We start from the raw sequence: 72,089 nt of genomic DNA, 5'->3' as shown, positions 1-72,089 counted from the left end.
CACAAACAAATTAACATGCGTCTTTCTTTCGAGCACGCTGTAAACATTATAGAAAGTATTAAACCAATACTTTTAAGCTCTGTACGCCACGAAGGAATTTGCCTGGCGGTCTGCTGCTGCTTCGTCCCGTTCCTAAGGCGATGTTCCATTAAGATGTAATTAGCACACCAGTCCCCAGTTCATTAACCTCAGCTTACGAAACTTGAGTTGCTATTGCCTCTGTGAATAACTTTTAAGTGATCAGCATTAGGCTGAGTGAATCCTGTACCAACACTGGATCAAGAAAATATCTTTGTATGCACATGAGGTTGTATGCACATGCTCCAAATGAGAGACAGAAACGCTGGGTTTGAAGAATGAAGGCGATCAAAAACAGATGTTAGCCTTGAGAGAAAGAGGAGAATGATCAGTTATATACTAAAAACCGACGCCTAGTAATGAGTAATGGAAAAAGCTCACAACAACAACTATGTGAACATCATGTTCCTAAATGTACGCGTCACAGTCAAAACCGTAACAATCTTTAAGTGGTGGATAAAGGCAGTTCCCAGCACAGTTCAAGGGCACCGCTCTTCCTTTCCCCTCAAGGTCACCCCTTATCTGCCCAACATCAGCTCCTTTCGCTTCCCTACGCAGGCTTGTAACTATACCACTTGTGTACTTAAAAATTCTAGATGGTGGAAATAGGTCAGTTAAAATAACCGAACTGGCGTTTCGCATCTATCACATATTAGAGAAAGCCCACTTATTCTACTTAAAAGAAATACCCACAATTCTCCCACTCCTTCTTCTGTGTGATTTAAACAATTCTGGAGTGTTGAAGCTGGGCGCATTATTATTTTTATTATTATTATTAATGACTGCTGGAGCAGGCAGCATCCACCAACACAGCATATGCTATGAGGGATGGCTGTTTATTGAGGAGGGTCTGCATTCTGCATAGGGTGAGTAGGACCCCTGGTGAGGACACAGGTAAGGTCCGAGTAAGTTTCAAGTTTAGACTTGTTCACCCTCTCCCACCAACACCCAATCCTCGACTTGCTGGTCTGAATAAGCACTTTCCAAGTTCGAAGTTGTTCACTACCTACTACCCCTCTCCCCCCCCCCTCCTCCAATCGCAACCACCGCCCCCATGTAAGGTTGTAGAATATGCATATGTAGTCATATATGTACATGTATGGTGGAGCTGTCATATGAGCTTTCTACTAATGTTGCAAGCTGTAATTTACCTGACAAGTTTTTAACCACATAATTACTCCATTTTACTTAATTAAGTTGATAAGCTATTTGATGAGGATGTGGATTCAAGACACAGTTTTCTTTTATTTGTAAATGAGAACCAGGGTAGATGGTAATAAATTATTTCATTTAATAACAACAGATACTAAAATAACTATTTCATACTAATTCTGTAATAGCAGATACATTTACACAGTTCAGTTACAGCTAACACGAAAAAGACACGTATCTAGTCTCTTTTAGTAAATATATATGCAATACAACTATAGACATCACGGGAAGAAAAATGTTCTCTATACACATACAATCTCTCTCTGTTAATTACATATGGAATGAGATACAACTCTTATTGTGAAGGCCAGCGATTGGAAACAAACTTAACATAGACAGTGTTCATATGCCTGACATTACAGCTTATAGTGCCTGTTAAAAAAAGTGAAGCACCCAGAAGAGGAGGAGGCAACGAGAGGAAACTTCAAGCTGAGATGGTAACCGGTTTTATTTCAGTGACTATAAAATCGAGTCGAAATTTCAATAACATGACAGTATGAACCCACTTACCTGTATGACATTGCACATCAACTGGCCTGCTTGCAAGTGCTGATTCGGTTGGAAAGGGTGTCATAGAGCCATTGTATCCCTTCCTGAGGCAAGTACCCTCCCTTGAGGCATGCTGGCCCACAACTGTTGTAACTGTCCCTTGATGTTCTAGATACTAACACTGCACACAGTTGACCTTGGAGCATGTCGTACACATGTTCACCGACTGGTCTGGGGATGGTTCTGGACATAGTACCACCTGAGAATCTCACAGATAGTTCAAAGAGATACGTGCCTGGACAGTAACTTTCCTGTTGTAAGACAGCACCATGATGCACCTGCCTGAGAGACAATGTATCATGATGCATGATGTATGTGATATACCGTTGTGCCATCAGGGTTCCCATAATCGCCATCAGCCATGACCTCCAGTCATTCCCAGTGGCTACCCTCACCATGATGCCAGTAGTATCTTCGCTGTGCCTCCCAAATACATTGCAAGTATGGGACCTCTCTCAGGTCGGTTTGATACTCGCCTGCAATGGTCCTCCAGGGTCGTGCACAGCTGTGATTCATCACAGAACACAGTACGAAGTCATTCATTAGCGGTCTGTGCTTCCTAGGCGTAGCATCACAGCAGGTGCAGCTATTGTGTTGTGGTGACAATATTCTATGTGTGAGAGACAGACGTATTTTCATTTGGGCTACGGTATGAAACTCTTGTCCCTTACACTGAAAATTAACCTGTTACCCCATGTGTAAAGCATCGCCTGCAACAACATAAAGATGTTGCCATGTAATGATGAACTGTAAGAGTCTGTGTAGCAGCATGTTATATTTATTTATCTTGCCCAGTTTTGTGAGGTTTGTATACACTTAGAATCAAATGCCAACGGACTCTATTGTCTGTCATCTATTCACCTCATCTTTCATAAAAACGATAATCTAATTACAGGTTGGCCTTATTCCATACAGGTTATTTTATATACAGACGTGGCGAATGCATCAGGATAGCATCTTGTCATCTCACATGGATCACATTCGTTATTCCAGTGAAAGGAGATATCTGTAACAAATTTTCGTAAACTCAGAATGAAAACGTTGTATATGGAGCTCTGATGGGTCCAATACATACATGCCAACTAAGCAAGGTTTGTGAACTTTCTCATTTATAAAACCGTTAACATCCAAGTACAGGATGTAACTTTCTCATCTCCCGAGCCATAATTTCTTTGTGGAAGTTAGTTGTCTGTTCAAAATTTGATCTTGACAATCAATTGTCCCCACCCTTCCCCTGCCCATTCCAACCATTGACCCATCTAATTCCCATGGTATTTAACAATGTTTACCATTCCCTTTCCAAAATTAACTTTTTTCATCAATTTATAAAAATCTTTCTCAAATGCACGCTTTGTGGATGACTTTTTACCGGTGCTTGAATCTGTGTAGTACTTCAGTGGTTCTGGTTGAAATGGATAGTGTGAGTGACTCTAACCATTACAGATCGGCACTGAGACATTGTCAGAGGGTTCTGTAATGCAAAATACTTCATTTTTTGTCCCCCAGCATTGCCATTAGCTTCGCAAGGTAACAATGTAACAGAACTTGGCGCTCTGGACGAAGTGGCAAATCGCTGTGCCCTCATGCAAACTATTAGGTTATGCCAAGCCTACCTCCAAAACATGTTCTACAATAGAACCACCTGTCACAGTTGAAAAATCCATTCCATCGATTTCTGCACGAATCAGCTAATAAAACTCTCCAGTAAGTAGAAATGGTTGCATGGCGGACCTATAAAACCGTTAACATCCTAGTACAGGATGTAACTAGTGTCCCTGATAAATTCTCCCAACCGTGGTTTATTTGCCTCGATGTTTCTATAAATACACTGGAAGGATCCCCCAACAATCCTGCAGTCAAACTACTTGTCGGTATCTGTCAAAAGCTCGTAATGTGCTGCAGTTTACCATCACTGGAATTTGTAGTTTACGAGAGGTACAGACCCTCCTGATGTAGAGTTTCAGAAAGTTTCTCGAGTAGTGCCTGCACACCAACCTTAACGAATCTTGAAAGTCCAGCGTTATATGCCCATTAATCTTATTAGAAAACGGAATTTATTTCTCAGTGCTCTCGGGTAGGAAAGTAACTGCCTGGACAGAAACCAGTTAAGTGCTCAGTAATGAAGTGAGCATCGTACCCACTCGAATTGTGGGAAAACACGAATATGTGATGTAAGAGACAGTAATTGAGGTTGCATATAGTGTGCGCTGCTCCAGGAAATTTTCCAATTCGTTGACATTGACGTTTAAACTGTTTTTTGCTGATATTTGCTAATGGCAGATCATAAGAATGACACTTAAAAGATTCATCATACCTCGATTAAACTTCCTGCATTATACATAGGGTAATGGTGGTGCCACAGATTTCGTCGACCTTCTCTGCAAGCACTTGAAGCTCAGAGAGCATCTGTTTCATAGGGTTTTCCCCGTAATAGAAGTTCGTGTCATATGAACGTGTTACCCGATACGCTGCAGTAAAAGGTATATGCAGTCCTGAGAGGGCTGCTTGGGAGGCAGTGGGGGTCACACTCAAAGTCCACCACAGGGACATGAAGAGTCTGCATACACTACAAATGGTACTCGCTCCTTATGCAAAATATTATTAAACTTTAAGATATTTTGAGCCTCAGTAGGTTTCTCTACACATACCGGACTCTGAGAAGAGCAAAGCATTTAGTTCTGTCAATATGCCATTCGTGTAACAGACTTTCAGGAACCCAGAACTAATGTACTCGACGCTCTTAAATGAAATCAGTAAGGCAGGACAGGTTTTTGATCCAGTAGTAATGTTGCTTAGCGCCATCAGGGATGAACAACAAACTGGTTTCTCTGTTGATCCATTGTGGATACGGAACAGCGGCCGGTCAAACATTTACCAAAAAAAATCGCCAAACAGCCGTATGGTTTGAGAAATTATTTTATTTAGACAATCACTTTCCGCATCTCATTAATGTCATCTTCAGGTCCCTTATGCACTCCACCCATACACTATCAGATATTTCAATACTTGCATAACTGAAGCCACCAGTACATGGATTCCGTGAATTCATTTTTGGAGTTTTTACTTCGAGGGCATGACAAAAATTGAGTTGTTGTCGTCAATTTTTCGAAGTATACACACTCCAAAAATGAACTCACAGAATTCAGATAATGATAGCTTCAGTTACGCAAGTATCGATGTATCTGATTGTCTATACATGGAGTGCGTAAGGGGCCTGAAGATGGCAGTAATAAGATGCTGAAACCGGTTGTCTAAGTAAAATAACTTCTCAAAACGTACATCTGTTTGACGAGTTTCCTTGTCAAACAAAGTGGTTTGCTCTTTGTGTTGTTCTGCGAACGGAAATGGTGGATAGGTGCTACAACGCTACCTTCAATCGTCTTTTTTTTTTCCAAATTATGCTCATCAGGCTTGTCTTGCATCTTCTCCAGGCTGTATACGTGAACTGATGTCTCGGTTCCTCCTCTCAGATTTTGCTATTCACGAGTTTTATTGGAGACTCAATTCCATGATGTTTATAATACCTGTGAATATAACACACTTTTTGTGATGTTAAGTTTTCCTGGCGAATCAACAGCTTGTACTGTTTTCGGGTGTCCAGCCGGGTGCAGTCGTTTTCGTAGAAAGATCTTTCGACAAAGTACCGTGCCGTAATCTTCAGGTGGTACCTGTAGAATGAGCGTCTCGTTACAACTCGCCTCCTCTGTACTATGATCGCTCCCCACTCCTTCCTCCATTACCGGCCGCACGCCGCATCGTGTGGAATGAGGGAGGGGGCGGACGGAATCGCCGAAAGATAGGCGCGAACTTCGAAGCCTTGGCGCTGTTGCAACCCCCATCGGTGGCGGAAGTGGATTTCGACTGACACTGGTATATTAGTTCGTTGAGTGCTTGGGTTCCAAGCCTTGCTAAGGGTGTAGCCACTGTCTGTGTTAATCAGCCCTTCGGCCACTCGTATTTCAATTGCCTCCAGCAGAATACAAACCCAAAACGACAAGATCTGTCTTAGAACTTGCGTTTCTTAATATTTTCATCAAATTCAGAGAAACGGGTCCGCATCTTCCGTTTTATGGATGTTTCATACCAATCAGCAAGAAGAGTGCCCCATGATATCGCACCAGCCTGCACCCAAAAAATGTACAGTCACTGTAACAACGACACAATTCTTCTTTATGAAAATCACAACATAATGTAGTCTTACACTGTATGGTAGGATATCACGGATCATCAGTGATCTTGGAGATTACCCGACACAAACTGTGAAACTGGATCTTGATACCAGCCGTATTCTCAATATGAATATGTAAGATCCTATCTCCATGTCCATCCTGAATCACTGGTGCATCTGAGTGTTACTGCTGTTAAGATGGGTAGAGTAGCTGGTGCTGGCCGACAAAGTTGCATTGCTATAATGAGCTCTTCTGGAAGAGGCGGACACTAGTTCTGCCACCTAAGATGGCCTGGTTACAATCTCAGGCACCCTCGATGGCATGGGTATGGGCTCTGACATCTGCAGTGAACTGCTGGAAGCCAGTTCCGGAGTGAACAGCAGCATTCATAATTACTGGAAACAAAACCAAATAAAAATCGTTTAAGCGTTTTTCCCGCTGTGTCAGTTAGTTGCTGGAAGAAATGTAACATTAACTGTGCTGGTCTGACAACTTACTCTTCTGAATCTATGGTTCACATATTATCTCGAAAATGCTGCCCGTTGAGATAATGTAAATGATTTCTGCCGACAGTGCACATTTAAGATGATTACCGAAAATATGAACATGAAGAAAACAGTTTATCCAAACGTTTGAATCCAATAGGCGTTTTATTTACTGGTTTTTTGGTCGTTTAGTTATAGGGTTCATAATTACTTTCATGAATATTTATATTATATCTATATGAACAAATTGATAAAGGTGACATAGTTTCATGAAAGATGAATTTCCGACTGATCGTGTAATGAACCACTGAGAAGATTTAGAATTTGGAGGATCCTCTGATGCAGGTTATGTAGTTACTATTTCTACAGTTTCAAACACTAATACTAAGCAGTTTCAAACGCTAACAACATAGGTAACAAAGTGTCAAGCGGATCCACTGGGTGAAACGTCTAATACAGATGTAGCTGCTAGAGTAGACTGTGATTGAAGAAGCATTTCATGAAAGTCGTACAACTGAAGCGACTGCAAATGAAAATTTATATGCATTGTTTGAAACTGGCTGAGAATCCCAGTCCTTTGGGAAATGATTTTCTTGTGACGTCATATATTTACTAACAGAAGTTGACGTTATTAATTTCGTGCATATTTTTTCATTTTCAGAACAGATTTTGCGCTCCTGATTCAGTGGTATAAATCTTTACCATACTATAACTCCCTGTGGACTTGGAAATAAATAATGAATTGAGTAGTTTTATTGATTACGATTCCCAAAGAGTACATAGTGACGGTTATTTCATTGTATGCTGGATTAAACATTTTGTCACTTACAGTGGTAAGTAAAATATCTGTTTTGCCAACTACAATTGCTTTCTTCACAAAAAAGCCAATGTAAAATGGTAATACGCCTCATATCCTAACTGATCAACAAGGAAACAGAATATACGAGGGGTCTTCAATAAGTAATGAACACATTTTTCCTGAAAGCAAGTTGGTTTTATACAGGATTCCAATGCACCACATTGTTCCACCCTCTTTTGGCTACAGAACCCCATTTTTCAACATAATATCCTTTCAATGCGACGGCCTTATGCCACTCTGCTGGGAGGGCCTGTATGCCGGCATGGTATCACTCTACTGGTCAACGACGGAGCCAACGTCTTGCTGCGTCAATAACCTCCCCATCATCCATGTACTGCGTCCCGCCATGTGTATCCTTCATTGGGCTGAACAGATCTAAGTCGGAAGATGCGAGATCCGCGCTGCACGGTGGATGAGGAAAAACAGTCCTCCAATGAAGGTTGGACTCCTCTCGGGTGCGTAGACTTGTCTGGGGCCTTGCGTTGTCATGTAAAAAGAGAAGTTCGTTTGCATTTTTATGGCGATGATCACACGTAAATCGCGTTTTGAATTTCCTGAGGGTAGCACAATAAAGTTCAGACTCGATCGTTTCATCATGAGGAAGGACGTCAACAGAATAACCCTTTCACGGTCCTAGAAGACCCTCGCCATGACTCTACCGGCTGAGGGTGCGGCTTTGAACTTTTTCCTTGGAGGGGATGTGGTGTGGAGCCACTCCACGCATTGCCGTTTTGTTTCTGATTCGAAATGCTGGAACCATGTTTCACCTCCTGTGACGATGTTCGACAAAAAATTGTCGCAATCAGCCTCGTAACGCGCAAGCAATTTCGCACAGATGGTTCATCTACATCTACATTTATACTCCGCAAGCCACCCAACGGTGTGTGGCGGAGGGCACTTTACGTGCCACTGTCCTGTTCCAGTCGCGTATGGTTCGCGAGAAGAACGATTGCCGAAAAGCCTCCGTGCGCGCTCGAATCTCTTTAATTTTACATTCGTGATCTCCTCGGGAAGTATAAGTAGGGGGAAGCAATATATTCGATACCTTATCCACAAACCGCCCTCTCGAAACCTGGACAGCAAGCTACACCGCGATGCAGAGCGCCTCTCTTGCAGAGTCTGCCACTTGAGTTTGCTAAACACCTCCGTAACGCCATCACGCTTACCAAATAACCCTGCGACGAAACGCGCCGCTCTTCTTTGGATCTTCTCTATCTCCTCTGTCAACCCGACCTGGTACGTATCCTACACTGATGAGCAATACTCAAGTACAGGTCGAACGAGTGTTTTGTAAGCCACCTGCTTTGTTGATGCACTACATTTTCTAAGGACTCTCTCAATGAATCTCAACCAGGCACCCGCCTTACCAACAATTAATTTTATATGATCATTCCACTTCAAATCGTTCCGCATGCATACTCCCAGATATTTTACAGAAGTAACTGCTACCAGTGTTTGTTCCGCTATCATATAATCATACAATAAAGGATCCTTCTTTCTACGTATTCGCAATAGATTACATTTGTCTATATTAAGGGTCAGTTGCCACTCCCTGCACCAAGTCCCTATCCGCTCCAGACATTCCTGCATTTCGCTGCAATTTTCTAATGCTGCAACTTCTCTGTATACTACAACATCATCCGCGAAAAGCCGTATGGAACTTCCGACACTATCTACTAGGTCATTTACATATATTGTGAAAAGCAATGGTCCCATAACACTCTCCTGTGGCACGCCAGAGGTTACTCCATTGAGAACAACATCCTGTGTTCTGTTTGCTAAAAACTCTTCCATCCAGCCACACAGCTGGTCTGATATTCCGTAGACTCTTACTATGTTTATCAGGCGACAGTGCGGAACTGTATCGAACGCCTTTCTGAAGTCAAGGAAAATGGCATCTACCTGGGAGCCTGTATCTAATATTTTCTGGGTCTCATGAACAAATAAAGCGCGTTGGGTCTCACACGATCGCTGTTTCCGGAATCCATGTTCATTCCTACAGAATAGATTCTGGGTTTCCAGAAATGACATGGTACGCGAGCAAAAAACGTGTTCTAAAATTCTACAACAGATCGATGTCAGAGATATAGGTCTATAGTTTTGCGCATGGTTCTTCGTAGCCCTTTATGGTCTTCTGTTAACCGTCAAGGAACCTAACGGGCACACCCTTCTGAGTACCCCAACTGGTAGACGAATGTGTTAGCACTACCAACAGTGAAGTCCAGTTGCGCAGTGACGTGTCTGATTGTGATCCGTCGATCATGTCGAATGATTGTCCGCACAGCACGACCTTGTTACGGCGATTGCAGACATCTCGCCTAACGACTCACCACGGTTTTGGTCTGCGTAGACATACTGCAATGCTGTCGGCGTAGACATGCTGCGATGCTCTGGTTTTCCACCAAACGAAAAAGAATGACAGCCCTCTGCTTGGAAATACACCTCCGTTATAGGCTCAAGCTTGAAGCTTACATGTAGCGCCACTAAATATCGGAACTACACGTAAATATACAAGCTGAAACGGGGGTGTTCCACGATGTCTCAAAACATATTCCTCATTTTTTCAACTAAAACTGGCCGAGAAAAATATGTGTTTGATTAGTTATTGAACGCCGCTCGTAGAAAATACTGAAAGTTTGATTACAGAATAATAATAACAGTGTGCAAAACGCTGGTTCGCCACATATTGCGCCGTCTGCGGGTTAAGTTATACGAGTGATTTTGATATATGAGAAAGCTCAGGAGCTGCGAGCAGACAGGTGAATGGACAATGGATGTTACTACTGTGTGACAAGTTGAGAGCTTGGGTAAGACTGGATGCGTCTCCCGATCTCCGAGGCGGTTAAGGCAACCGCTCGCATTAAGCGGTAAATCAGGATTCGAGTCCCGGTCTTCCACAAATTTTCGGCTTTCACCGTCGAATTATTTCGATGCCCGACTGCGGTTGAAGTGGGTCTCTCCATTTAAATTGTGAATCATGTTTGCAGCTCTGGAAAGTTGAACTGTTGGGAGAGTAGAAATAAAAGCTAAAACGCCTCCTAAGGTATCCTAAGTGAGTGAGCTTTCGCAGTCGACTCCAAGACAGAGATGAAAGTGTGGAGCCGCGTCGCCCGCAGACTGGGTGTGCAGGCTCGGGGTGGCTGGCCAGTGTCCGCTGATTGCAGGCGACGCGCGCCGCGGGTCACGGCTCACTCAGCACGATTGGCTGCCGGCTGCCACTGCGGCTGCTGGGGCCTCCCTAATGCTGCACCACTGTCGTCCAGAAGCAATCCGGATAGGTCATTCCAACGCCTCCGAGGTCTCCACTGGAATGACTCGCCGGTGTTTCAAAGGTTTCCAATATCAGAGAGTTCTTCTTCACATTCGTTCTTGAGAAAGGACAGAATGGCGAACAACCTTTCTTATTTTTATCGCTTTAGTTCCTTTTAAAAATCTATTACTTCCATTTCTTAGTAGGTTTTCGTCCGAAGCTTCTACTTCAATAAGGAAGGATACGGTTTAGCGTCCCGTGGGCAACGACTAACAACAAGGTTGGGTTGTGGAAGTAAGAGGCATTAAAGTGGCCGAACACCTTTCAGAGCAGCAAACCCGGCTTTTCCCTTAAATGAGTTAGAGAAATCACCGAAGATCCAAATCACAATGGCCGAACGTTGTCGTACCACTGTCCCACTTCGTTACGATTTATAACGATAGAACGCAAGTGTGATCGGTCTATATCAACCTGATCTGGGAATATTGTTTCCACATTTGTGACCCCACCACGAATTCCTCTCCTGTGCCAACTCTTTTATCTCAGAGAAGCAATTACAACCAACATCCTCGCCGGCCGCGGTGGTCTAGCGGTTCTGGCGCTGCAGTCCGGAACCGCGGGACTGCTACGGTCGCAGGTTCGACTCCTGCCTCGGGCATGGGTGTGTGTGATGTCCTTAGGTTAGTTAGGTTTAAGTAGTTCTAAGTTCTAGGGGACTTATGACCTAAGATGTTGAGTCCCATAGTGATCAGAGCCATTTCAACCAACATCCTCAATTACTTGCTGGGTGTATTCAAAAAATGTTCAAATGTGTGTGAAACTTTATGGGACTTAACTGCTAAGGTCATCAGTCCCTAAGCTTACACACTACTTAACCTAAATTATCCTAAGGACAAACACACACACTCATGCCCGAGGGAGGACTCGAACCTCCGCCAGGACCAGCCGCTGGGTGTATTCCAGTCTCTGTCTTCCTCTATAGATTTTACCCTCTACAGCTCCCTTGAGTACCATGACATTTAGTCATGACGTCTTAACAGATGTCCTATCACCCTTTCCCTTTTTCTTGCCAACGTGTTCCATATATTCCTTTCCTCGCCCATCCTGTGGAGGACCTCCTCGCTCATTACCTTACCAGTCCACCACAGTTTCTAGCACCACAGCTCAAATTCTTCGATTCTCTTCTTTTCCGGTTTCCCACAGTCCACGTTTCACTACCACACAATGCAGTGCTCCAAAATAACGTTCTCAGACATTTATTTTTCAAATCAAAGCCTATGTTTGATACCAGTAGACCTCTCTTGGCCAGAACTGCCCTTTTTGCCAGTGCCAACCTGCTTTTTATGTCCTCCTTGGTAGGTCAGTCATGGCCTATTTTGCTACCTAGGTAGCAGAATTCCTTAACTTCGTCTACTTCGCGATACCGAATTCTGATGTTCAGTTTCTCGCTATTCTCACTTTGGCTGCTTCTCATTACTTTCGTCTTCCTTCGATTTACTCTCAGTCTACATTCTGCACTCATTAGACTGTTCCTTCCATTCAAAAATCCTGTAATTCTTCTTCACTTTCACTCAGGACAGCAATATCATCAGCAAATCTTATCACTGATATTCTTTCATCCTGAATTTTAATCCCTTGCTTCAACCTGTCTCATTTACATCGTTTCTTCTTCGATATAGGTACTGAACGGTAGGGACGAAAGACTCTACCGCTATCTTACACCCTTTTTAATCCAAGCACTTCGTTCTTGGTCTCCTAGCCTTATTGGTTCTCTCTGTCCGCCTGCTTGGCTGGGTGGTAACGTGCTTGCGTCCCACGCACTGGGCGCGGGTTTGATTCCCGGCAGGGTTGGAGTTTTTCTCCGTTCGGGGACGGGGTGTTGTGTTGTTCTTATCATCTTTTCATTCTCATGATCGGCCACAAGTTGCCCAATGGGGCGCCGACGGAAATAAGACTTGCACTTGGCGGCCGAACCCGACTGGGACATCACGGTAAACAAAGCCATATGATCATTTCATTTCATTGTTCCCTCTTCGTTTTTGCATATAGTGGATATTCACCGTCTCTCCCTGCAGCTTACCCCTATGTAAATCAGAATTTCTTGCGCCAGTCTACATTAACGAAAGCTTTTTTTCAGGTCCACAAATCCCATGAACGTGTCTTGGGTCTTCTTCTACTTGATTCCGTTATCAACGGCAACGTCAGAACTGCATCTATGGTGCGTAAAGCCAAACTCATCGCCATCTAACACATCCTCAATTTTCTTTTCCATTTTTCTGAATATTATACTATCAAGTCGATAGGGATACGTGTAGTTGCTTATCCACACACAGTTATCTTATAGGATGGCTTTCCTAATGGAGTGACGAAAAGATAATAAAATGTGTTATTAATCATTCGCAAATTGCAGATAACAATGAATCTGTTGGCAGAAGTACCTCGTAAAAATAGTAGAGCTGAACAAGATGCAGACACAAGGAGAATCCATCTTGATCTGTCGGTAGCTGAGATGGCTAATAAACACAATTAGGTATCTACAAAAACATAAAATACTTGTAAGTTTATTTTACTATGTTCACTTAAAAATTGAGATATACATAACTTTGAGTAGTTGTAGGTTCTTCTACGTAGCTGAGTTACATACAACGAATGGAAAGTTCTTGAAAGAACAAATGATGATACACTCTGATTAGTCACTGAATATTATTAATGTTTAATAGCATCGTGCTACATCCATTATTGTTCTCACTTAACTCTTCCGTACTAATGGTAGTAAGTCTACTGAATTTAGGGTGAAACTATGAGTGCGGCTGCTTAAAAAGATGTGTCACCGAATTAGAGTCGCAAGCAGTGATCTCATGTCAGTTTAGCATCCTCTGGTGGAGTATATGCGTGGCACTAACCATCAGAGAACAGCGAGTGATGGAAGAGCGAACTCGCCCGACGACGCGCTGGAGGGTGTTTAAAGTGCCATATCCCTTTTTAGCCGTGAGCAATGCGCACAACACGCCGGGTACGGTCGACGGAGGCGTCGTCGACGACGCACATCTGTCCTTTACAAGGTGGTCAGCCACATTATCTGTCTCCATCTTGGCCTGGAATGAAGCATAACAGCAGGTTTTCTATCACATCCCACAGTCACCGCGAGACACGAGACTATCTGTTGGAAACTAAATTTAAGTCATTCATGGAAGACAGTTGCCATAATGTGTGAGATACCAGTAAGAGCATGTGGACTATCAGACCAATTGTGTGAGCCGGCCGCGGTGGTCTAGCGGTTGTGGCGCTGCAGTCCGGAACCGCGGGACTGCTACGGTCGCAGGTTCGAATCCTGCCTCGGGCATGGGTGTGTGTGATCTCCTTAGGTTAGGTAGGTTTAAGTAGTTCTAAGTTCTAGGGGACTTATGACCTAAGATGTAGAGTCCCATAGTGCTCAGAGACATTTGAACCATTTGAACCAATTGTGTGATTGGATTGAAGCGTTCCTAGATAACAGAACGCAGCATGTCATTCTCAATGGAGAGAAGTCTTCCGAAGTAAGAGTGATTTTAGGTGTGCCGCAGGGGAGTGTCATAGGACCGTTGCTATTCACAATATACATAAATGACCTTGTGGATGACATCGGAAGTTCACTGAGGCTTTTTGCAGATGATGCTGTGGTGTATCGAGAGGTTGTAACAATGTAAAATTGTACTGAAATGCAGGAGGATCTGCAGCGAATTGACGCATGGTGCAGGGAATGGCAATTGAATCTCAATGTCGACAAGTGTAATGTGCTGCGAATACATAGAAAGATAGATCCCTTATCATTTAGCTGCAAAATAGCAGGTCAGCAACTGGAAGCAGTTAATTCCATAAATTATCTGGGAGTACGCATTAGGAGTGATTTAAAATGGAATGATCATATAAAGTTGATCGTCGGTAAAGCAGATGCCAGACTCAGATTCATTGGAAGAATCCCAAGGAAATGCAATCCGAAAACAAAGGAAGTAGGTTACAGTACGCTTGTTGGCCCACTGCTTGAATACTGCTCAGCAGTGTGGGATCTGTACCAGATAGGGTTGATAGAAGAGATAGAGAAGATCCAACGGAGAGCAGCACAGGAGAGACGCTCAGTAGCTCAGTACGGGCTTTTGTTAAAGTTTCGAGAACATACCTCATACACTAGCAGTATATTGCTCCCTCCTATATATATCTCGCGAAGAGACCATGAGGATAAAATCAGAGAGATTAGAGCCCACACAGAAGCATACCGACAATCCTTCTTTCCACGAACAATACGAGACTGGAATAGAAGGGATAACCGATAGAGGTACTCAGAGTACCCTCCGCCACACAGCGTCAGTTGGCTTGCGGAGTATGGATGTAGATGTAGACCCTGTCGCGTAGAAATAACGTTATGAGAAATCAGATCCAGCGCATCCGCTGGTAAGGAATGGAGGGAAATTTAGGGTTTAACGTCCCGTCACCTGAAAGTTCGTCAGAGACGCAGCACAAGCTCGGATTGGATACAAGAGCGGAAGGGAATCGGTTGTGTCCTTTCCAAGGAAACATCCCAGCATTTACTCCAAGTTATATATGGCATTTTTCAGAAGTGATGACCAGTATTCAGGAATATGAATGATCATCCGAAACAACCAAGTCAAGTAAATATGAGCTGTAAAACGCACACCTTAAAGGGTTATGAACAGTTCTTGATCTCCGATACTTTGAAACAAATCTCTTCTACTGCAAGCAAATTTCCAGGAAATATGTGCTCTAAAATACATACGTTGAGAGCTAGGCGCATTTGTTCCTATTCACTATCTTTAAACACAACTCTTCTAATGAACATGTGCTCATAACTTTTAACGTAAGCATTTTAGAGCTCATGTTTACCGTAAATTTTTTCTACTATTTTGGTCCATGCTACCACTTCCCAAACTATGGAAAACAAAGAACTTGAAGAGAAGAGATTTATTTAAAGTATCGAAGTCAAGAATTGCTCATATAGCTCTTAAGGTATGCTTTTCACAGCCCATGTTTACTTGACTATTTCGTTTCGAATAATCATTCCTGTCATTTCCCTGAATATGAGCCATCACTTATGAAACACCCAGTATATTATGCATGAAACCCCGGATTGGTTGATACGATGCACGAATTCCTCTCAAGTGCCAGTCTTTTCATCTCAGAATAGCAATAGCACGCACCGTCGTCAATTATTTGTCCGGTGTATTCCAATGCGGCTAATGACCTTGCCGCAGTGATAACACCGATTACCGTTAGATCACAGCAGTTAAGCACTGTCGTATGGATGCCCATCATGTCTGCCGAGCACCGTTGGCAAGCGGCATGCACTCATCCCTTGTGAGGCAAACCCAGGAGTTACTTCATAGAGAAGTAGCGGCTCCGATCTCGTAAACTGACGCACGCCCGGGAGAGCGGTGTGCTGACCACGTGTCCCACCATATCCGCATCCAGTGACGCCTGGGGGTTGAGGACGACACGACGGCCGGTCGATACCAATGGTCCTTCATGGCCTGTTCGAACGGAATTTATTCCAATGCGCCTTCGCCTATAGTTTTTACCCTCTACAACTCTGTCAAGAATAATGGGGGTTCTTGAAAGAAATTAATATCCTACATGGGCTCTTTTCATATTCACTCCATTTTTTCGTTTCTACTGTGTAGCCAGTTCGAAGAAATTGCATACATATCAAAAAATAATTAAAATTCGATACAAAGCAACCATTGGCTGTTCTCACCAGAATAAAGAAATAGAACGAGCTCTTAAAATGTTTCACCCAATAACCACGTATGTTTTTGGTTACAGTCGCATAATTCCATGGGAAATGAGTGGTTGGCCAGATATGCAATTAAAAAATAAGTAAATAAAGTACTGATTAAATAGTGGCAAAAATGATAAGAGGGCAGTAGTACAAAACATCATTTAATGAAATGGCTTACTACACCGGTGGCCTGGGGATATGAAGCCATGGTGTGTACGAACAGTAACACACATAAAAGCCATTTAGTAGGATCATATCCAGATTCTCACGTTCCTCCTTGAAGCTAGAAACCTTAAGAACATACCCGCTACATTTTACTTTCAAATCATGTGTAGTAACAGATACAGGTTAAATATACCCTCGTTCTCCTGCTCAGCAGTCAATATTATGATATTCAGAAAGCACTACCAACATGAATACAGATGTAAATTTTTTGCCTTTCTCCTCAAACGGCATATAGATGAGAAGAACGTTAGTACAATCAGTACAGTAACCATAAACTTTTTCTCGTGTCAGCAGTCTTTTGACTTGTTTCATGTGCCCCTCCACGAAATTCTGTCCTGGGTCAACCTTTTCATCTCAGAATAGCACTTGCGAGCTACGTCAATTGTTTGCTGGATATTTCCCAATCTCTGTCTTCTCCTATAGTTTTTACCCTGTACTGCTCCCTCTCGAACCATGGAAGACATTCCCTGACGTCTTAACAGATGTCTTAATAGGTGCCCTATCATCCTGCCCCTTTTTCTTGAAGGGTTCTGAGGAGAACCTCGTAATTCGTTGCCGTATCAGTCTACTTAATTTTCAACGTTCTTCTGCAACACTACATCTCAAATGCTTCGATTCTTTTCTGTTCAGGTTTTCCCACATTCCATGTCCCACTGTTATGCAAAACTGTGCGCCAAAAGTACGTTCTTAGAAATTTCTTCCTCAAATTAAGACCTATATTTGATATTAGTAGACTTCTCTTGGTCAGTAATGAGCAAAAAGTGCTAGTCTGCTTTTCATGTCCTCCTTGCTCCGTCCATCATGGGTTGTCTTACTGCCTGGGTGTCAGATTTCCTTAACTTCGTCCACTTTGTGATCATCAGTTCTGATGCTACGTCTCTCGCTGTTCTCATTTCTGTTCCTACTCATTAATTTCGTCTTTCTTCGATTTAGTCTCAATAAATATTCCGTACTCATTAGACTGTTCGTGCCATTCAACAGATCCTGCAATTCCTCTAAGGACTACGATCGGAATTTTGAACTCCCTACTCGCGTCTACCCAATGAAGGGGAAGTTAACGTGAGTTATGAAGAATGTTGTTTCGGCCTCGGGAAAAACTTCTTGTTCATCTTTGCCTCTACGAGTGTAGTTGAGCTTATATTAACAACAGAGAGACAGTCACCAAAGGACATGACATAAAACTCGCGAAACAAAGAAACCGTGACGTGGGAGGTTGATAGGCGTCAAAGAAAGTCACATTACGTGAGCTTCCGAGCCACTAGCTCCTTCCTCAAGCAGAGGGTAGCAACGATCAGTTCTGTAGGAAGAACGGAAAGCATGGTATGGAGAATGTTTCCGTAGGCGTCTCTAGATCAATAATTCAGATGGAAAACTCAGTTGATCGACTTGACTACGAATGCATATTCATGACTACATCTCCTAGATAAATGCCTTCCGTTGAGAATATTTACTGTCAGTAAGATAATCCTTTTAGCCACACCAGCAGAAGTGGCCTCATATAGTCGGAGAAATTGAGTAACCTGATCAGGACTTCAACGTAGTTCTCCGACCCCTACATTCTCTTTGTATATAACTAGTAAAATTATGTGTGACTACTTCGACTATCCTGCGTTATTATTTCTCGACTATATGCCTTTTAGCAACGCTGAGATGCACTAAGAGAGCACAACTTCACTTACCTAGTGAAACCTTGACGAGGGGGTGGGGAGGAAGATCGTCTTCTGACTGGTCTTTTTTAAGAGACCGGCCATGGTATCGTGGGCCGATCTCTTCATCTCAAACTCCCACACCTAACGTCCTCTTGTACAAATTCTGATCTCTATTTCCCCTACCAGTTTTGCCCTCTTGGTCTTCCTGTAGTAATGTGGATGTTAATCCCTGACGCACTAAATATGTTCTGTAACCCAGCTTCTTCTTCTACTTAGTTTTTTTTCTTTTTCTCGCAGATTCTGCGGGAAACCTCTTCATCTGTTATCAGTCCACTCAGTTTCTAGTGCCCTTCTGTAACACCTCATTTCAAACGCTTAGAATCCCTTCTTTTCCGGTTTCTCCAGTTCGTGATCTACTTTCGTGCCACGTTATATTCCAAACGCGTAGTCTCAATAATTTCTTTCCCAAGTTGGTACCTATGTTTGATATTAATAACCTTTTTTCTTCGGAAATATCCTCTTAATGTGCTAGTCAGCTTCTTATTATCCTCATAGCTTCACCCGTCAAGCATTATTTGTCATCGAAACTAGCAGAACTCCTCCTCTATGTGGCCCTCAATACAGAAGTTAAATTTATCATTAATACTATTTCTGTTACTCAAAATCACATTCGTTCAAGCTTTGGTTTACTCTCAGTCCATATTGAGTGTTCAGTAGACCATTACATTCAACAGGTCCTGACATTCTTCCTCATTTTCACAAAGGAAGACAGTGCCATCTGTCATCATTTCCAACTCGTCCAGCTGCCGTGAGCAGAGCAAAAGTTTCTCTCTCTCTCTTTCTTTTTTCCGATTATATTATCATCAGTCTTCTGACTGGTTCGATGCGATCCGACACGAATTCCTCTCCCCAGTTGCACTTAAGCCCTCAATTATTTCCTGGATGAACTCTTAGTCTGTCTTCCTCTACAGTTTTTACTGTCTACAGCTCCCTTCAGTACCATGGAAGCTATTCCCCGATTTCTTAACAGACGTCCTATTATCCTGTCCCTTCTTACCAGAGTTTTCCATTCACTCCTTTCACCGCCGATTCTGCTCGTTGGTTGCCTTTCCAATCTACATAATTTTCAACATTTTTCTGTAGCACCACATCTCAAATGGTTCGATTCTCTTCTGTTCCAGGTTTACCATTGCCCAAGCTTCACTACCATACAATGCTGTGCTCCAAACTTCTTCCTCACATGAAACCTTACGTTTGATACTAGTAGAATTCTCTTGGCCAGGAATGCATTCTTTGTCTGTGGTAGTCTGCTTTTTATACCCTCCTTGCTCCGCCCATAATGGGTTACTTTGCCGCCCAGGTAGTAGGATTCCTTAACTTCACCTACGTCGCTATCCCGAACTCTGTTGTTAAGCTTACCGCTCTTCACTTTTCAGCTACTTCTTATTACTTTCTTCTTTCTTCGGTTTACTCTCAATCCATACTCTGTACTAGTTAAACTGTTCATTCCATTCAACGGCTCATGTAATTCTTTTTCACTTTCACTCAGTATAACATGGTGATCAGCAAATCTTATAACTGATATCCTTTCACCTTGAATTTTAATCCAATCTTGAACCTTTCTTTTATTTTCGTCCTTGCTTCTTCGAGGTATACATAAAGCAATAGGGGAGAAAGACTTCACCTCTGCCTTACACTATTTGTAATTGGAGCAAATCGTTCTTGTTCTCCCACTCTTATTGTTCCATCTTGGTTCTTGTACGTATGGTACACTGAAGCGCCAAAGAAACTGGTACAGACATGCTTATTCAAATACAGAGACACGTAAACGGGGAGAATTCGGCGCTGCGGTCGGCAACTCCTGTATAAGAAATCAAGGGTCTGGTGCAGTTGTTAGATCGCTTACTGCTACTACAATGGCAGGTTATCAAGATTTAAGTGAGTTTGAACGTTGTATTATAGCCGGCGCCCAAGCGATGGAACATAGCATCTCTGAGGTAGCAATGAAGTGTGGATTTTCCTGTACGTCCATTTCACGAGTGTACCGAGAATATCAGGAATCCGGTAAAACATCACTTCTCCGCATCGATGCGGCCGGAAAAAGGTCCTGCGAGAACTGGACCAACGACGACTGAAGAAAATGTTCAGCGTGGCGGAAGTGCAACCCTTCCGCAAACTGCTTCAGATTTCAGTGCTGGGCCATCAACAAATGTAAGCGTGCGAACCATTCAACGAAACATCATCGATATGGGCTTTCAAAGCCGAAGGCCCACTCTTGTACCCTTGATGACTGGACGTCAGAAACCTTTACGCCTTGCCTGGGCCCATCTACACCGACATTGAACTGTTTATGACTGGAAACATGTTGCCTGGTCGAGCGAGTCTCGTTTCATATTGTATCGAGCGGATGGACGTTACGGGTATGGAGACAACCTCATGAATCCATGGACCCTGCGTGTCGGTAGGGGACTATTCAAGCTGGTTTGGGCTATGATGTCGGGTGTGAGTAGTTGGAGTGATATGGGTCCCCTGAAACTTCTAGGTACGACTCTGACAGGCGACACATACGTAAGCATCCTGTGTGATCACCATTCATATCCATTGTGCTTTCTGAAGGACTGGGGCAATTCCAGCAGGACAATGTGACACCCCCCCCCCCCCACATCCAGAGTTGTTACAGTGCGGCTCCAGGAACACTCTTCTGCGTTTAAACATTTCAGTTGGTCACCAAACTCTCCAGACATGGACATTATTGAACATACCTGGAACGCCTTGCAACGTGCTGTTCAGAAGAGATCGCCACCCCCTAGTATCCAGCCCTGCAGAACTCATGGTGTCAGTTCCCTCTAGCACTACTTCAGATATTAGTCGAGTCCATTCCACGTCGTGTTGCGGAACTTCTGTGTGCTCGCCGGGCCCTACACGATATTAGGCAGGTGTACCAGTTTCTTTGGCTCTTCAGTATATATTACCCGTCTTCCCCTACAGCGTACCCCTATTTTTCTCAGAATTTCGCACATCTTCCACCATTTTACGTTGTCGAACGCTTTTTCCAGGTCGACAAATCCTACAAATTTGTCTTGATTTTCCTTCAGCCTTATTTTTATTATCAACAGCCTCTCTGGTGCCTTTACCTTTCCTGAAGCCAAACTGCTCGCCATCTAACAGTTCCTCTATTTTATTCCATTCTTCTGTATACTATTCTTATCAGCAACTTGGATGCATTAGTGGTTCAGCTGATTGTGCGATAATTCTCGCACTTGTCGGCTTTTGATATATTCGTAATTGTGTATATGGCGGTATCGTCAGAATAATGTGGCTCTGGTACTCGTTGATCACTGATTGGTGTGGTCAGTATCTAGCCGTAGGCACAGCAGACCTGTAAAAGATTTCGTACCGAGCTCGGTAGGTGATGGGTTGTGACTTAAAACGTTCCTTCGGCGCATCTAATGAACGACTGGCACGAATCGTTGACGGAACTGGGAGAAGAAATGCTTACAGGCGCCTGCGGCTGCGGTGGAGCTCAACGCGCCCTATGCGGGCGGGCGTCCCAGCGGCAAACAGTGTTTCCATGTCTGACGCCTCACAGCCCTTAGGTCGCGGACGTCGATTCCCGGCAATTGAGTTTGCGGCCGGCAGCTGTTGTTCTTCTCGCCTGGCTCAAGGGCAAACGAGGCGGCTGCCTGTTTCCACCCAGGCGCCGTACTGCTTCCAGGGGGAGCCGCGTTGGAGAAATGTGGGCACCACCCTGTGCGTTGCTACTGCTATCGTGTCATCGTGATCCTTTTCGCATTCACACAATTATTCTGGGTTAACAGCATTGCCGGCCGAGGTAGCCGAGCTGTTCTAGGCGCTACAGTCTGGAACCGCGTGACCGCTACGGTCGCAGGTTCGAAACCTGCCTCGGGCATGGATGTGTGTGATGTCCTTAGGTTAGTTAGGTTTAAGTAGTTCTAACTTCTAGGGGACTGATGACCATAGAAGTTCAGTCCCATAGTGCTCAGAGCCATTTGAACCATTTGAGATAACAGCATTACCATCTAACTACTTTCACATGTAACGCTTACCTACGATTTCACTACTGCGGTAAATAGTAGATAAAGCCGAGCCATGTCCAGTGTTTCACATCTACACGTATAGGATGTCCAATCTCTCCTGATCACCGCCAAAAACTTTTCTTCCAGAAGTAAAATAAAAAAATGTATCAAGCAAATGTTGTTTAACTATCAGAGGGACATAAACCAGCGTAACTACCTTTCTTGCATCGTTGCTCGTTGAGGTAATATGAACAGAAGTACGTCTTTTGTAAACAGCACCACGTATTTCTTATTCGGTAATTCAGTTCCTCCCTCCACGACGAATTAGCGTGTACCATTTCAGATTAAAAACAGTCCGGATTGCAATGTTATTTGATATCAATTATGTGTTCCATCCTTTCGGGGCAACATCAAATTGTCTACAAAAACAAGAAAACCAATCTATTAGAAATAAAATTGGCAATCTGATGATGCCCCAAATGGATGACACGCGTTATAGATATCAAATAACTTGACAAACATGACTGTTTTTATTCTGAAGTAATTCAAACCGGTTGCTGTACCACCCTGCGACAATGGAATGGAAATATTTTTAGTGTGTACTATTCACGTAATCACGACTTCGTTAAAAACATAACACAAAATTGACTTAGACTATGCTGTATTAGCACACGATGGAGGAATCTCTGTTAATTTAACTCGTCCACTTACTGGATTTCATAGTAAACAAATGTGAACACACATTTTTGCAATTACTGTTCCGTTCACTCAATTTCTCCATGGATGAGTAGCATTTGTACTTTCTCTTCGTTGGTCTATATTGTACTCACGCATACCTTCCACTGAAGACTGTTGACTGAATCAAGGGTGTGTGCTAATACTACGAAGTAAAATAAGATAAAACGAATCGCTACTGGTTTTCAGGTTATGCAATTGTTGGAAGAATTCTGGGACACATTTGTTAACTGTCGGCTCCAGCAAGTGGACACTCACATTTTTGTTAAGTTTCTAATAACTCCATGTTAATGTGAATTTTTGAACAGGTCTTGAGGGGAGAAAGAGAATTACCGAATAAAAAAATATAGGGGGCTATTTAAAGATGAAGTTCTGTTGTTCATATCTTCATAATGGATATAGAAACAAGAAAGAAAATCGTATTGGTTGCCCCATTCATAGCTATACACTTGCTTGATGGATTATTATTTTGGCTTCTGGGAGAAAGTTGCAAGGAAGGTAAGTAGGACACACTGTATATTACAGAAAATACTACATTATACTTATCAGAGGGTATTTTGTATAACTTCTGCTGTTCAATTCTGGAACGGTTCGAGGGAAAACTGACTATGCCTCTGTGGATACCCAAACCTCTCTCTTTTTAGTCTCCTGAACCCTACCCCAGATACATAATAAAGGCAGTAGAATTTTTGTACAGTTTACCTCCAATATCGTTCCCTAAGCTTAACATTTGAGGTTCCACGAGAGCAACTCTTCTCTTCCAACAACTTCCCATTAATTTTTGTGAATATCGGTGATGCACATCCTTATGGGTTATATCCACCTGTTACGATTCATTCGACGTCTGTTTGCAGGGTTAATACGTAGGACTCACATTCGACAGGACGGCGATTTAAATCCCCTTTCGGCCATTCAGATTTAGCTTTTCAATGATTTCCCTAAATCGCTCAAAATAAATGTCGGCATGGTACCTCTGATAACGGTGTGACGTCCTGCCTCGGGCATGGAAGTGTGTAATGTCCTTAGGTTAGTTAGGTTTAAGTAGTTCTAAGTTCTAGGGGACTGATGACCTCAGAAGTTAAGTCCCATAGTGCTCAGAGCCATTTGAACCATTTGAACGGTGTAACCTATTTCCTTCCCCATCCTCCCGTACTCCGAGTTCGTGCTCTGTCTCTAACGACCTCGTTGTCGACGGGCCGTTGAACACCCATCTTCTTTCCATCTGACCACAGGCCTGCTTGATAAGGGCCTCACACTACCCAGAAGTACTCTGCAGTATGTCTTACTGCTGTCTTGTACGCGTTTTCCATATCGAAAGTATTATGCTGTTGTAGATTTGGTCCAACAATTCTGTTTTTCATTTGGCTATCAATAGTGATAATGCTTGTTCGTTTTATTCTATTTTACTTCGTAGTATTAGTTCCAAAGATATTTAAATAAAGTGGGATAGAATAAAAGACTTATCGACAATGCCGTTTCCCGCAAAGTCATCAAATTCTGTGGCACCCAACGTCGCACGAACATTTTGTGATACCGAACGTAATCTCATCGGAAAAAGTTAGTCACCTCTAGAGAAATCATTATAAGCATCATTTAGTGCTGCCTAATTTCGCCCCTGGACGTGATAACTGCCTGGGTTCGGCTACAACGCGAGTCTTAGAGTTTGTTCAGGTACGTCGGCCCCTGGTTTAAGCCACTCGCAGAAGATTTGAGTCCGCAGTTCCGTCAAATTGCGGGCATACTGATGTCAGCATCTTCCCGGTTCTTCCTACAAGTCGCAAGATTTTCAATCGGGTTTTCCAGTCGGGTGATTTTGCAGGCCAGTCCAGATACAGCATGGTGGGGGAGTGCTCAGGAAACCAGACGCATATTCTCCCAGCCCGATGAACTTTCCGTTACGATCTCTTTCTGGCCACAGTTCTGACGTGTTTTCTGGCCACGTGTGTTATATCACTGTTTGTAAATAGACTGAACAGTCTACCGCGAAACACCAACAAATACTGAAACTTCAGAAACATGATTGCCTCTTTCTGCAACTCTGTCATTCCTTACATTTACCCATATTTACGTACAATGTCAGCTTGAATCATAAAATGCTCAGTCACTACTGTTGCCTTATGCTCACTTAGAGGCAGTGCGCTCGCCGTTGACCACGTTCTACCTGCAAAGGCTTTACAATTCATCTGTGCGTACGCACTAAAGTTACTAATTTTTTGTCTGGTGAACTTCCCTGACATTAAAAAGACCATGGTCCCAGAAAACCAAGTTCAAGGACAGTAAATTTCATAAAGAGCTTGCACAATTCAGTCCAGGAAGCGATAAAGAGCTGTAGCTTCCGATATCAGTGGCGAGGTAAACTTTTCGGAAATAGCAGTAGTAGATCCCATGTAAAAAGTAACTGCGCATGAACTTCAGTCGTATGATACCTTAAACTGGTAGACAATTCTATTATAGCAGTTATCGTATAGGCTTAAGGAATGCCGAAATATGTTATTTTAAGTAATGAAGCAATATTTTACTTATTAGACATAATGACCAGGCGCCGTTTCTGACACAGACCGAAACAAACAGAAAGAAACAACATTGTGCTTTTCCTGGACGGCGTGTCTTTTGCTTACGTTCTATGGACAAGGATGAATCCATAGCCGCACTTAATGTGTTCCAGGTAGCATGCGTAGTGATTGAGATCTCTCTCCACGATGTAGTTACAGCAGACAAAATTGTCAGAGCTTTACGAAATTGGAACAGTCACCTGGACATCTGTCGCACTGCACATGGGGTTAACATTGCGTGCGTTTAAAATAAGTAAAAAATTCCAATTCCTCTTTCTGATATCGTGCGTTCCTGCAACTATAGTCTTAGGATATAGTGGAATAATATGGAATCCTTTCTGCACTGAAATGAAGTACCCCTTCTCGAATGAATGGTTGCGAGTGGTCTTCCATCATCTTCATTGCTTCAAAATGTTTTCTACGCTAAGAAAACCTAAGGAAAAGGTGTCAATCCACACTATGGCCACTGCTCTAGTAGCATCTGGCCGCGCATGCGCGAACGGGCCGCCAAGCGGAGGGTTTGCGCGCTCCACCACCGCTAATTACGGTCGCACGGCCTTAATCTAATTAAGTAATTGTTTAATTAAGACTGCTCGGCAGCAGGTAACGCCCTGATATTGCGGCCTGACGTGATGCTGGCGGGGCCTTCTGAGGATTGTTGACAAAGTAGCCTCGACCGTGGATCGCGCGTTCTTTGCGGAATTACGCGAATGCATTAAGCTTCTATCAGCACCAAAAATTCCCGCACGTAACATGGGAAATCCCATAAAGACGTTAATTTGATCAAAATAACCGACCGTCGAAAGAGACCTAGTAACCTATGTCACTAATTGTGGTGGAATGAATCAGTAATACAGCTTAAAAGGGCATTCCCACTGGACGAGCTCTTTCAAACGTCTTTTTCTTTTTTCAGTTCTGTGATATCTTTTGTCAATTTACGGTACTAATAACTGCTTCCTTGTTTGTTCAAGATATTGGTATCAATGACAGAATCAGGCAATCTTCTTACGACTTGTATCATCGTGATGGTCGTCACGTTGAACATCTGTTCTGGATTTTGTTACGTTATGCAAGAATTTCATTAATGACCCATAAGTAAAAACTAGCAGGGCTCTTCACAATGATCGATTCAAAGTCTTTACGTTCTGATATTTTTCCAAAGCATAGAAACCTCTGAATGCGGTATCTCAAAATTTGGTTTGTTTCTTTTTTTTAAAAAGAAAAAAAGAACGTCATTAGCATTCCTCTGTTAGTGTATAGGTTTGATCCTAATGGCTTTCACGGAGAAAAAAGGGTTTCTTCAGAGATAAATACGGGGCTTTTTTTTCAATGTCCAATTAGTCACGAAATTAAAACCGCGGTGAAAAAAGAGTTCAAATGGGTCTAAGCACTATGGGACTTAACATCTGAGGTCATCTGTCCCCTACACTTAGAACTACTTAAACCTTACTAACCTAAGGACATCACACACATCCAGGCCCGAGGTAGGACTCGAACCTGCGACCGCAGCAGCAGCGCGGTTCCGGGCTGAAACGCCTAGAACAGCTCGACCACAGCGGCCGGCAAAGCCACGGTGAACAATCCGATGAAGCTTTGAGCAGATGAGTTGTGCAGTGTCTCCAGTATGCCTGCCGATCGCGTCACGTCGTACTTTCCAGTTCTGAGCACACAGTGAGGAAGCAAAGATGCCTAGAACAGTAAATGTAAATGTCGTGCGACTAGGGCCTCCTGTCGGGTAGACCGTTCGCCGGGTGCAAGTCTTTCGATTCGACGCCACTTCGGCGACTTGCGCGTCGATGGGGATGAAATGATGATTAGGACAACACAATACCCAGTCCACGAGCGTACAAAATCTCCGACCCAACCGGGAATCGAACCCAGGCCCTTATAATTGACATTCTGTCGCTCTGACCACTCAGTTACCGGGGCCAGACGCCTAGAACTGTAAAGTCTCCCGGCTCGAATTCTTCACGCTGTGGGGTTGCGCCCAATTTCATGCAGCCCACATTGCGTAGCAAAATCGCAGGAATTTTGAAGCAGTACCAATAGACGTTCATGACGCAGCGGATCAAGGAAGATGGCGTGTGTCAGCCGATGATCAATTTCGGCAGCGCTTTCGATGGGAAGTGTCTGAACACGCACCGTACAGCCCATACTTGGCTCGCTCTGAATTCCATCTCTTCGGCCACATGAACCGTTGACTATGACGACAGTATTTTGGCACAGACAGCGAACTGCAGACCAGCGTAGACCATTGGTGAAAAACGCAGGCGGGTGCCTTCTATGAGGTACCAAGCTAGTACAACGCTACGACAAATGTCTAAGCCGGAGCTTCGAATATGCAGAGAAGTAGCTGGAAGGAGTAGATAAATGTCGCAAAAAAAAGGAAAAAAATCACTGCGGTTTCCATTTTGCGACTGATAGGGCTTTGAAGATTCAAAACAGCCTTCCTAATACACTCTGAGGCATTAGATTGGTTTTCCATGTTCCGCTGGGAACTGTACTGTGCGGCTGTCTATCCTATCCATTCACGTATTGAACGAGCGATAAACGTCTTTAATCTTGGCTATGCGTGGTATTCTCTCCTTTCTTATGATTCTTACGCGAAATATGCAACAGAACCCAGAACTGTGGTAGAGTCTTCCTAAAACACTGGCTCTCTAAATTCACTCAGGACGACGACGTCGATTTCCTTGGCCATTACTGTAACTCTTTTAGACGGGCTTAGCTGTCCTGACATGAGTCTGAAAGCAACAAATAACTTCTTTCGCAGGTTATTGCGTAGTCGGGATTCTTACCTCCAGCCCTTCCTGTTTTCTGTGATTTTGTTGGACCACGCCAGCAGGTTCCTTCAATAATACTATGACACATTCTTCGCAATGAGCTGATGGATATTATATGCACAAAATCATCTCAATATGAACAGGGCGTTATAACATAAGCAACCTTCGTCGTTTTTGGAGGTTCCTGCTCCTATTACTTTTGCATTCCATGCATTACCTCCAGAAACTACACTTACCAAAAAGAAAAATGGAAATGACATCCTCTACATCCGTTAGGACCTCCTAGTGATTTAGCGGACCTCTGCAGTGCCGAGGCGCCGCTATGAAAGCCTTCGACCATTCATTTCTGTTTACGGGAGGATAAAGGCAATTACAATCAATGTATCTCGAGTTCTCAATAAACAGCAAATTATAGGAGGTCCTAACATATGAAGAGGATGTCATTTTGATTTTTTCTGTGCTTGTAAATTCAATTTCTGGAGATAGTACTTAGATGACGGTAGAAATAGTGGCTGGAAGTCACGGAGATTTTGGTAGCCTTGAATATCAGAGTAAACAAGATTATTTCAAAATAGTAGTGGGCAAATCAATAATCACTCACATAAGGAAGAAGAGGAATGGTTCAAATGGTTCAAATGGCTCTGAGCACTATGCGACTTAACTTCTGAGGTCATCAGTCGCCTAGAACTTAGAACTAATTAAACCTAACTAACCTAAGGACATTACACACATCCATGCCCGAGGCAGGATTCGAACCTGCGACCGTAGCGGTCGCTCGGTTCCAGACTGCAGCGCCTAGAACCGCACGGCCACTCCGGCCGGCTAAAGAGGAATGGGAATGACGAATGTATGGTCATTTAGTGTAGAGTCGGTAACGATAACTGTAAAATAACTTTGTCAGGAGATACCATGTCGTCTTATAGACAATAAAGTTCTTGCGAGAGTAAAAAAAAATTTAACAAAGGGAAAAAAGGATGAGATTGCCGAAAACCGAGAAGCGGGGTGCCCTGGGACAGTCTCTGGGATATCTGGGAGTAGCAGTACGAAATCGCAGCTGAACGACTCGCTCATGGCAGCCACTGCAAAGTACGTGGCTGAGGATGTTTTACACCAATGTAAGCGGTTTTTTGTAACGGATAAGTGCTTCAGAGTTGTAGTTGCGTGGGAAGTTCATCAAATTTCAAGCTTTCAGGATCCACCTGTAGGTCGTGTGGTATTTGATGTAGCTGGCTGAGTTACTACGGCAAAAGCTCCCGGAAGAATTTATTCGAGAATGTCGCTGCAAAAAGCTACGTTGTCATTTGATACACTGCTTTTCGTAACAATGTTTAACGAGAACTACGTCGTTTGTCTTCCAATGACTCACATATTAAGTATTCCGGGCATTATTTCTGTTAGCAACCAATCAGCGCGTTTCTGAATTCTTTGCATTATTCACGTATTATCCCACGCACTTTACCCACTGGTGGTTAATATTGGTTTGCTGCGGAATTCTGGAGAATATTCTGAGTCTGAATATAGCAAATTTCGTTGAGACGGGGAAGCTTCTCACCATACATCAACACAAATTTAGAAAGCATCGCTGGTTCCGAACTCAGTTAGCTCTTTTCTCACAGATCTAATGAGAAACATGGAAGAAGAGAAACACACACATTACATATTCCTAGATTTCCAGAAAGCGTTTAACACAGTGCCCTATTGCAGACTGTTAACGAAAGTCTGCGCGTACGGGATAGGTCTTCAGATACGTGAGTTGCTCGAAGACTTCTTACGTAATAGACGTCGCTTGTTTATCAGAGACAACACTATTGTCAGAAGTGCCCCAGAGAAGTGTGACTGAGCCGCTGTTTTCTCTGTGTACTTGAATAAAGTGACGGACAAGGTGAGCAGCGATCTGCGGTTGTTTGCTGATGACGCTGTGGTGTACAGGAGGGTTTGTCCTTCAGTTCAAAAATGTTCAAATGTGTGTGAAATCTTATGGGACTTAACTGCTAAGGTCATCAGTTCCTAAGCTGACACACTACTTAACCCAAATTATCCTATGGAACAAACCCACACACCCATGCCCGAGGGAGGACTCGAACCTCCGCCGGGACCAGCCGTGTAGTCCGCGACTGCAGCGCTTAGACCGCTCGGCTAATCCCGCGCGGCTGTCCTTCAGTGATTGTAGGGGGATACAAAATAACTTATACAAAATTTCTATTTGGTGTGATGAATGGCAGCTTGCTCTGAATCTAGAAAAAATGCGAGCCAATGTGGATGACTATGAAAAAAAATCCTGTAATGTTCTAATATAACATTAGTGGTCTGCTCCTAGATACAGCCACGTCGATTAAATATCTAGGAGTAACACTGTAGGTAGATATGTAATAGAACGTTCACACAAGGATGCTAGTAGGAAAGGCGAATGATCGACTTAGGATTAGCGGGATACTTTTAGGAAAGTGTAGTCGTCCACAATGCGGCCCAGGTATAGAACACTAGAGTGACACGTTCTTGAGTACTGCTCGAGTGTTTGGGATTCTCACAAGGTCGTATTAAAGTGAGACATCGAAGCATTTTAGGGCGTGGTGTTGGATTTCTTACCGATAGGTTCGATCAACAGGCAGGTATTACAGAGATGCTTCATGAACTTAAAGGGGAATGGCTGGAGGGAAGACGATGCTCTTCTCACGAAACACAGTTCGAAGATCCGGCATCTGAAGCGGACTACAGACGATTCTATTACCGCCGACACATATGTCACGTAAAGATCACGAAGACAGTTTTGATTCAACAATCTTTTGACTTGTTTGATGCGCCCCGTCACGAATTCCTCTATTAAGTCAATCTCTCCATCTCAGACTAGCATTTGCAACCTACGTCCTCTACTATTTGTTGGATGTATTCCAGTCTCTGTCTTCCTCTACAGTTTTTTTCCGTCTGCAGCTCCCTCTAGTACGTGCAAGTCATTCCCTGATGTCTTAACAGATCTCCTATCATCCTCTCCCTTTTCCGGGTCAGTGTTTTCCATATATTCCTTTCCTCTCCGATTCAGAGCAGAACCTCCTCATTCCTTAGCTTCTCAGTCCACGTAATTGTCAATATTCGTCTGTAGCACCACATCTCAAATGCTACGATTCTCTTCTGTTCCGGTTTTCCCACAGCCCATGTTTCATTACCATACAATGTTGTCTCCCAGACTTACATTCTCAGACATTTCTTCCTCAAATGAAGGCTTATGTTAGATACTAGTAGACTTCTCATGGCCAGGAATGCCCTTTTTTTCCAGTGCTAGCTTGTTTTCTATGTCCTCCTTGCTCCGTCCATCATTCGTTATTTTGCTGCCTTGGTAGCAGAATTCCTCAACTTCGTTTACTTCGTGACCTTTAATTCTGATGTTAAGTTTCTCGTTGTTCTCATTTTTGCTAATTCTCATTACTTACGTCTTTCTTTGATTTACTCTCAGTCCATTAGACTGTACTTATTAGACTATTCATTTAATTCAGCAGATCATGTAATTCTTCATCACTTTCACCCAGGAAAGCAATCTCATCAGGCCATATGACCTGTGCATACACGTTATGTGTCTGTAATGCAGTGGTTTCCGTTGCCTTCTGCAGCCTCATGCCGTTTATCATTGCTGATTCTTCTGCCTTTAGGGGCAGTTTTCCACCCCAAGGACAAGAAAATGCCCTGAACCACTCTCTGCTCGTCCGCCCTCTTTGACAAGGCCGTTGGCAGAATGAGGGTGACTTCTTATTACGGAAGTCTTCGGCCACCAATGCTGATTATTAATCAAAATTTAAGTGGTGGCGGGTTTCAAACCTAGGACTGAGGACTTCTACCCCTAGACCACAATTTACCTCGTCCGGAGGTACATGGACTGTCGTTTCTCTCTAGCTCTTCGCTCTGTTTGGGACTGCAAGAAGGAAAGAAATGGCTAGCACTCTCTGGACTGGATGGTACTCTCTGCCATGCACCGTACAGTGGCTTGCGGATAACGTACGTGGGTGCAGATGTAATGAAAATGAACATCCAGAAGCAATGCTTTCAGAGGAATAACATGTTACACAGTTTGTTCTATGGATATGATCGTAGTCACAGTGTCATATGACAACGAACAGTTTATCTTGGGCATCAGTGACAGTAACCTGTATAGCATCCCTCATCTATAGTGCTGTCGCATAAAAGTACATAGAGAAGCGCATAGACGGTGATGTCATCTTGGCAGGGTGTGTTCCGTGCTACTTCCATCCGTAGTCGCAATGAGTGATGGGATGTCGCCCGTTATACAGAATGGAGCGGATTCCCTACTGTCCCCCACCACGTATTCTCAACGGAGGCCAGGTCTGATGATCGGTATGGAGCTCATGAACAAGATGGAGAGCGCTCTGGGTACTGCAAGAACTGCAGAAGTATCCTACTAGGCGAGGACGTCGCATGGCAGTGTGGGAATGGTAGTAAAGTAAGATGCATTATGTATAGGTCGAAGGCGACATTGCCCTTCTGGTCGGATGTTGAAAGGAACGTTGAAACGAATGGCCGTCATATCGATCACAGAATATGGCTCAAGGATCAACAAAGCAAAGGCGAAAGTGATAAAGAGTAGTAGGAACGCGAATAATTGGGAATGACACAGTAGTGTAAGAAGTAGAAAGCCTGTCACTACTTTATACTTTAAGGTGTATCTTCACAAGAGACTATGGCCCAGGTTTATCAATGTCCTGAAACATTCCCTTTTATCTGAGATTTGTTCCATAAGCGAGCAAACGGGGTCTGGCTAATTGTTGTAGATTTCGTAGTGACGACATTTCTCGCAGACCAATGGACTAATTAAAGGGAATACTTATATGGAATACTTATATGGAATACTTATATGGGAATACTTACATGTCCGAAAGAACAGACACCATATCCATATAAGTATATAGTTCTGGCAATACCGGCCATGACCTTCCTCTTCAGTGCGGATGCACACATATCACCCGAACTCTTACGGAACTTGGTAAGAATGTCTTCCACGAGTAATGAGTGTGTTGGGTAGGGACACTACGAATTTAGTGTGTGGACATACAAGGTGAGAATGGGGGTCTCACGGGAGGAGTGCGCAAGATAGTCCCTGCAGTCGCACTATCCTCTGTGCCCACGGTAGCTCCGTTTTTATGAACGTTGAAACCATGGTCAAGGAATTTAAATAAACCTCCCGGTTTGCAACTCATTGGCTTCTTAAAGAAGGCAACTTGCAGCAATAGCCTGGAACCCGTCAATTGTGACCAACACAGGTTCTACGTAGCTATTTACGGACCACGGCCAGTTCTCCTTGTGTCCGCACACAAGCAGAGTCCCAATCCATTTCCTTCTGCGTAAAAGCTGTATAAAATCATAAAAAATATTCAAACAAAGCGCCCAGGACTGAATGAGATAGAACAAACAAATCTCAGCACGAAATAGAATTATCCGACTATAGCACTTCTAAAAGTTCGACGCACAGAAAATATGAATAGCGAAAATAAAAAATTTTCATTAAAATCTCTTCTACAATGTTCTCACGCTGCACTCAAGATCGCAAACTCTTAGAAATAATTAAACACTACTGAAATTCCATACATAAACAGCTACTGTTCACTACAAACTCAGGATACACAAAAGCTATACTGTGATGATGTTATAAGGTTTCAGAGATGATGTAGAAGGGTAAATGTACCAATCTGAAGTAAGGGGCTCCGGTTTGGAAATGACGCGTCGAAACTTGTAAGCGAATATCGATCTGATACTACTGAAAGTGGAATACACGTGCGAGTACTGTTGTTGTTAAGACTGCAGGCTGGGCAGCTTTTAGAGGTGGTAGTATGAACTAAAAAAAATTTAAAAAAGGTCTAGCAAACAGGAGCTCTAAAATTGATATCTTAAGAGCTCTCGACATTTGTTTAGTGGAAGAGATGTGTTTCACAGTACAGAAGATGAACAAGTGCTCATAGCTCTTACTGTATGCATTTTAAGGCCCACATTTACTGGACTTTTCTTCTTGTTTTGATCCATACTACCACCTCCGGTACATGTATTAGACTGACAGAAGAAACAGAACAACAATTGTCGCATATAACTTTCAACTCGGCCCTCAAATTGATACACTGACGCTTCTTCATTATTCCTGAAAGTTTATAAGATCATCACGGATTCACCCTGCATAAAATCTGTAGGAGGAGTTCCTGAAAGTGTACGCCTGGGAAATAGCATTTTGTGGAAATAAAATGTGGATAATGAGAAAGGACAGTAGCAGTGTGTGAAATGTAGTGCTCTGCTAACAATTACGTGGGCAGAAGAAGTGGGAAATAGAGAAGTACTAGGTAGGATAGTCGACGAAAGAGTGTGCGGAAGATCTTCACTAGGAGAAAGGACGGCATAGTGGGACATGTTCTCTGACATCCAGAAGTAGTTAGCTATGCGCTAGACGCAGCAGTAACGCCGATATAGTAGCGGGGAAGTAAATGACATGCAAATCAGTTCTTAGAGGACATGGCGTGAAATAGCTACCTAATGATCGAAGAATAATATAAGATAGTAAAAGGTGGAGGACAGCACGAAACTAGACAAAAGACAGTGCGGGTACTCCTAGGAGACATCATGGTAATACCGCGTAACACCGCCTCAACTCTTGATAACGGCTTTAGTTCGGCGAGAAATTAGGTCTACAAATTACTTCAGGTGTGCCACATACAGATGAAGCCACCCACTGATGATTAAATCCGTTAGAGATACCAGACTGCGGGTATGTTGATTACTACGTTTCACCCACACGTTCTGAAAGGGACTCTTTTGATTTTATGGCCAGTACGCATGTAACACTGCAAAAACGGAAATGTACGTTGCATTTTCACCGCCAAGACGTAGAAGAAAGGGCATCACTTGGTCGGCGGGAATGACGAAATAATTATTCTCGTTCATGTTCACGGCAAACTGGTTGAGTGGGTCCAAGTTTGGTACGAAAAGTACCCTTTGAGAGTCAAGAAACACATGCGAGGTGTTATACGCGCTCCGCACGCCGCGGATTAAACACCTGCTTCGGCCGTCGGTGTCCTCGACGCTGTGAAAAGACTCTTCGGACGACACGACACGGCTCCAGTCAGGTTTCATACACTATGTGTGTTGTTCGGCCCACTGAAAACGTACAGATACGTGTGCCGCTGTGAGCAACGGCCTTTTGCGAAGTATCCGATATCAAATGTGCACTGCACGCAATTTCCTTGCCAGTGCTCTATAGACACTGTTTGAGGCAGGCTTGCACTTACTGCCAGCAGCAATCCTGTCCGATGTTACTGACGAGGCGTGACGCTCGTCTCCCATTCCGATCGGTTACTATCTTTTAACGCCATGTTACATGTCGGAGAGTGGTACATCATTCCCTGTCAACACAATGGACAGTCCGCATTGATACAGCAACTAATCGGGAAACTTTATTCGCAGTGTGATGCGATACTGCAGTGCCTGTATTGTTCAGAAATAAAGTGCAATGTTGCTTCGGACATGCGTGCATGCTTGAAATACGTGAAGTGTTTGTACAGGAATATATGGCTCTGAGCACTATGGGACTTAACATCTGAGGTCATCAGTCCCCTAGAAGTTAGAACTACTTAAACCTAACTAACCTAAGGACATCACACATCCATACCGGAGGCAGGATTCGAACCTGCGACCGTAGCGGTCGCGCCATTCCACACTGTAACTCCTAGAACCGCTCGGCCACTCCGACCGGCGGGAATATATACAGTGAAGTACGAGTGCAGGTTGTAGACACATGTTTGATGATATAGGGAAATTTGGGTCTTCCCCTGAGTCGTACTCTGATAACTATATGATAAGGCGACCACTCGCGATGAGAGGGAAATCTGGGTTCGGGACCCAGTCCGGCACAAATTTTCATTGTCGCCTTTCCCTTATACAGCTGATGGTTTTCCACTTTCGCAAGTCCGAATACATCTCATATGATTCACGGTGTTGTGGGCAACGTCGAAACATGATTATTCCTTTGTCATTCTGTGACGTCTCCTTGACGACCAGTCTCACAACATCCATCCTATACAACCGAGTGGTACACGAAAACTACATCACTGCTACGACTTACGTAGCCGGTGGAGGGTCACATGGGCACCTAGCGACGATCTAAAGACCAGAAAAATCACCTGTGTGTACTCTGGAAGGGATGACAATTTTTTAATCCAGTGAACTTAATAATATTGTACCCGAAAAACCCATGATCCACGTCAGCGCTTCATTGTACCAGGATCTATTTCCTGCTCTTCCAAACTCCACAGACGATCATCTACGTAGACCGAACTACAACTCTGAGCAGCAAGAATGCGGTGGAGAGTGACGCAGAAAACTCAGGAAGTTTCATTTCAGCGCCCAATCCAGTACCGAAGGGAAGATTTATTCTTGAGGAACGCAAACTATTACCTAAATCAATAACTAAGTTATAATTCATTCAGAGAGCACAGACATTTTAGCTGGGCTAATTACAGGAGACAATAGCCGCCGAGTGGACGCTTTTAGGGGCCCTTATCGCAATAGCGAGTAGAGGGATTCGCGCTGCGTCGTTTGCACAAGTTTGCGTCAATCAGTCCGGTTGCAGAGAGCTCCCTTGGCGCCGAGGGAACGGGCGCCCCACCTAGGAGCTGGGGGGACTCGAACCCAGCAGCGGCTGCCCCAGGGACCGAATCAGGCTGGCGCGGCTGCCTCCTTCCTCCCCCGCCTCCCCCCTTCCCGCTCCACGGTACGTAATTCGCCTTTGCAATTACGCGGTTGCTGCAGTCAGCGGTGCAGCGGAGGGGCTCCCATCGGGGGTGGGGTGAGGCGAGCGTGGGCAGGCGCCACCAGTCCCTGGGGGCGGACACGCTGTTGACTTCGCGGTGCCCAGGGAAGACCTCGCTTGGCGCTCTCCTTCATTTCACCTGTTTTGTTTCTAACGCCAAAGCATTTATTTTACAAACCTTGTCAGTCTCCCGACTGGTTTGATACTACCCTGTGTCTCTTCTTATCTAGTGTTTAACTTTTCCTCTCTACATCCCACTTCACTCGGAATCCTCAGTAATCTGAAACTTTCTGGCAGATTAAAATTGTGTGCCGAACCGGGACTCGAACCTACGATCTTTGCCTTTCGTGGACAAATGCTCTGCCAACTGAACTACCCGATCGCGTCTCAAGACCCGGCCTCACGGCTTTACTTCTTCCATTACCTCAACTCCTACCTTCCAAATTGCGCAGAAGTTCTCCTGCATAAGTTGCGGAACTAGCACTCCTGGAAGAAAGGATAATGAGGAGACGTGGCTTAGCCATGTTTCGTAGGTTCGACCCCCAGTGCAGTAAACAGTTTTAATGCGCCAGGAAATATCGTATCAGCGCACCCTGTAACCTGTTTTGCTAAGTTTAATCTTTGTCTGCCTTTTAATTTTCCAATGCTTCTTCAACTCCTGAGGTTGCAATTTCTGAATCCCTTAGCAGATTCCTACAAATTTGCCTCTTCGCACGGCAAGTGTTTGCCACAGACTACTTTCTTTGTCTTATCCTTCCATTTTATTTTCATTTCATACCTGATCGGCCCATTTAATCCTCAAATGTTCCCAGTTTTTTCTCCTCCAGTTTGCTATCAGTTCGCGTTCACGTTTCACTTATATATGAGAGGTAGTCAAAAAGTTTTAATTATCACCTCGAAGAGAAAAAAAAAAGCTAGATGATTAGTTACATTTTTAAACAAAGGAAAATATAGCATATGGTTCCACTGACTTTTTCAAACCTCACACACGTATTATGTATATATGCCGACTGAATCGACGAATGAAAATTTGTACCAAGGCCCGGGATTCGAACCTAGGTCTCCAGGAAAATGCGCTAACCGCTACTTCACCCTGGCATAGCGGCTTTGCGCAACTGCACAGACTACCCTAGTACGCCTCCCTCCTCACTCTAAATTCCCATTACGCCTCAGCCCACCTGGTATTGCCTCTAACCTTGAATAGCATTTTTAGGAGTAAGTCTGCAGTTCTGGTACCAACTACAATAACATAGCACTCCGCAAGTGAAACCAAATAAAATTGTGGACCCCACTGATGCTATACGGTAATTCGTTTTAAGCAGCAGCGAAAATGTTGCAGCTGTGTCAAGCTAATCTAGATGACTTCTCTAGCCACCCAGCTTTAACAGTGGGCTCCACCATTTCATTTTGATCCTTCGAGGAGCGCGCTATGGTACTGTGGCGCTAGGATTTCAATGTGTACCAGGACTGCAGATATTGTACCTGCAAACAAGCAAAAACTTGATTATGTCACTTTATTTTTTGAGGCGATATTTAAAACTTGATCACTACCCCTCCCAAAATGCTGGTCTTCAAAGGTCGTACAGGAATTTGTCCAGTTTCATATTAGTTTCTATGCATGGGTCGATGTGTTTTGTTTATGCAAGTATACTTCGTTTGCTCTAATGTGCTTCTGATTTACTGTCTGCTTCGACAGTAATGTGTAGAACTGCTTCATAGAAAAGTTCTACGAATTCCACTGTATCTACCCCAAATAAGATACTTAGCATTCCAATTATTTTATTTCATTTATTTATCTTGAGATCGTCTTAAAATAATACAATAAAAAAATAGCTCAAAAATTAAAATATGTGAGTATGCTTTATGAGGATGGGCCAGGTAGTCGGCCATCGCCATGACGAAGAAACTGTCCCAACACTTATCTGAAGGGATTTAGGAAAACAATGGAAAACCTAAATCAGGATGGGCAGACAGAGAAGAAACTCAATCTTCATGAATACGAGGTCAGAATCTCGACAATTCCACTGCATCTTTTGGTTGGCCCCTAGTGTACAATGTTCTTTTGTTCACACACAATTTGCAGAAGAGAGCTTGTAATACATAAATAGTTTTGCATTGCTTCTTCGCATCATTCAAGTTACTTTTCTTATTATTAATACTCTTCACCTACTTCGTGTTACTTTTGACTGAGTCGGAATTACATTACGTACTGAGTAGCCAGTTTGTTCTAAGCAATAACTCTAAATTGTCTTTGCTATCTTCGGGGTGGATTATATCATTTGCAAATCTTATCGTTGTTAACTGTTTCTCTACCATGTTTATTCGTCTCCTGAAATTTTATTCCATTTCTTTCAAAGATTGTTTCACCTACGAATTCATTACAGATGACACGCTGCAGTCTGTTCTCCAATCGTCTTAACATCAATTTCTCTTGTTTTGTCTTCCTCTTGCACTTTCTACTTTTAGTTGAGTTGTAAAGTAACCGTATCCTCGGGGACCTCAGATGTCACCTAGCATTTTAATTAATGCACAGATGATTAAAATTCTTTATATGCAAGTGGATATCTAAATTTACCTCAGAACTCAGTGCACATTTGCTGTAGCTGTTTGAATATAAAACTACCGCAAAGAAAAGCAATTGCCCAGAACGGTATTTCGATCCTCCGACGCTCAGGAGTAAGGCGCATGTTTTGTTGCTGTCGACCCTAGCGTTCTGTTCAAGTGATTACTGCGCGCGAAGCAGGTGGGACGCACCCGAAGGAAGCGACACCAACTCTGTATGGGTCCAACGAGATCGGCGAAGGGATCCACGAGCGATGACGCGGGAGTGCGAGGGAAAACACTGGTAAATTTAGCATCTGGGATAGAATATCGAATGCGTAAGAAAGATAATGAAACAATTATATCTGATAAAGTGTCAGACATGACGTACCAAAATAGTGCAAGTCCTATTAGCTCTATATATTAACAGTTGGTGCCAACATACGAAGTGAAAAATTATGATTTACAGCTCAAAACGAATAATTGTGGGTTTCTTCTATCACTTGATCGTTTTACCACAAAATGTCACCACGCAAGGAGTGACGCACGCAAGCAGGGTTTGCCGCCATCTATAACGTAAAACAGAGCACGTAATTAACAAGCTCTGGAAGGAATCCTTTCCAGAGTAGAAGATGGATGATGACACTTTTTAACATAAATACTATGGAAGTCAGTGCTCAAATATAATCACAAGGGGTAGACAAAAATATGCAAACATGAAAACACAACACATTACCATGCCTAACACAGTCTAGGAAAACCGGTGGCATTCAGAACAGCCTCCACTCGTCTCGGAACGGATGGATTCCTGTATTGTTCAAAAATGGCTCTGAGCACTATGGGACTTAACATCTATGGTCATCAGTCCCCTAGAACTTAGAACTACTTAAACCTAACTAACCTAAGGACAGCACACAACACCCAGCCATCACGAGGCAGAGAAAATCCCTGACCCCGCCGGGAATCGAACCCGGGAACCCGGGCGTGGGAAGCGAGAACGCTACCGCACGACCACGAGATGCGGGCTCCTGTATTGTTTTCAGAGGAATCTCATGCCATTTAACCTCATAAATAATGGCAAGTTCAGGTAAAAATGAGAAAGGTGGATAGCGATTACGCACCCTTCTCTCCAAAGAAGACCACAAAGGCTTAATAATATTGAGACCTGGTGACTGTTGTGATCAGTGGAGATGCGACAATTCCTCCTAGTGCTCGCAAAACCGATCCTGATCTGAACAGGATCCCTGTCGTTTTGGAACACACCATAATCATTGAGTCCGCAGCTCGTGGTCGTGCGGTAGCGTTCTCGCTTCCCGCGCCCATGTTCCCGGGTTCGATTCCCGGCGGGGTCAGGGATTTTCTCTGCCTCGTGATGACTGGGCGTTGTGTGATGTCCTTAGGTTAGTTAGGTTTAAGTAGTTCTAAGTTCTAGGGGGCTGATGACCATAGATGTTAAGTCCTATAGTGCTCAGAGCCATTTGAACCATAATCATTGGGGAATGAATGTTGAGTGGATTTGATCAGCCAAAATAATCACAAACTCCTTGGCACTAATGGAATCTTGAAGAGTAACCATGGGGCGCATGGAATACCACAATATGGCTTCCCGAATCTCCGGCATATTTCACTCTTGACAGCACCCTGTCTGTATCGTACCTTGGAACATCTTAGACAACTTGTGAACTAGGCCCGAAGTTGGACAGTGTGAAACGAGCCTCATCCGATCAAACGATTCTCTTCAAATGGTTCAAATGGCTCTAAGCACTATGGGACTTAACAGCTGAGGTCATCAGTCCCCTAAACTTAGAACTACTTAAATCTAACTAACCTAAGGACATCACACACATCCATGGCCGAGGCAGGATTCGAACTTGCGACCGTAGCGGTCGCGCGGTTCCGGACTGAAGCGCCTAGAACCGCTCGGCCACATCGGCCGCCATTGCGGTTATCAATGGTCACGTGGAGATTGCGGTTATCACTTAACTAAGCGGTTTTCGGTTATACACTTTCCTTCACGCCAGTGTAACTGGGGCATTAAAACCGCTCAGAATAATGGGTTCCTGAAATAACCGATTTTCCGTATTCCTATTATTTCTTGTGTGAAATGTAGAGATCGAACAATGATTGAAAAATGTGGCCTCCCTCAGTTTTAAGATACATAGAATCAAAATATTAAACTAAATTAAATCAAATTAAATACCCAGTCCGCCATTTGCCGTTTTTCTCGAAATCTGGTAGATGGTTGACAACATAAAAAAATCACCAGTATTCTCCTAATGATTCTAATTTATTGAAACTCTGCTCAAAAATAGTGTTCTAATTGGGGATCATATCACTATCTGGACATTACGAACTATCAGTGCTAGAGTGAAAACTGGGTTTGAAGAACTGTATTTTTCGTGTTAATTCGTCCGTTCTCAAGGGCTACATGCAGATGATGCCACGTTATGTAGAACAAGCAGCTCACCATCAACTTTCTATTTTTATTGCAAATTATGAATGAACTGGTAACTTTCAAGTTTTATCCTTTTTTTTCATCACAAATTCGGTGTCACTCCTCCCTTTTTTAATCTTTTAAAGCAAATAGAGCATTATACTTCACTGACACTGTACTTTGTAAAAAGTCTCAGAGTAGGGTCGTTGCCATTCTGTAATATAACTGATGTCCGTGGACCACAGTGAGGAACTACAATATAGAAGGGATGGGGAAAGTCTTGCACAATGCATTTACACAAGTACCGTCTAAAAGGCCACTCCGCATGGTAACAGGTAATTTATTGTCTCAGCAATGCAGTACCAATTCTTATGTCATGTGTTTGTTGTTCGTTTGTGTCGGCATTTTTATTAAAATAGCACTGATCGATTTCCGCATTTTCTATAATAACGCTGTATTTCAAATCAATGCAAATTTTACGAATAAAAACACTGCTTCTTTTAAAAAAAGTTTATTTAAAAACGACAAATTTTAGCACTGCAGCAATGACTAATTGATATTTCGGTTTTTTACCCGGTTATTAGTAAGAAATAAAACACCTGTTATAACTGAGAGTAAACAAATGCCGAAACATACCGGTTATTCAGAACTGAAACACCGGTACCAGTTTTAACCGGTAGTTTTTCCCATCCCTGGGGTCATAGTGTCAAATTCTTGCTTGAGTGTCTCCATTTTGCTGTTGGAGTTGTGTAGACATCTTGTCAGTCACGAATGTCATGGATTGTTTGCATAATAAACACTAGAGTTCTATGGATGTTGAGGTAATTAGAGATGGGACATTAGACCAATTGGCGTAGGGTCTGGGGAAAGTATTACAGTGGTCTTTTCGTGAGACTATTTCGACAGTCGTCAGACTTAATTTGGGAGAATCATGGAAGACTTGATTCTCAGAAATATTAGTTCATCGCGCAAAAAGAACACGGCGTACAGCTGTAGGATAATCTTTAACGGGACACAACCGGTTTCGTGGCCTATAGCCACATCCTGAGGTGTAAATAATACTTTAAGAACACCTAAGGATGTGACTATGGGCCAAGAAACCGGCTGTGTCCCATTAAAGATTATCATACAGCTGTATGCAGTGTTCTTTTTACGAGATATATTACCACAGCTGTGCATACCTGGAGCGCAGTGTTGTTTGTAATTCGAGTTCAGTTTCATTTTTAGTTGTTGTGCATCTACATCTACATGACTACTCTGCAATTCACATTTAAGTTCTTGGCAGAGGGTTCATCGAACCACAATCATACTATCTCCCTACCATTCCACTCCCGAACAGCGCGCGGGATAAACGAACACCTAAACCTTTCTGTTCGAGCTCTGATTTCTCTTATTTTATTTTGATGATCATTCCTGCCTATGTAGGTTGGACTCAACAAAATATTTTCGCATTCGGAAGAGAAATTTGGTGACTGAAATTACGTAAATAGATCTCGCCGCGACGAAAAACGTCTTTGCTTTAATGACTTCCATCCCAATTCGCGTATCATATCTGTCACACTCTCTCCCCTATTACGTGATAATACAAAACGAGCTGCCCTTTTTTGCACCCTTCCGATGTCCTCCGTCAATCCCACCTGGTAAGGATCCCACACCGCGCAGCAATATTCTAACAGAGGATGAACGAGTGTAGTGTAAGCTGTCTCTTTAGTGGACTTGTTGCATCTTCTAAGTGTCCTGCCAATGAAACGCAACCTTTGGCTCGCCTTCCCCACAATATTATCTATGTGGTCTTTCCAACTGAAGTTGTTCGTGATTTTAACACCAAGGTACTTAGTTGAATTGACAGCCTTGAGAATTGTACTATTTATCGAGTAATCGAATTCCAACGGATTTCTTTTGGAACTCATGTGGATCACCTCACACTTTTCGTTATTTAGCGTCAACTGCCACCTGCCACACCATATAGCTATCTTTTCTAAATCGCTTTGCAAGTGATACTGGTCTTCGGATGACCTTACCAGACGGTGAATTACAGCATCATCTGCGAACAACCTAAGAGAACTGCTCAGATTGTCACCCAGGTCATTTATATAGATCAGTTAACCCAAGTTGTAACGCGAGATAGACAGACGAGTATCTAAAAACTGGCTCATTAATATAGCAAAACAACAGCATGTCAGTAACCATAGCAAGCAGATTCCCCTCTTAAATATGGCGTATAAGACCCACCATCCCTCCAAAATTTTCTCTTTCCTAGTCTCTATCCCATATCTTCATGAGATCAGCATGTTAATTTATGAGTTTTGCAATGTTAGTAGTAAAGGCTGGCCGGATACCCTACCCGACCTCATCCTTTCACCGCGCCGCAGAAGTTGTGTACCACATCCGTCTGCGTGTAGTGTTATGCCATGTAGAGGTGTTTAAACGTTTTCTAAATGTTTGTTAATCGGGCATTGAGGCGTAACGCGGGTACCAGCTAGGTATTCACCCAGTCGGATGTGACAAACTGCCTAGAAACCACATCTCGGCTGGACAGCATACCAGACTTCATGTTAATCAGGTGGGCACATTCATTTGGCCCAAGCGTAGCTGAATCTCAGACATGGCAGGTAGAAGAGATTTTAATATATATATATATATATATATATATATATATATATATATATATATATATATATATATATAAAATCTAAACATTATATATATATATATATATATATATATATATATATATATATATATATTATATAAATATATAATATACATATATATTTTTTGTGTGGATGTGTCCTGTGAGCCCCCAAAATTTTAGGTGACTTACGACACTCCAGAGACTGTGATATAGTCTTTAGAGACGATTTGTAACGTATCTTTCTTGGGAATGTCCTCTAGCTTATCCTGTAGCTACTGTGGATGCCAGGCACTCTGCTTCTCTCAGCATAACATGCTTGCCCGATATGGTCCATATCTATACATACCAAAAAGGTGATCACAAGCTTAAGTTAAACATGCTGGTTAATAACTGGCTGTATGAAACCCAGGACCCTCAATAAGGGACCACAACTCCCTCGGAGCTGATTACGAACACACAGAGAAGTTAAAGCGTACCTTCGATGAACGCCACTTCTGATTTGGAGCTCCCTGTGGACCCGGAAGACATAAACCACACAATTGATTCCGGAACAAGAACTCACTGAGCATCCAAAAGACTGCCCTCCTCTACAGGGGATCGCCAACGGTGAGAACTTGAAATGGAAGATTTGAAGAAACCTGAAATTTATCAGAACAGACGTAGGACCAATTAAGGCAGACGTGATCATGTGGAGCCTTATAGATAAATATACAAAAGGTGTGATTGTGGAGAATATCACGATATGGAACATCTTATGACTTTTCCTAACCGTCCCAGTAAATTTTCACTCGATGGTGTATGACGGAGAAGCAAAAGTCATCGGACATAGACTAATTTTAGATTGAAAACTTTGATGCCAGGCCACGAAAAATTAAAGTAAAGAAATGAAGGTGCCAGAAGCGATTCTGGTTCAGGAAAAGGTGGCTTCATCCAGCCTGAGATGAAGGATTAAGCCTTCCACACCCTTCTAAATGGTTTGTGATTATGACCTACTACGCTGGCTCAAACAGAAGTGATTTGTCCCAGGATGGCAGGTGTTTTCCTTCTCCTGTTGGAAAGGGAAAGGAAACAGCAACTTCCAGGGAAGTGTTTCTATCAAGTGCAGGGAATGTCCAATCAAAAGGTGTGAATTCTGCATTCGACGTTGACTGGTTGAAAAGCATGAATGCTGCAAACATTTTCGCGGAGTTCCCGAAACTAAGTGTCGTCCAGTAGACTGAGGGGTGTAAGAGGAACGTTTTGTGCACCCTGGGCGAAGAGAGCGTTGGAAGCGTAAAGTGAGAGTCGGCTGCGAGCCCTCGGTATGTAGGAATGAAGCATTGGCACAGTGGTGTTGATGTGGTATCTCAAGAGAGAGAGAGAGTGATCCCCAGTGATCGATAGAGGTCACTGGCCAGAACATAAAACTACAGGACTTTGAAAGTAGCTACGTTTCCGTCTGCTTGCGTGAATTTCGGGTTAATGATTTTGCAGTGTTCTGGAGGAGTTAGTGAGCATGTGGTCCGTAGGCGATGGCCCCATATCAGAACACTGAGCCATTGGCTAACTGAAGGCGATCTTTGATAAAAATGAGGACTTGTCAAGGGCTAATAGAAAACAGTAAGCTACGATTATTCCCGTGAAACAGTGAAGTGCCATGTTCTTAGAAGTGTATGTTCCATTTTTTATAGTACACGCTTGTCTCGTTTTCTTCATGGAGCAGGTTATCGACGAGAGATGTTAAAAACTGGTTGGAGACGGTGTAGTGACTGTTTGCGGCGTTCGTTTTTCACTCAAGTGATTGTATCTGAGTTTCTGAAAGAAGTTGGGTTTTTACACGCCACTTATGAGTGATGCAGGAGTAATGACCATTTTAATCTAGTCTTCGCGTCAGTGTGAGGCTAATGACACATGCTTGGACCGATTTAATAATGTAGCAGTGCTAAGGATTAATTCGGGACCGCCAACAAACGTTCCCGACTGGATGTGTAGAGCAGCGCGTCACGTAATTTGTCTCGTGCGCCGCCCAATGCTAAGCTAAGGGTGCGTAGATTCTGGCTGCTGCCTAGAGTGGGTCTTTGTCAGCTGCTACGGAAGCTCCGTTGACAGGACATAAGGGCGTTTCAGAATCTGTATCATACGAGATCAGTCGAGGCAAATGTTAAATAACTGAAATACCGTATTCGTAAAAGATATTTCTTCACACCATTTCACATCATGACTGGTCGCGCTACTACTACAGACAATAGTCTCTCTCCCCGTTACTGTGGCCCCCTCCGACAATCGTGAGGTGTCCCTCGGGGGCGCCACCCCATCTCTCCTACAGTTGGCTCCTCTTACTCTTGCAGTGTTACTATAGAAGTGTTCGTCACCAGATCTTGCAATCCCTGTGCAGCGCGTTCATTCGTATAAGAGAAGCATTGTCTCCCACTGTTCCTTATACGCCTACACCGAAGGCGGTGGCACTGTTTTTAAGGCACCTGACTAGTAATCCAGTGAGCCGAGATTCAATTCTTGACCAGCAATCCCGAATAAAGGTTGGAAAACCACTTCATCCGTGTATCATGGACGTTGCGCCCTTTGCTAGCACTCCGTCTCTGCCAATATACATTGAAGCGACAAAAGTTACGGACGTCTCCTAATACATTGTCGGACCTCCTTTTGGCTGGCGCCGGCCGAGGTGGCCGAGCGGTTCTAGGCGCTACAGTCTGGAACCGCGCGACCGCTACGGTCGCAGGTTCGAATCCTGCCTCGGGCATGGATGTGTGTGATGTCCTTAGGTTAGTTCGGTTTAAGTAGTTCTAAGTTCTAGGGGACTGATGACCTTAGAAGTTAAGTCCCATAGTGCTCAGAGACATTTGAACCATTTTTGTAATACCAACAACGCAATCATCAGTCGTCTGAGAAAGGTAATATGTTACGTCATCGAAAAATCGTGACTAACAAACAAGTTAGAGGTATAGTGACTTCTCCTGGTCGATTACCAAATGGAACAGGTCAGTACCTCTGCGTTCGGCTAGAGGCGGCCAATGAGGCGGGCGGCAGAAGAGAGCTGCAGGCATCTAGTGTTGACTGGCGTAGTCCAGCAGCTTCATGTGGCATGCACTCAACAAGTCGTTAGAAGTCCCCTGCAGAAATATTGAGCCATTCTGTCTCTTTCGGCGTCCATAATTGCGAAATTCTTGCCGGTGCAGGATTTTGTGCACGAACTAACCTCTCAATAATTTCTCATAAATGTTCGATGGGATTCATGTCGGGCGACTGGGGTGGCCATATCACCTGCTCGAATTGTCTCGAATGTTCTTCAAACCAATCACGAACAATTGTGGACTGGTGACATGGCGCATTGTCATCCACAAAAATTCCATCAATGTTTGGCAACATGAAGTACATGAATGGCTACAAATGGTGTCCAAACAGCAGAACATAACCATTTCCAGTCAATGTTCGGTTCAGTTGAACCAGACGACACAGTCCATTCCATATAAACACAGACCAGAATATTATGGAGCCACCACTAGCCTAACAGTGCGATGATGACAAACTGGGTCCATAGCTTCATGAGGTCTGCGCCACACTCGAAAAGTATCATCAGCTTTTACCAACTCAAATCTGGACTCATCTGACAAGGCCACGATTTTGCAGTCGCCAAGTGTCCAATCGGTATGGTCACGAGCCCAGGAGAAGCGCTGAGGCAATGTTCTCAGCAACGCCACTCCTGCCAGTCGTCTGCTGCCATAGCCCATTAACACTAAATTTCTACATCTACATTTATACTCCGCAAGCCACCCAACGGTGTGTGGCGGAGGGCGCTTTACGTGCCACTGCCATTACCTTCCTTTCCTGATCCAGTCGAGTATGGTTCGCGGGAAGAACGACTGCCGGAAAGCCTCTGTGCGCGCTCGAATCTCTCTAATTTTACATTCGTGAACTTCTCAGGAGGTATAAGTAGGGGCAAGCAATATATTCAACACCTCATCCAGAAACGCACCGTCTCGAAACCTGGACAGCAAGCTACAACGCGATGCAGAGCGCCTCTCTTGCAGAGTCTGCCACTTGAGTTTACTAAACATCTCCGTAACGCTATCACGCTTACCAAATAATCCTGTGACGAAACGCGCCGCTCTTCTTTGTCTCTTCTCTATCTCCTCTATCAACCCGACCTGGTACGGATCCCACACTCATGAGCAATAGTCGCCGCACTGTCCCGTCCCACACTGATTTCTGCGGTTATTTCACTCAGTGTTTCTCCTCTATTATCACTGACAACCCTACGAAAACGCCGCTGCTCTCGGTCGTTAAGTGAAAGCAATTTCATTGTCCGTAGTGAGGCGTAATGCCGGAAATCTAGTATTCTCGACACACTCTCGACACTATGGGTCTCAGAATACCGATTTCCCTTAACTAATTCCAAAAGGAATGTCCCATGCTCCTTGCTCGAACTATTCTCCACGTTCAAAGTCTGTTAATTCCCATCGTGCGGTCACAACCACGTCGGAAACATTATAACATGAGTCACCTTTTATACCTTGTGCGCGATACTATCGCCATGACTATGGCTATGGCAGCAGACGACCGACGTGAGTGCCTTTGCTGACAGCACAACACCACTTGCAGCGCTTATCCTTGGCTCGTAACTAGACGACAGGAAAACCGTGGGGTGGTCAGATTAGTCCAGATTTCAGGTGATACGAGCTGATGGAAGGGTTCGAGTCCGCCGCAGACCCAGCGAAGTTATGGACAAATTGTTAAGAAGGCACTGTGCGAGGTGGTGGTGGCTCCGCAATGGCGTGGGCCGTGTTTAAATGGAATGGACTGGTCTTCTGATCCAGCGCAAACGATTACTGACTGGAAGTGGTTTTGTTCGGCTACCTGGAGAACATTTGCAGCCATTATAGATTTCATGTTCCCAAACATCAATGCCCCGTGTGACCTGGCCGTAATTGTTCACGATTAGTTTGAAGAATATTTTGGACAGTTCGAGAAAATGATTTGGTCACCCAGATCGCCCGACTTGAATCCTATCGAACATTTATGGAACGTAATCGCAAGGTCAGTTCGTGCTCATGTACTGGCAACGCTTTCGCAGTTCAACGGCTGTAGAACCAGAGTGGCTCAATATTTGTGTAGGGGTCTTCGAACGACTTGTTGCGCACATCTCACATCGATTTGCTGCACTATGCCGGGCAAAAGAATGTCTGACAAATTATTGGGAGGTAGCCCACGACTTTTGTCAGCTCAGTGTATATTATATATGTGTATGCAGGCAAAGCCAGGATAAAAAACTAGTCCTAAATCTCTGGATCGATTTCAACCAAACTTAGTACGCCTACTGTAGGGGTAAGGACCACCAACCTCCTATTGGGGTACGGATGATAACACGCAGAGGGAGAAGGGGGAGAGGAAGAGATCCGCAGACATATGTAGCGAAGGAGGAAGAGGAGATAGACAGACAGAGGGGGAGTTGAAGTGGACAGAGCAAAGAAAGAGGAGGAGATGAGCGAAGAGAAGGAGATGATGGAGGAAGAGAGAGGGAGAGAGGGAGAAGGAGATGGGAAGGAGGGTGGAAGAGGCGGATAGAGAGGAGGTCGGAGGAGATAGTGTATGGGGGAACAGACTGACTAACGGAATTGGAATAAATACAGTAACGGCAAAATACAGATCCCTCAGCGTTTAACACACTAGGCCCTTCAGCGGCCTCGGCATATACCAAAAAATAGCTTGCATAGCTCAAACTGAAACCCTGCCAGACCCAGGCACTTGACCAACCGAAGTTTTGCATTAGACACAGCTGGTTCAACCTCTTCTCACATCTCCGTGGCCGAGCCGCCGATCACTGTCGATTTGCCCGGATGGGAACTGACACCCCGAGCTTACAGCTAGCCGCTGCAGGCCTCCGCTGCCTCGCTGCGCCACCTCTCTGCTCCAACTCCCCAGCTGACTGCCTTTCCAGCTGCTCGCTTGAAGTGGTGCCTTCTTGCTGTCCACCTTCAAACTGGCGTCTCCGCTTAGACTCCACGCCTTCATCTTAAAGAGAGCAACAACAACATCCTCCAGACACATAGAGCCCACTATCACTGGCAGCTGTCAAGCGCTGCCCGTCCTCTAAGGTTGCACCACTCGCCAACCAACTCCCTGAGCCAGACGCGCCAGGACATAAACGACACCGAACGGCGTGCCAACCTTGGCCCGACACCACAGACGAATTCTGGTCCCACTGCTGTCCGCAGCCACGGAAGGTGGCTCAAAGTTGATGCCATTTCCCAGTTCCACCAACGACTAACTGCCCGCTGTCACTTCACACAGCTCCGATCCTTAGCATGGCGCTGCATTCGGCAGGTTTGCAGTCGCAGGTGTGCTCTGCCAGGGAGGGGCCACAACAACAGCGCAGGTGCCCACTGTCGGATGGGGCGAGACTTCAACTGTGCCATGAAACCGTAACAGCGACACAGACTCCTCGTCGCCTACTTTCCTCAGCGAGTGTACGAGCTGTTTCTGACCTACTTTGTAACTGAATTGCTCAAAATGTGTCTATAATTATGACATTAACCAACAGCACATAATGAATGCCAGACACGATGTTGAAAAAAATGAACAAGAAGCTTCCTCCTTCTCTTTGTGAAGTCCACACATGATGTCCAGGCTAACTGAAACATAGACTACTGGCCATTAAAATTGCTACACTAAGAAGAAATGCAGATGATAAACGGGTATTCATTGGACAAATATATTATACTAGAACTGACATGTGATTACATTTGGCCGGGCGCGGTGGCCGAGCGGTTCTAGGCGCTTCAGTCGGGAACCGCGCGAGTGTTAGGGTCGCTGGTTCGAATCCTGCCTCGGGCATGGATGTGTGTGATGTCCTTAGGTTTATACTTAAGTTCTAGGGGACTGATGACCTCAGATGTTAAGCCCATAGTGCTCAGAGCCATTTGATTACATTTTCACGCAATTTGAGTGCAAAGATCCTGAGAAATCAGTACCCAGATCAACCACCTCTGGCCGTAATAACCGCCTTGATACACCTGGGCATTGAGTCAAACAGAGATTGGATGGCGTGTACAGGTACAGCTGCCCATGCAGCTTCAACACGATACCACAGTTCATCAAGCGTAATGACAGGCGTGTTGTGACGAGCCAGTTGCTCGGCCACCATTAACCTGACGTTTTCAATTGGTGACAGATGTGGAGAATGTGCTGGCCAGGGCAGCAGTCGAACATTTTATGTATCCAGAAAGGCCCGTACAGGACCTGCAACATGAGGTCGTGCATTATCCTGCTGAAATTTAGGGTTTCGCTGGTATCGAATGAAGGGTAGAGCCACGGGTCGTAACAAATCTCAAATGTAACGTACACCGTTTAAAGTGCCGTCAATGCGAATAAAGGTGACTGAGACGTGTAACCAATGGCACCCCATACCACCACGCCGGATGATACGCCAGTATGGCGATGACGAATACACGCTTCCAAAGTGCGTTCACCGCGATGTCACTAAACACGGATGCGACCATAGTGATGCTGTAAACAGAACCTGGACTCATTCGGAAAAATGACGTTTTGCCATTCGTGCACCCAGGTTCGGCATTGAGTACACCATCGCAGGCGCTCCTGTCTGTGATGCATCGTCACGGGTAGCCGCAGCCATGGTCTCCGATCTGATAGTCCACGCTGCTGCAAACGTCGTCGAACTGTTCGTGAAGATGGTTGTTTGCAAACGTCCGTATCTGTTGACTCAGGGATCGAGACGTGGCTGCATATCCGTTACAGCCTTGCGGATAAGATGCCTGTCATCTCGACTGCTAGTGATACGAGGCCGTTGGTATCCAGTACGGCGTTCCGTGTTATCCTCCTGAACCCACCGATTCCGTATTCTGCTAACAGACATTGGATCTCGACCAACGCGAGCAACAATGTCGCGATACGATAAACCGCAATCGCTATAAGCTACAATCCGACCTTTATCAAAGTCGGAAACGTGATGGAACGCATTTCTCTTCCTTACACGAGGCATCACAACAACGTTTCACCAGGCAACGTCGGTCAACTGCTGTTTGTATATGAGAAATCGGTTGGAAACTTGCCTCATGTCAGCACATTGTAGGTGTCGCCACCGGCGCTAACCTTGTGTGAATGCTGTGAAAAGCTAGTCATTTGCATATCAGAGCATCTTCTTGCTGTCGGTTAAATTTCGCGTCTGTGGCACGTCATCTTCGTGGTGTAACAAGTTTAATGGCCAGTAGTGAAGTAACAAAACTCTGTCCATATGAGCCAGTGCTTAAATGAGTGTATACAAGTCTCTTTTTTTTTTTTTTTTTTTTTTTTTTTGTGTGTTTGTCCAGGTCCAAACGGAAATATACTTTTCTAGCTCATACGAAGTCTAAAAGACACATGGCACTAAACCTTCTACAATCCTCTGTACAGAGAGACTAATAGAGTGATACCATATGTTAGCAGAGGCCTGAATATAGTATTGCCCTTCGTATTATTTCCATACCGACACAAATATGGAAGTGCATTGGTGATGGCGCAGAACTTACAGAACCTCCATATGTTCCAGATGAAGGTGACTGAACACTATCTTGTACTGACTACCGTAAATAGCCCCACTCACTCTGCCAGTAACAAAATACCAATTTTTCAGGACAGTAAAAAGTACAAACCAATTATATATCCTAAACTCGGCCAGAGAATTCGTGTATGGTAAGACAACCATAATAGGGCTGATGTACCCTGGCCTCTCGTTGATCGGAGAACCCTTCTCTGGTAGCCAGTCCTGGGAGACTTGCGGTTTAACGTGCAATCAGAAATTCTGAGCGAATCTACATTTTAGTCACGTACGCAAAGCCTCGTGAGCTAGGAGTTTCATGTCAGCTGCCAGACGAGATTCCAGATCTACCAGAGATAAAAAATGGTTCAAATGCCTCTAAGCATTATGGGACTTAAACATCTGAGGTCATCAGTCCCCTAGACTTAGAACTACTTAAACCTAACTAACCTAAGGACATCACACACATCGATGCCGGAGGCAGGATTCGAACCTGCGATCGTAGCTGCATCGCGGTTCCGGACTGCAGCGCCTAGAACCGCTCGGCCACAGTGGCCGACTACCAGAGATCGATCGCAAATTTTATAATTAATTAATTCATTCATAAACATTTAAGACAGCAATAAACAAAACCCAGATCGAAAGGAAGACGTCCGATTATGATTTAACATCTCATCAATTCATTCTAGAAAGTATTTATTCAGAAGTAGAATTCATTTAGTTTTCCTTACGGTCATTACCTGCCTCTTGCAGAGTCACCGCTTAGTTTCATATACTGCTGCCATCTCGTTTCTTTGTTACAAGCCGTCCGGAGTTAGAATATCCCTCCTGCTGTTCAGATTGAATTCTGCTGTGTGCATAATAGATTTCATAAGCTGAATCTATTCCTTTGGCTTCTGGTACGGTCACACCATCACAACTAAGTGACAATAGAATCATGTATCCATCCCACTGCAGCTGACGCCCTATTGCCATGGTTTCTTTGCGTCTGGTGTGCGCTTCTTCAAAGCCGCTAATGATGATCCATGTGTTTTCCCACTTGATACTGAGAATTTTGGGAACGCAGCGCTGATACGAATTGTTCAAACCCCTTGGTATGCCTCCAGTACATAGTTCGTGACTCCCAACTATGATGTGAACCTGTAATTTGAGACTTTGGTTGCTCTTTCGATTTCATGACTGACGAAGTTCTTCGCCTCAGGTGGCTAAGTTACATATTTAGTACCAATAACTGTCAGTTATTTCGTCGTTCTTCACTTCTTAGTTTTCTGACATGTAAGTTGTAATCTTTGTTGATGTTGTAAATCATTCCCACGCTTCCTAGTGCTGCTAGACATGCTTTTGTATTGGTTGTTCCCCTGAGAGATGGCAGGACATAGGTACTCTGCGTATGTGTGTTGCATATATTCCAGTCATCTGCTCCATATGCAAGGGGATAGACCAAGCAGCATTAAAGCTCCCGATTCGTCTCGAAAATATCTTTCTCCATTCCGAAACACTCACTCTTAAGGTTTACTTGTTGAAAATCTCTCTTAGCCATGCAATGGGGGATAGACAGCAAGCAGGACATCTCGTTAGCAGACCCTGAGAGTTCAGTGAAACTCGTCATCCAAGGGATTGTAAATACTAAACTACGCCTAATGTCTCTAATAAAAGTTGTTCTCCATGGCGTTTCATGCAAAAGCTTGGAAATACCTTGTGTGGTTTGTATGACCTTAGGCTCTTCTGACTGGCAATGTTACGTATTCAGTGCGGACTGTAAAGATTTGCTCATTAGTTCAGCCTTGGTTCTCGGAAAGCCAAATTCTCGTGGCATCCGTAGCACCCTTTGTGAGATACTTCGCTGAACAACTTCGACACCTCTACGAATACAGCGACGCAGAAATCTCGTTTGAAGGTAAGAGTAATTTCGGCAACTATCAATAATTGATGAGTGATTGAAAGTCGTTTCCGAAAAATCGAATTGCTCCTGAAGTAATATTCCTGTGTTCTGCAATAAGTTTCAAAGAACTTACTAAGCTGTTGTGACAGACTTATTGTTCTGTAGCTCTTTGGATCCTTTCTGTGCTTCCGTACTTCTGGGACAGCCTCTATAATAGGAAACTTCTATATTTTTTTGGGTCCTTGTTCTTTCGTAGCATCATGCGAAAGCCTAGCTAGGAGAAGAAAGGCTTCCAGGGACAGTCTTTTTATTATCCTGCAAGTGATTTCGACCTGCGCTGGTGCCGTCTTATTTGGTAGTGCATTGATGCAGTATGAATTTCCCTTGTTATTTGTTACATTTTGTATGGCAATATTTCTAGACTCCTTACATACACTCTCTGACAGAACAGTTTCTTCAAGACGGCGCTCAGAGAGAATATTTCCTGAAAACGCACAAGAAACGTAAAAGTTCATCGGCCGAAGAAAATCGTTTCCGGGGCGCCAAACTGCTCAAATCGGTCTGCGCATGCGCGGCCGTCGCCAGGAAAGGCAGCTGCCGACATCTTCCGAGGGCGAACCGTAGCTGGCATCACGTGACCAAGGACCGCGCTGCAAGACGCGGCGCCAGCCGGCACCCGAGCGCGCACGACTGCAGCCGACCGCGGCCGAGCGGGGCCGGAGGGAAAAAGAAACGCGGCGGGCGCGCCGACGGCGAGGGCCGGGTTCGCTCCCGAGGGCATCACATCGATCCCGCCGCTCCCTGGCTGGGGCCTGCTCGGGACACACGGGTACGGTGGCGGGGTGGCGTCTTGCTGCATGCATGCACTTCCTTTCGCCGCTACTCGCTACCACATGGGAACAGTTAGTACAGTTGCGTTTCCGCCCTCAGTATCTGCTCCTGTAGACTGTAATTCAAATGATTCCACTGATAAACGACGTTCACATATTCCATCTAGGAACCTTTTCTTTTTGCGTACCCAAAAAGTCCGGGTCTCTTCAGGTAACTGCGCAAAATTTTGCACGGCGAAGATATATTTCCTGGAACTAAATGGGATGACGATTCAAGATTTTCTTGAGCAGTATTTAGGCATATTGATCTTGAGATTAAAGCCACTCTCTTATCTGTGTTTGCTTTCAAACAAACATGAGCTTTACTGAGCCTCTTATAAATGAGAAAAAGGAGAAAACTGCGTTTGCCCAAAATATATTTACTGCCATCTTGATAAGTAACATAGATGCTTTCGGGAAGTACTTGCGAGAAATGATATTGGTATCGGATCTTAAGATCGTTGGTAGGGGCATCTAGAAACGGTGATGACGTCATCGTCGACAGACGGTGCTGGAGTAATGGAATCTTTTCATTTTTTCTTTTTATTTTTTTTTTTATTTTCGGGACATGGTCATACAGCCGTCTCAACTGGTAAATGTCAACTATGACGATCCGGACGTGACGACAACTGACACCCAGTCCCCGAGTGGAGATAATCTCCGACCCGGCCGGGATCGAACCTGGGCCCTTTCTGTTAGCAATCCGCCGCGCTGACCGCTTAGCTACCGCGACGGACGAAATAAAATGTTCAACATCCGAAAATACGGCTGTGTGTCTTCTGTTACACATATAGAGAAACAAATTTTAGCCATCACTTCCGCTAGTACTTTTCTAAAATTTCAGAGAACTGATTTGTAAGAAGAAAGGAGAAAAATCGAAATGAACGACGACTTAAGAGGTACCGACAGAGAAAAATTATTTCTTGTTGTTAGTCTAGTTCTTTTTATTTAATCAAAAAGAAAGCCACAAAATGGCAGAATTCCTTTAGATATGGATCTTAGTGCGATTGAATTACTTCCTATTGAAGTATAATCACGTAGGTGCCTTTCTTCCTCAGTAACAGGCGCTAAGGAAATATTCGACGGAACTTGACTGATAGCTATTACCGGCATCGTCAGGTACACACATTACAGGAGGAATAACAGTTGAAATTAAGCTTACAGACAGAAAAACCGTTAAACTACTAGTGCACACTGAAAAAAAGTTGTAGAACCGTTTACTTAAGTGGTAAAGTAGCTATATCCGAGCGCATCTTGAAGCATTATCGGTAACGACGCGGAGTTGCGAGAAGCCGCCGCTGCGAGGCGCCACCTCCTAGGAGCGGTTTGCACCCCGCGGAAGCTCGGCGTATGAACGTAGCTGCGGACTCAACAGAAGAGATCTCGGACTTGGCTTTTAGCTACAACTCCGCGCCCTCAAAGCTCGCGTACTCACGCTACAGTATCATATTATTCCTAAACGACTAAGCGATAAATTAGAACGGTCAAGTTGAGGCGTTTGCACACGAGTAAACCTTGCTCGGTACTCTGGTAGTAGTTTCAGTAATTGTTGCATCAGAGAAGCTCAGGTAATAATATTCCAGAAAATTACAATGAGAATATATACTGTTGATTATATTACATCTGTAGAAGTAAACAAACTCGATACTTATGTCGTATCAAAGCAACAAGCTAGAAGTACGTACAGAGATAAGTTCCTCACGCCAAGAGTATTAATGAAAGGAAAATTGTATCGATTGGAAGATGAACAACTTTTACTGTCATGTCGGAACAGAATTTGACTGAGTATTCTCAGAACGGCAAATGCAAGAAGCGATGAAAAGCTAGTACAGGAAAATATTTGTCCTGACTATCAAACTAAACACTTAAGAAAATTTCAGCACACACTTTCGTTCTCATTAGTTTCCGTCTATTGGGCTACTCTTATTAATAGTCCTCAGTGGTACGTTGTTGAGCACAATCATTATCGAAGCAAATAGGATATTAAAAACACCAAGGTATGGTAAGACGTTGAAGAAAATGGTAAGGGGCTCTAGATTTGCGAAGACGAATGAATTATCAGTTTTTAAGAAAGAGAGATGATGTAAGGGATACTGACTAGTATCATGTGCACCCAGAACCATTTGTGGTGAAAATTCAAAAAATATTTCGCCATTATATTAGTATATTGCTAGAGTTACTCACCGACTGAAGATGCCAATGGATTTTTGTCGACAGTGGAAATATTTTTCCAGCGTGAACTGTCAGCATTGCATTCATTCGTTTCGGTGTAAGACGCTCTTTCACTTCACTTGGACGCCACAAAGCGGTCTAAGAAAGCGCGAACGACGACCGTAGTTCCGCCACCCGCCGCGCCTTGGCGCCACCTGTCAGGTCTTGCCCCGACGGCGGACGCGCTCGCACTGCGCGCGGTTCGGCCTCCCTCCGCGGCGCGGCGCCACCGGCCGGCCACGGTGCCGCGAGGTCCGGGAGCGCGCGTGCGCGGGGGCGCCGGTCCGGCGTCGCGACGCCCCACCCCCGGCGTCGTGGCGGCCACCACGCGCCAGCTCAGTCCTGCTGCTCAGGGGGGCGTCACACAACACTGCGACGGCGACGGCAGCGGCACAGCCACACCGCGCCCGCGCCCGCGCCGCGATCCGAGGAGCTCAGCCTGGCCGGACCGCGTGGCGGCCCCGCCAGCGCCCCTTCCCACGGGCGCCGACCACCTGCTAAGCAGCGCGACGCCGCCACCACGCTCTCCGTCGACGATCTGCGACGCCGACGCCGACGACGCTCTGCGCTGTCGGCGGACGTCGTTCTCGCCGATTGTTGTCGCCCGGCGCGGGTGTTTTGTTGTGATTGTGGTGTGTACTCAAACGGTTCTCGTCACAGCGGACTTGCTCTCTGGGTAAGTCAGTGCATGGACTGCGCCACGTATTTGTGTACTCCGCTTTCAGTGCATGCGAGCAGTAGTAACTTCATCTGCTGTCCGACAGTGATTCGCGGGTTTTTTTTTTTCTGTCCGTTGGTGCTACAATCATCAGAATTGCTCTTCACCGAGCAGCTAACATACTCGCACAAAATTTCTGAAATGACAACATTTTTCCCTTCCGGTTGCAATTATTAGTTACTTTCCAGTAGTGAAAAATTTCGGTTTCTATTCCATTTTCAAGGGTAGCTGATGTGCATCAGTTACAGGCATGAAGCTGTCCACCCACCAGGTCTTGTTTGCTAGTGCCTGGAACACTCGATGGCTCTGCTCGGGCACGTCAAGTACCGCTTGAAAATGGCTTAGTAGCCGAAATTCGCCAATAACGGAAAAAATTAATGATTATAGTTGGAGGAGAAAAATGCTATTTCACATATCGTCAGGACATTCACCGTCTCTAAATAAACAGGAATCTCAGGATAAGCGAACGTAATAACTCGCCGTAACTTCGCGTTTCACGTTATAAAACAGAGGCAGGTTGTGTCTCTTAACATATGGTTGAAGGCACAGCAACAAGAAGGACTGACTATCAATTCTTGTGTGCAGTATTTCGTCGAGTAAGCAAGGCGTCTCCTTCAGTTGTGGCGAACACATCTAAGGCAAGAATCTAGAGTTCCGCGTTCTGTGATTTTGATAAAGGGCTCTCTGGTTTCCGGCCAGGTGATGGTGTTGAGATTCCGCGATGTTTTGACGAGTGTCACAGTATTTATCTTCTGGTGCCAGAGGATGATGTGTGTGACACTCGTTGAAACATCGCGGAATCTCAGCACTATCACCCGGCTTGAAAACTTCTGAGACAATTTCTTACAGTACCTGAAGGAGCCGACCGTGTTACGAATCGAAATTTTTTACGTAAATCGGGATCGTCAGCCCGGCTGAGCGTTGGAAAATATACCTTTTGCCACTCACGCGGCAAAAATCAGAATGCACTTACGGATGCTCGAAGTGTCGTGATACGGTATACATGTGGACGAATATGGACGAACACTGCACTGGAAAGAGGTTGGGAGGTATGATCAAGCACAGAGCTTCTTTCCCGCCAACCGAGAACTTCGCCGAGACATCGCGTTTGACAGGCCGCCGGCGAGTGGTGTTGCGTAATTAGGTGTGGTTGCTCGACAGGGATTCGCACGGGACAACAGACAACGACGCCTTGCTCGAAACATACAGCCCGTTCTAGAAATTTTGGTAAGGTTGCGCCTCAAGCAGAGTACCGTTGAGTCAGTTCAAGTCTTGAAGAACAACCCCGTGCGTCCCGTTTCTGCTCATTCCTTTCAGTTACTTACTCGCAGCATATAATCTGGATCACAGGAGGCACCATGAGACAGAAATGAGTATCATACAAATAGAATTCTATAACAAATCTTCCACCCGCTGCGTGAAGCTACTCGTAGCCTTGGCGCATAGTAGTGTTATACGCGTTCCTATGAATGACCAAATCAGACGGGAAAGTTATTTTTTTTTTTCAGTTGGTGCCACGGTGGTAAACTCGCAGATTAAGGTGGCCTACCCTATGTCTCACGTGGCACTGCACTTGCTTCGCAGAGTTCTTAGTCAGTGGGACCTACTAGCCTTACCTAAGATACGACTCGTCCTATACTGTATATTCCTATTTACGAATTTTAGAACGGGAGCTTCAGATCAGGATGCCGAGACCGTAGAAATATTATTTTGATATCATCTTCATCCTTTCACCCGTATAATGGCTCATCCGTCATGACTCGCCAATTTCAACGCTACTTTCTGGTTTCCTTCTACGTGACACAGACCCCTTACAAACTTTTTCATTAATATTTGGCCGTCTTTATCCGTCGTTGACATTCTAAAACGACTAGTTACATTTTGTAAGACTGTTTTAGTAACTAATCTCAAAAGTCAACTTCTGCACTGGCCCATTCTATTTTCATTCTTTTCTTGCAATTTTTCATTCCTCATTCGCCGTCAAAGTTTTTCACTATTACTTCCAAATTCAGTAACACATCGTTATAGTTTCAAATTAATTTTCTCAATCACATTAATTTTAATATCTTTCTCATCAAAAAATAATTCTGACAAGTCCGTTTATGTTCAAATGTGTGTGAAAACTTATGGGACTTAACTGCTAAGGTCATCAGCCCCCAAGCTTACACACTACTTAACCTAAATTATCCTAAGGACAAACACACACACCCATGCCCAAGGGAGGACTCGAACCTCCGCCGGGACCAGCCGCACAATCCATGACTGCAGCGTCTCAGACCGCTCGGCTAATCCTGCGCGGCCAAGTCCGTTTATGAAATATGATCCCTGACGGACTGTTATCAACAGAAGGTCCGGTTTTCACTTCATTATTAACTCGAAATTCAGTCGCATTCCCTTAAAAGTTACCTCCTCGCTTAACACCGAACTCGTCTTGAGCGTTAGTGAAATACTATCACGAAAAGAATTCTGGTGTATGGGTTAACGGAACGTAACACATTTTACCAACAGACAGTTTAGTTGACGAGGCCAATAATATGCAAGTTTAATACGCAACTGAAAAGGCAAATCAAGCGCGTAAGTTCTGGCGCGTTGCGGTTCTTTTAACTGCTGTCACTTCATTATCGGATAACTCCCGAAGTAGCAGCTTTGGTTACAAATATTGAACGAAGGTTAACTGTACGCCCTTCGAACGCGCTTGAATGATTCGTGGGAAAAAGAAATTGAAATGGACTAAGCGAGGGACGGAAGTACTGAAGTGTTGATACAAGCTCGTTACGATCAGTTGAGCGAAAAATAGCGGTAACTAAAGGTTGCTAAGAAACGATAAAGAATAGGCAATGGATTCTATAATATTTTATCCATAAAAAAGTCAAATGTTATCGACACGCCAGTCGCCGAAATAGGGACGTTTCATCTGTCTTACGGTAACGGTGTAACTTTTTATTAGTGTGGAGCAGAAAGTGTAGACGACAGGCGTAGATCTCAGAAACGCACGATACGTTTTGTTTTACTTAAAAGTTCAGCGTATAGCGTAAAGTAGTCGCTATGAAATGACTGGGTGTTGTTTTCTACAGTGAATGAGAGGAAAGCAATTGCGAGACGTAGCTTTGTAGAGACAGATGCGGTCGGCAAAAACCTACTCGGTAGATGTGCCCCCAGTAGATAGGCACACCCGCGGAACAGAGCACCTGCCGCTCCGACGCCGGGGAGCGCGCGCGATCCGTTGCCGGCGGCGGCGGCGGTCGTAGCCGGGATCCGTCATGCGCGCCGCCCGGACGTTTCGGGCAGGCGGCGAACTCCCGCGTCGCTGCTAGCTCCCCCAAACAATCCACTGTTAATATGAGGCTTGTTCGTGTGCTTCTAAAGGTTCTGCACGAACAGTTCGAATAAACCGATTCCCAATTTTTACGGACTTCGTATCTGGTCGTCTAGTTGTTAGCCTAGTTATCCCTGACCATAACTTTTAGGAATTATTCATCTTCTGAGGTGACATAGCGATTATCATCAGTCGATAGAGATGTTAGTATGGAGCTGGGATGTTTGTGCCGTCACCGACGTATTTTTAACGTTTTTTATTTTTCGCATCTTATCTTGCAAATTTTGCGTACTATTCTTCCGCCCATGGTGCTTCTACAGATTTCACGGGTGTAGTTTGAGAATCACTAGAGGGCGTGAACTACTGCTGTCTGTGATGTCACGTAGTGGACTTGGAATGTGCGGCGGGATGGCAGTAACGCACGTACTGTACTTACATTGTGCAGTAGTAGTGGCAAGAAGCAGCAGCGCAAAATACGAGCATCCTCTCCAACACAATACCGAAGACTCAATACCCGATTATGCCGTCACAAGTCAGTCATCGGTAGCAGCAGGGGAGGCATCGGCTGCGGGAGGAGGGAGCGCCGATATTTATTTGCGAAGCCGCGTAATAGAAAAATTAATGTGATCGGTCGCGTGCGATTGTGCAATAGGGAGAGAGAGAGAGAGAGAAGGGAAAAAAATCAGTGGTGGGGATGGAGAGGGGATTTGTATCGAAGGTGACAGATCCGTGTGTGATTGTAGGTTCATCGATTCGAGAATTGTATGTATTGGTGTGAAATTATATGTAGTGACGAAGACAAGTGAGGAGTCTGGTGGTGTGCCGAAGAGGAGGGGGGTTGGAGGTGAGACTTTTCCTGTCGTTGTTGTTGTGTGGTTTTTTCTTTTTTTTTTGTTTTTTTTATCCCCTGCTGCCAGTCAGACATTGGCGGGGAAAGTTTATATTTTCGGAGGAGCACAGTGGCAAGGAGAAGAAGAGGGCGGTGGAGGACAGCGGAGGGGTGGAGCGTGGGCGGCGCGGGGAGAGGGGAGAGAGGGGGAGAGCGGAGAGACAGATTCCCGGCGGAGGGACGGGCGGGGAGGGGGGGGAGGGGAAGAGACGCGGCCGGCGCTCCCTTAGCACGTTTTTTCCCCTCCCGCGCTCCCCCCACCAGGCGGCGCACCCGTGGGAAGCGAAGGCGGAGCAGGATTGGAGGAATGCCGCCGAGCTTACGAGGCTCGGGGGAGCGTAAAAAAGAGAGAGACGGCGCGAGGCCGCGGCGAAAGAGCGAGCGAGAGGGGCGCGGCGAGGACGCGTGTGCGGACACAGACTCACGGCAGGGAAGGGGCCGAGTCGGCGCGGCCGCACGGCGCAGGTCCTCGGCCGAGAGAGAGAGAGAGAGAGCGCGCGCACGGACGGGGCCGCTGGTCTTGCACTTGCAAGTAGTGGAGCCGCCGGCCAAGGACGCAGCAGCGGCGCGCCGCCACGTCAGTCCCGCGTGCGACACTGGCCGGAGCGGACGCAGGCGTGGTGGACGCGCGCGCCCGGGCACTGCCCACCTGCCATGAGTCCCGCACGACGCCGCCGCTGCCCGCCGCCGGCAGCCCGCCGCTGCCCCGGCTCCGTGCGCTGCTGATACGCCGTCTGCTCTTCTCTGGACTGCTCGCTTCCTCCGCATCGCTACAAATGCCGTGTGGGACATAGACTCCGAGCTGAGATGTAAAAACCCAGTGTGGTGGTGACGTTCTCTCTGAACGCCGGATTGTCGGGGGGACTTGTGTGCTCTCGGGGAGAAGTGGACTCGTGGACTTTAGCATCTACTGAGCAACGGGTGGACTTCAACTTTTCTTTTTTTTCTTCCGACGGACACGGACTCGAGTGACACTCGAGGACAATCATTTTTTTTAATTTTTTTATTCGTTTCGTTGTGAAACCGCAGTGGATAACACCAGCTTTTTTTTCCACGAGTGCTGCACATCAGTGAACCGAAAGTTAGTATTGTTCTGACCAGCATGTTGCGTACCTCTGTAGGGCTTCGGCTACGCTGCGCTACAGTTGCCGAGCAGCCGGTGGAATGCGATCGCGCCGTCGTCTTTCCCGGGTAGAAGTCGCCGAGTGTCGGCGCGCCGGCGTCGGCGCTCGGCGGTCGGCCGGCGTCGCGGGCGTCCCTCGCCGTGCGTGGGCGTCGTTCCCTCCGCCGGCCGCGCCACTCAGGGTCGCGCGTCGCTTTCTCCGCTGTCTTTCTCCGCCGCTTGCCTCTCTTCACTTCCTGACAATTTCCCTGTTCCAGTCGTGTCAACCTTTGCCTTCGAAAAATATTCTTCACCATGCTGATAAACGCACTATCAACCACTAGCTAAAAACGTTCCAACTCCCACTTCTTCGCGCTTCTACCTCAGCTTGGACCAATTTATGTGATTACTGTCTCGTGAACAATCCACACCTCACACACCAGCGAAGTGATTACATTCTGTTTTGCATGTGATCACCATTACTTGACCACTAGACAAGAGTTGTAACTAGAATCATCTGAGTTTCTAGCATCTGAGTTTCTTTAATAGTTGTTCACCTCGCTCCGTCCATCCGCTTTCTAATAATACTTCACATTAACCGAACTGCCAGACAGTTCTTACGAAAGCGCTTCAGCGAATCGTGTGATCTTTCCTGATGCTCATCATGAAACATACATTCATCAAGTCTTCCCATTTCTTAACAAAACTTCACTGACTTTTATTAAAAATCAACTCTTTCGTAACGCATTGGCACCTTCATTTTACAACGCCTTCAAAAAACATTCTTCACTATGCTTATAAACGCACTATCAACCACTAGCTAAAAACGTTCTAACTGCCACTTTCTCGCACTTCTACCTCAGCCCGGACCAATTTATGTGGTTACTGTCTCGTGAACAATCCTCACCTCACACACCAGCGACTTGATTACGTTCTGCGTTGCACGTGATCACCATTACTTGACCACTAGACAAGAGTTGTAACTAGAATCATCTGAGTTTTAGCAAGCGTTAATTTACTATTTTTTGATTTAAGAGACGATTACTTACTTTCAGTCGTCTGACGTTCAATTTCTAGTAAATTCTTTACACCGATCGCACTGTCGTCGTAAACTCACATGCCCGAGTGTTGCGCATTATCACGGTATGCCTGCAAAATCCTAATAGTGTTCTGCCAGGCAGCCTAATTGTAAGGCGCTCATGGGTCAATAACTCCCGCAAAGCATTCACAGAGCGGAAAAGCGACGTATTCCACCGATATCTCGGCCTGCGCTAGCACTATCATTTCTCAACAAACAAGTGCCAGTGTATTCTTTTATAAATTTGTTTTATATTTTCAGTGCTATGTTGCTTCATTTTTTATTGTTTTGTAAACGTCTTGCTCATTGTATTTATTGTTTTGAAATTTTGTCTTTTTTACGTTGATTTAAAGATTATTTTTTGCTGTTGTGTTTATTTATTTTTTTTTGGCATGCTTCCGCTCCCTTTCCCGCTTCCCCTTTGCTTTCCGTAGTTTATATGTCATCAGATACGTACCATCAGAAATTCCGCCCTCGCAAAAAACGCTTGGCAGTACACAATAACAAAATTGACGTTTCTTACGATAGAGAGGTATTAACGTCACCTGTTTTCGGAGTTTCTGCCAACTTGATTCATACATGTGACAGTCAAGCCTGCAAATTTAGGGCAAAGTGCGTAAAATACACAGCCTTTTTGCTATCGTGTCAGTATTTTACAATAAATCATTTAATTGCTATGAGATAATACTATTACCATTACTATCTATGCCGTTAATGTTATCTCGCGCTAAATATCAGCAGCGAATATTTCGTAGTGTCACCTCGTGTTCTAAGGTCACGCTGTTTACTTATTAACAATTTCTGTAGATATCATTAATTCTTATTAAGCTAGTCATGAAGAACACGGAGCACGGCAAAGGAACCCGCTCGTAGTATTCTGCTGTCTCATAAGAGACCCCGACGTCAGTTTGTTCTTACCACCAGCACATTTTTCGCTAACTCGTATAAAAATTTTTTTTTGAAAAATTGACCATCATCAAAATGTCCTTGTAACGCTAAAGCAACAATCGAGACTCTAAACCCGTTGAGGGTCAACCTTTGATTGGCAGAGCACGACAATTTTGCCGTTCGCGGTTTGTTGTTACCATCAGAATATTTTTCGGTAACTCGTATAAAAGATTTTTTTGGTAAATTTACCATCACCAAAATCTCCTTGTAACGCTAAAGCATCAATCGAGACTCTAAACCCGTTGAGGGTCAACCTTTGATTGGCAGAGCAAGACAATTTTGCCGTTCGCAGTTTCTAGCTTTGGCAGAAAATTGGGAGCAGAATACTCCTCAGTTAACCGCGGCAGCAGTAGGAAGCGACAGTGTCAGCTAGGGCCGTAGCGTCGCGGCTAGGAGCGTCGCGCCGCCCGGCGCCGCCGACGCAACGGACGCCGGTCGGTCGAGCGTCGCTCGCGGGCCGGCGGTCGGGCACCGGCTGCCGCGCCAGCGCGCTCCGAACCTTGCATGGCTTGCGACCCCCTCACAGCGCCGCTTTAATATCCTCAGTCTTAGTTTTTTATTTCTGTGGTATCGAGATGCGGTGACCGGGCGACCGAGGTAAGTCCAGAATTCAACTTACGTTTTACTTAAGTAGCCTGCCGTCAGAGAAGCGATAGTTATTGTGCCCACTCGCTTCAAAGGTACTAGCTAGTGCGCTTCACGCAACGGTGTGATTACGTTAACGAACGGGATACAGCACGATAGCGTATATAAATTTTTAAATTGAAATATTGCCTGTGCAAAATCAGTCTTAACAACACGTTTCACGAAATTCGTGTCATAGTCATACGTTCTTGTATTGTGAAGATTCAGTATTTAGGAAGTCTTAGGTTTCATTCTACGTACATAACATGGATCGTATGCAAGCGACATAACAACTCTTTATGGGCATGACACACGGTATCGCAAGTGCTTTCATTTCGAGGAATGGTTCTTCGACTGTACAATTAATCTTTCATTCTCCAGAGACGTAAGATCTGTTCCAGTTTAATGATTGTCGATCACAGTACTGTATCTAGACCTTAAACGGTTTCTTACGTTTCATACCTGTCGTTCTCTCGATGTATATTTTGTTTGATTCCGAGCACACTCTAAAATGGCTCTGAGCACTATGGGACTTAACTTCTGAGGTCATCAGTTCCCTAGAACTTAGAACCACTTAAACCTAACTTAAGGACATCACACACATCCATGCCCGAGGCAGGATTCGAACCTGCGACCGTAGCGGTCGCGCGAGAACACTCTGTCAGATCTCTTAAGTCTAAATAACTTAATTCGTTTTTACACGCAGCTCAAGTTTCTAACCCAGTAATGACACTGTTTGACCGGTGGCGTCACATTTTTTTCAGCATTAGCCGATATGTTCCCTACTATCAATATTTTACGCGAACGAGAGCGAAGTTACATTTCGTTTTTACACTTAGTTCAGCAGCCTAACACCATAATGTCATTTGTACAGCGGCGCCACATCTTTTCCATACAAGGTGCTTTGTTCCCTGTCGTATATATTTTACACAAACGTCGGCAAACTTACATTCGCATACTCGTTTCCGGATTCTGTCCTACTCTGTAATGGAGTGAGATTTTTAGCACTTGAAGTGCTCGTAATTTCCACAGAAATAAAATTCAACAGCATAACAACACCTTACGTCAAATTGTTTAAAATTAACGGCACAGAAATATCTCTACATTTATTTATTAACTAACTTCCAGGAGTCTGGAAGGCATGACGTCAGCAACTGCGTGAATTACCAAATTATGCAATAAATTGCATCAACCGTCGAAGTAGAAATATTAATTTTCTTTATTACTTGGCGACTAAGCGAATTATCGAATATCCACTAAGCTGTGCAATGGCATCCACTTCGACATCTAAATGTCTGTTCATTCCAGTGAAAAACATATTGTAAACAAGTGCAGGGCCGAACTTCATTCACTTATCTGTACATAGTGCGCTATTTTTTCCTATACAACATATCATTATGCATGAAAGTATTACACATGTTAAGTGAACATCGTTTCTTCCGTTGCTGGTCCAGTGCTTCAGAACGCCGAATACTGGATAGTTAAGGTAAGAAAAACACTTGCTTTGATAAGAGTAGTTATCTACGGAAAAATATTAACTCCTAGTTAGTTTCTCTAGTGACGGTACCGATGCATAGTTCTCCATTTCCTGTAATAAATTAGTCATTTGCATGAATAATGAACTTCTCATACCAAACTTCTGTATTCGGAACATAGTAAACCGAGAGTTTGATTTTGTTGATATTTTCTACCGGACTTTCTGGTCAAATTCTGGTCGTACCAAATGTTCCATTTGCCTTTACTGACGCACGATAAAAATGCTGCTTGAAGATTGCACGATGTACTTCCATTTTAGACTATACTAAGCTACAAGCAAATAACTGGAGGTATCTTTTAGGATGATCAATGCCGAATGTTGAAATGCATGTGTTACTTTCTATCAATGCAGGACCGGGAAAAGTGCGTAAACCGAAACGCCAGCTGTTGTATAAAAAGTAGCATATCAGGATGTGTGATGAACTTCCACAGCTGAATAAAATGACAGAAGGAAAATTTTGTATTGATGAGAAGCTCTGTTATTACGATCCATATGAAACTTCTATGAACACAGTGAAACAAAACTGCCAGTTTACTGTGTTGATGACGAAACAGTACTGAGAAATGTCTTACGAAAGTTAAGCTAAAAGAAAGCTTGTTTTTGAATCGACTGTGTAACAATAAATTGTAGTCCCCCTCGGTAATTGCTCGATTAGTACGGCGAATTTGTAAGCGCAGGGGTCCCATTCCCGGCCTGGTCAGAGACTGTCTTCGCTCCAGTACTGGGTGTTGTGTTGTCTTTACATTCTTGTCGTCATAACTGAGATTCCACTACTGAGGTGGCAGATTGGGCACTGCCCGAAAGCCATTAAATTGGAAAAAAATTGAATGCGAACACAACCTCTGACATGTATAGTCCCAGTTGGGACTACGCACATATACAAGTGTTTTTAATGTTTGAAGTTACTGCACTGAAGATGGCCACGCAGTGACCGAAATGTCGACATGCAAAAAGCGTCATTGCAACTGATTACTGTACCCTTTACTACTTGAAATAAATAATTCACAGAGTTATAAAAATGCTTACTGGCGCTGGCGATGACAGATGACACAATAATTAGCTTATGAAGTTCAGGAGAAATTTAAAAAAACGGAGTGCGAAGGATACACAAACCCACGTAAGGTGTCAATGGCTAAGTTTATATTGTTTTGTGTAGGAGATCGCTAGCCGGACCATCAAAGGAAATCTTATTCTATACGGCGGGTGAGGAACGAAAGAATAAGAAAAGTACACGGAGAAAGACGAGAGAGAGTCTTGTACGAGGGGGGGAATATGATTAACGGTTCTTTTTCCCACGTCCGCCGACCACCCGGCCAGCGGCCGTCCGTCCGGTTTCATTAGGACGTGCCCATTGTCCGCGCGGGTATAGAGTTTTAAGTAGGGGGATGATGACGTCAGCTCAAGATGAGGGACAATAAATGCCCGAGTTAGGTAATTTGCCTCCCTCCAACGCCGCCTCCCCCTACCGCTTTCCCCCTCTTCTCGGCGTCGCCTCTCTCTCTCCCTCTTCGTCGCCGTCCCTCTCTCTTTCGCCACTGCGCATCCCCCTTTCCCTCGGCCCCCGCGACGCTCTACCACCCCCTCTCCCCCCTCCCGCCCCCACTACCCCCCGCCGGCGCCCTGCGTCGGCGCGCGCTTCCCGGTCTCTCCCTCAGGTGGCTCGCCTGCTCCGGCGCCACATCAAAAGTTTTGCGCCCGCCGAGGCGGCAGCGGCGACTCGCGCGCACTCTGCCAGCACTCGCCAGAAGCCGGTGGCGGGCCAAGTGGTGGCGCCGAGAGCGCCCTTGCGGGAGTTGGGCCAACTAACTGGTGCCGGCGCGGGCGCGCGCGCGTCTTCTGTCTCGGTCCTGCGCGTTTCCGCGCCGCGCCGCGTGCGCCGCTCCGGCCGCCGCTGCCGGGTGGTGGTGGTGTGGTCGGTCGCCTCTCTCTCCTCATCATCGCCGCGCTATTTAGTGCGTCCGGCCTCTCGCGCGTAGCGCCTCAATGGGAAATCGCTTACGAGAAAAATTCCGCCTCCTTTTCATATTCATACCCGCCTCCCTCGTAGGCGGCGGCTGTTAGCGCGGCTCTGCCATGGGTGCCGCGACTGCTCCTTCTCGCCTCCTGCGTCCGAGCACGTGAGTAGAAAAACAGCGCCGGCGGCTACTCTGTGTCTACTGTGCGCGTGGCGCGCGCGTGCGTCCGCCGATTGCTGGTCGGCGGACGGACGCTGCCGATAGAAGCGCTTGTTCCTGTGCGCCGCAGATTAGCCACGGGGTAAAAGACCTCGCGTTTTCGCCGCCCGCGCCACACTCCGCTATCGGCGCCGGCAGTGCGCCCTTTGTCGGCGCCGACAGATTACTATCGGCACGCCACGAGCGCATCCGCCGCTGCCGCGGACGGAAACGGACGAATAATTGCTGCCGCTTTTGCCCGCGCCTGATATCCTAGATGTCCGAGCGTAGCGCCTGCCGAGTCCTGCTTCCCGCTCTGGCCCGATTAGACCGTCCTGTTACGCCTGTGCCCTGTTGACTCACTGCATTCTCTAAGTAACCTCCTGGTAATTTTTTTTACTAACCTATCAGAGTCGACGTTCACAAGGGTGTCGGTAAGTACAAACCTCCTTACTTGCTATCAAAGGAGGTATCTGCTAGTACATTTACCACAATCAACGCTGAATCATTTATGGAAACAGTTTTCAGGAAAAAATCTACAAATTGTCATCAGTGCCCTGTACAAGCGACAGTAGCTCGCAGAAGACAAGTCGAAACAATCATTGGAAGCATCCACGAATCGAATGGCAATTAATATTAATACATATTGCAATAAAAATACCCTTGTAATGCACCTTATATCGATCTGTGCAGTATTTGTATCAAGATCATTTTTTGTCATTTCGTTAACTTCTTAGTCTTCCGAATGTTCTCGTACTGTGCTCCATCTCTTCATATTTTATGCTAATCCTTTCATATCTACATTCTTATTACACACAACATTCTCGAAAATCTGTTTTCGTTTCCATATCTCAAACCTTGTCTTCCTCCGTAATCCCTCATCCCCCCGCCACCCTACCACACCTCCCCCCCTCTGCCGATTTCACCCCGCAGTAACAAATTTTACCATCCTTATACATCCTAGCACTAATTTGTCCCTTCTTGTAATAAGAATTTTCTGTAAACGTCTTTCTTTGCTTACTCATTCTAACAACTCTTCATTTTTTACGTCATCTACCCTCTCAACTATTAGTATCCCTCTGTGACTTTAGTATTTGGCAAATCTATATCCTCCTTTCCACATTTCTTCGCTACTGTCGTCCGAGCTATATTCACCATTAACATATGTTCCGTTCCACAGACCTTCAAATTCTTCCATACTTCTTCCCAGAAACGAAGTTACAGAAACCTCCGTCATTAATATTGTATTATTACTAGGCTGAAATGCACATCGCTCGTAGAACACGATTTGCCCCTGACCTGTATACTGTGACTTATTTCATTAAGAGTGAAAAGGAAAACCTTACAAATAACGGAACCTACAGGAAAAAAATCTGAAAACCAAATGTCAAACACCATTTCGAACACCTTCTCATCATGAAAACTCCAAAATCCATCTCCGCTAAAGATGTTCATCTACAGCTACAATTTTCTTGTGCTGC

At 44.7% G+C, this 72,089-nt stretch overlaps 1 protein-coding gene across 1 annotated transcript; it reads left to right on the top strand.

Annotated features, from left to right (window-relative positions):
• Positions 1-49,282: 49,282 nt before the first annotated feature.
• LOC126179205 (atherin-like) lies at positions 49,283-63,824 on the top strand. The gene is made up of 3 exons (XM_049924594.1): positions 49,283-49,313; positions 58,406-58,772; positions 63,431-63,824. Exons 1-3 carry the CDS (start codon positions 49,283-49,285, stop codon positions 63,822-63,824), a joined length of 792 nt encoding a protein of 263 aa, XP_049780551.1.
• Positions 63,825-72,089: the final 8,265 nt, after the last annotated feature.

Source organism: Schistocerca cancellata, chromosome 1, assembly GCF_023864275.1.
Source record: "Schistocerca cancellata isolate TAMUIC-IGC-003103 chromosome 1, iqSchCanc2.1, whole genome shotgun sequence".
Taxonomy (NCBI): domain Eukaryota; kingdom Metazoa; phylum Arthropoda; class Insecta; order Orthoptera; family Acrididae; genus Schistocerca; species Schistocerca cancellata.
The sequence above is the reverse complement of the archived record's forward strand: the minus strand, read 5'-3'. Positions and strand labels throughout refer to the sequence as shown.

Excerpts from the sequence above, each read along its gene's own strand:
- LOC126179205 (XM_049924594.1), top strand. The coding sequence starts at position 49,283 with ATGACTATGGCTATGGCAGCAGACGACCGAC. Across the intron at positions 49,314-58,405 it reads TATGGCAGCAGACGACCGAC|GTCTTGCCCCGACGGCGGAC; the intron begins GTGAGTGCCTTT and ends GCCACCTGTCAG. Across the intron at positions 58,773-63,430 it reads ACGCCGCCACCACGCTCTCC|GCGGCGCACCCGTGGGAAGC; the intron begins GTCGACGATCTG and ends TCCCCCCACCAG.